The 72,089-nt window shown below is 34.4% G+C and overlaps 1 protein-coding gene across 1 annotated transcript; it reads right to left on the bottom strand.

Annotated features, from left to right (window-relative positions):
* Positions 1-38,278: 38,278 nt before the first annotated feature.
* LOC115713502 (uncharacterized) lies at positions 38,279-39,238 on the bottom strand. The gene has a single exon (XM_030641985.2). The coding sequence runs from the start codon at positions 39,236-39,238 to the stop codon at positions 38,279-38,281; it is 960 nt and encodes a 319-aa protein (XP_030497845.2).
* Between the last annotated feature and the right edge of the window lie 32,851 nt (positions 39,239-72,089).

Raw genomic sequence — 72,089 nt, 5'->3', positions numbered from 1 at the left:
AGACTTAGAGTTAGATTAGTAGTGGTGGTCCAAGAGAGAAGAATTACTCATGTATATTTGGTATAAATTTAAGCCTTTGACTTTAAATTTCAGATTCCAAATAGAAATTTCTTATATTTCTATTTCCAGAATACAATACAGTTACACTTTCACAAGTGATTAATATCCATCTTCTATCAATGGATTCAAAAACTGTATGTTAAAGTATGGAATATGAGTTTAGTATTCTGTGACCAGGATCCACTTACACTATTCTAAGAATTCTTTAATGTAACTAAACCTAAGTCATCAAAAGACACAACCACATTTTATAAATCTATGACATTTGTATCTTGTTCATAGTGGTTTTGACAAGATCATTCTCTGCAAAGAGTCAATATGCCTATATCCACTGAGATGGTCCCACTGCCTCTGTTGTTTTTCTGTCTTAACCAAAAAGGTTAATACCATTTAGATTCTTAGACAAAAGTTATGGTACCTTGTCGTAGTGGGAGGGTTTCAAGGAACTCACCCTTATTATGACTTGGAAGACACCAATGATCAAAATCCATTGTTAGTTTAAACAAGTAATGGATTGTCAGAATAAGAAACTAAGAAGCAAAGCCAAGAGAACTATGGTTAAAACCATTCATGTGAAACAACCAAAAGTTTTCTATTACAAGGACAAGAAAGGAAATTTCGTTAGTAAGTCTATTCAATGGACTTAACAAAACTTCCTATTCCTAGTATTAAAGGTTTGAGTTTATCTAAACCTATTGCTTGTGGTATACCTGGTAATTACTTACTCTAATGCAAGCAACTTACTTTAGTAAGATGCTGAAGCATTTTCTTTTCTAATGGCAATCTATAGAAGCTTCTCGACTTCTAGACATAGATTTTATTTATCTAAGGAAAAGTCTCAACTATTCTAAAAAAGATAGAGCCATGAAAGAATTCCTTCAATCAACAGTGAGAGGTCTCAGATATGCTTTAGTATGCCTTAGACTAGACACCTGTTGTTGAGTGGGAGTAATGAGTAGGTATCAGATTAATCCAGGAAAGGAACATTGGAAGACAATCAAGTAAATCTTAAGATTAAGAAGAGGAACTATATGTTAGTCGATAAGGGTGTATTTAATACTCTTAGACTACACTTAATAATATTTCTAGACTTGCCTTAGTGCTAGAAAGTCTGCTGATGAGATGGTGATTACTTTAGGGGTGGACTAGTGATTTTGGAGAAGTGTAAAAACCTATCTGAATTCTCTAAGTCTACCAGAGAGAGACTGAATGTTAAAGTTGCAGGAAAGGTACTTATTCAGTCTAAGGAAAGTTCTATACATTTTTTGGCATTGTTCCAACATTTATTAACTACTAATGTTACTTCCTGACTAACACAAAAGTAGTTGCCAAAAGTAAAGAATCCAGTACCCCAAGAGAGTAGACATATAGAGAGGAATTTCACAATATCAAAGATTTTGTGATTAAGGAAATGTAATGGTGGAGGAAAGGTTGTGTTCAATACAACCTGTCAGATCCTATTACGGAAAGTATACTACATACTACACTTGATTTGTATATCAAGGTGTTGAAATTATTTGAAATGCACCTTTTGTTTTATATTAGTGCAAGTGGGAGTTTGTTGGGTTTTGTGCCCTATATAAAACCCATTTCAATATAATCAGATTTACTAATTAATAAAGATCAGAAATAACATTTTATGTTGCATGGTTCACATGATTTATTTCATGATTATAAATTCTATTAAGTCCAGAACATATGTATTTATTAATGATTATAGTGTTGTCAGCACTGTGGAATATAATCTTGATTATATGTTCGAAAGTTTAATTCCCTGATTTGTCAGTTCACTGGATTTAGACTGGCATGATAATCAGCGATAGGTATACTTACACCTTGGATAAGTGTTATGTCCTTTCTAGGGCATTGGAAAAGTTTACCAGTATCGGATGTATGCAGTATACATTGGAAGGGACCGATATTGAACTTTGATTAGATATGATAAATTTACTGTATTATCTATTCAATTCAATATCACCTAGTTGATCCTAGATCAAATGATCTTAATCTTGACATGATTAGGTTCGATCTCAAGAGTGTTATTCGTGTTCTTTGATTTGTTAGTTAAGCCGACTTTTTGGTCAGGGTGATACGTACATTTTGGGAACACGGTAGTACAATTGAGTGGGAGCGCTAAACATAGATATGGAATCTATAGCTTCTATAGGTATTTAGAAGTGAAACGATGATTTCCTTCGAGCTTGGCTAAACAGAGATATATGGTTGAGTACTCATTTCACTTCGCTGAAATATCATTTATACGGAGCTAAGTGTTTTAAGGATAAAATGTGAAGGGTGTAACGGTAATTTAGTCCCTATACAATGTAGATCATCTATAGAGGATCATTGATCAAATTAGGATTATAACAATGGATAATTTATAGTGTATCTATATCGTGGAACATATAGAGCGTTCTATATGACTGAGAGTGCAATTCCAAGTTCTATGCGTGGATGCAACAAGGAATTAATAAGTCAGTGGATTTACTTGGTAAATTTTTTATTTGCTTATTGGAAGCTCGGTTATATAGGCCCATGGACCCCATACTAGTTGAGACCATACTGCTTGTAAGACTCAGTTAATTGATTTTAATTAATCAATTATAATTCTAAAATTAGACCATGTCTAGTTTATGAATTTTCACTAAGCGAGGGCAAAATTGTGAAGAAAAGAGATTCTAAGTTTTATTTGTTAATTAAGAGACTTTATATGTCTAATTAATAAATATATTAAATGACAATATTATTTAATAATTAATTTTTAGTAATTAAATAATTGGAATTGGAATTTAAGTGGTTAAATTAGAAAATTGGCGTTTTTGAAAAAATGGGATGGAAAAATGACAAAATGGCAAAATTACAAAGTGGGGCCCAATCCATTACATGGCCAACCACGTAGTGTGTAATTCACCATTTTATTTTTCTATTATTTTAATGTCAAATAAATCTAACCTAAACCTAGGTGGTTACCTATAAATAGGTAGTGATGGCTTCAGGAAAAAGATGATGCATCTCATTCCTTCAGAGAAAAATTCTAAGCCTTCTACCTATACCCTAGCCGCCACTCTCTACCTCTCTTTTCTTCTTCAATTATTCAGCCTTGAGTGATAAAGTGAGTTCCCACACACATCAAGTGGTATCTCAATCATAGTGTGTAGGACTGTGAAGAATCCATTCAACAAGAAGGAGAATCAGACTAAAGAAGGAGAGAAAGAGATCCAGGTTCATATCTTGATAATGCTCTGCTACTAAAAGGAATCAAGGGCTAGAGATCTGACGGAAGGAGTCATTATATTTTGCTGCACCCAATGTAAGGTTTCCTAAACTTTATATGTGTTTATTTCATTGTTTTAGAATTCATATTAGGATGTGAATGAAACATACTTGTTAGTAAATCTAGATCATGGTAAAATTTTTCCAACACTAACCATTTCTAAAAGTGTGTGATTTCTTCTTTCTGCAACTCTATTTTGTTGTGGAGTGCTAGGGGCAGTATACTGTGATTCAATTCCAAGTTCAATTAAATGGTCTTTGAACTACATATCCATTCCACCCCTATCAGTTGCCAAGATCTTTAATGTTTTACCTAGTTGGTTTTGAACCAAAGCATGAAATTCCTAAAACTTTTCAAATGTTTCAGATTTCTTTTGCATTAGGTGAATAAAACTATATCTAGAGAAATCATCAATGAAAGTGACAAAATACTCATAACCTCCTCTGGCTTTGACGTTTAGAGGTCCACAGACATCTCAATGCACTAAACCAAGAGGTTCTTTGGCACGCTCTCCCTTTTCAGAGAAAGATCGCTTAGTCATTTTTCCTTCTAGGCAAGATTCACAAACTGGTAATTCACCCAAGACGACATTTTTCAATGGACCATCTTTGGTTAACCTGTGAAGTCTGTCATAGCCTATATGACCTAATCGTAAATGCCATAGATATGTTTCATCATTATTATCGATATCTTTTCTTTTATGGTTTCTAGGTTTACCAACATTGAAAAGTTCGTTATTAAGCGCAATTTGTATTTTCGGTCTCAAAACATAAAGCCCTTGTTCCATGTAAGCAACACATAATTAAAATTCATTACGAGAAATAGTGCAAATAGAACTCGAAAAATTCAATTGATAAAATTGTGTTTGTAAACATGAAACACTAATCAATTTTCTACTAAAATTTGGAATAAACAAAACATTGTCTAAAACTAAAAATTTCTTCTGAAACTTGAGGCGGGCTTTTCCTTTGGCTTGAACTGATACTAATTCGCCATTTCCAACTTTGAGCTTTAACTCCCTTGGATTTAATTAATCCCAAGTTTCAAGCAGCTGCAATGAAGAACAAACATGGTTAGTAGATCCAGAATCAACAATCCAAAAGGATTTGTCATTCTCTAAAACACATTATTCAAAAACAAAAGCATTACCTTCATTTGAATAGTTTAGAAGTCTGGGACACCGTTCTTCCTGATGTCCCTTCTCATTACAATTTGAACATTGAAGAGTACTACTATCAATTTTTTCATTATTTGTACTTGAAGAAGCAGCATTGTTAGAAGCACCATACTTAATTCGTTTCCTCTTACTCAAGTCTGCAAAACTGGAGGGTGGCCTCCTTGCAGGTAAACTCCGTTCATAAGCACGCAATTCTGCTTTTAGCTTATCCATGTCGGATGAGTTAAAATTGTTGATCATATAAGATACAACAAATCCATTATACTCTGGAGGAAGACTATTAAGAATGAATTGAACCCATTGTTCTCTAGATTAATCAATTCCCAACAAATTTGTTTTCTGGAACTTCAGATTCATCATCAACAAGTGGGAATTAATGCTCTTACAAGGAAGCATTTTCACATTATAGAGTTCATTTGCAGAGGCATGTTCTAGGAGAGGGTTGGAGTGTGGGTTTGCCATTTTGACACTACAAATATCAATAAACAGAAATAAATCATTTGGTTATATAAATTAATACACAAGTTCAAAAAATAACAAGTAAAGCAAATATTTTTGTAAAAATTTCAAAATAAAACATGTTTAATTATTTTCCAATGTTTTCAACAAACTGATACAGTGTCTCGTTTAGGCGAGAGTCAAAGATATCATCCATTGAATAGAGTAGTCAACTCATCTAAAATGACAAACATTCTAGTAACCTTTTATTCGATCGAAAAGAGAATTCGACGTTGTCCCGTTTAGGTGAGAGTCAAGGTCATTCCTATTTCATGAGCCTCCATCATTGTTTCATACTTTTGTAAGTCTTACTCTTAGTGGCCACCATTAGGGTGATCAATACTAAGAATAAAACACTTACAAATAATACGTATCTTTCAATATTCTACGACGTTAAATTGCTAATGAACATTCATCCATTAGGGATGATTACTCACTAAAACAAAAACTATGTAGACCAATAATGGAGATCGAATGACTCTTGATTAAAGCTCATTATTTAAAATGTATTTTTATTTAATCACTTATTTTAATCTATATATTTTAATAATGAAAATTACTTAATTTAAGTTGATTCAAAATTAATAAAATAATTCATTTTCAACTTTAATTTAATTTTCGAAAATCATTTATATTGAAATATAAAATTTCAAAAATAATTAAAATATAATAAAATAAATACTTGAAAATATCTAATTTAAGTTGTTCTAAAATAATAAAATTTTCAACTTAAATTATTTTCCAAAATTTAATTAAATAACAAATTAAGTATCTTGAACTAATCACTTTAATTTGAAAAATATTCCATTTTAAGTTGATCCAAAATTAACAAATTTTTAACTTAAAATAATATTTAAAGAATATTTGAATTACTAATTTTCTAGAAAATTCAAATTAATTATTAATTTCAAAAAATATTCAAATTTAACTTGCTCCAAAATTAGTTATAAATAACTTATTTTCAACTTAAATATCTTTTTATGAAATATTAAATAATTAAGTGTCTTGAAGAATCTAATTTGTTATAACTTCGTTATTTAATAAAAATACAAGAAAATACATAAAGTTTATCTTGTAAATTTTCATTAAACTAAGTGTGTTTTTCTTAAATTAATTTCAAAATAATCTGATGAAAAATTAATTTTATATATTTCAAAATTAATTATGCTGCTAATCAATTTTATTAGGTTAAACTAGTTTAGTTAACCTAGTACAGTTATTTAAATGAGGCAAATGGGCCTTCACAATTGGGGTTGTTCATGTGAGGGAGGGCTGGATTCAGTATGTCGTACCCACTACTATGGCCCCCTAACTCTCACACAAGGCCCAAATGAGAGGAATTTAACCTTAAATGAACAACTGTTATTAATTGAATAGGCCCAAATACTAATTGGGCCTAAATAAAATCTATCAAAAGTGATCATTTTATCTAAGCCCAAAGCAAACATATAGGCTCACACAACCACACTGATTTTGATGGATCCTATCATGTTACTAGGTTTATACACAGATGAAAGAAGATTGCAAAATTTACCTGTTACAAATTACTTATTTGACCTATTGACAATTGAACCATTGGTTAAAATCAGATCATTGGATCCGTCAACAAGTTAACCATGGCAATTTAGATCAAACAATAATAGGTTTTATAAAACAAGTTTAATAATTAAACAATATATAAAACACACATACATGTAATAAGTTGGATAGTTGACTATAGGACTTATTTAATTTTAAATTAATTAAATAATTAATAATTTCGAAAAATCAAAATAAAAAAAATTATTATTTTCGAAAAAAAAAATAAATTAAATAATTAATTAATTTCAAAATTAAACCTATAAATTTGAAAAATTAGGTTTTCAACAAATCTAAATATCTATTTCAAAAAGATGCTAACTGTTGGATTTTATGCAATAAATAAAACTCTTTACAATCTGATTAGTTATCAATAGAAGAAATTTGAAGTGATTTATGTTTGCATGAATTTTATATGCTAATGGTTTAATATGTTTAATTACATTTACACACAAAATCAGTTAAATCCAGATCATATGTTTATTTACAATTACAGTATCATCAACACAGTGGAATGTGATTGTGATCGTATGAATCAAAAGACTAAGTCCCTGTTTCATCAGTGTTTTGGATTTACACTAATGTGATAATCAGCGATGATGTGTACTTACACTTGGAGTAAGTGTTATGTTCTTTCCAGGACATTAGTAAAGTATACTAGTTTCGAATGTATGGAGTATACATTAGACTGGACCGATATTGCAACTAAGTTAAGATATTACAAACTTACCGTTATATATCTTTCCAAGTCAATATCAGTAGTTGATCTTAAGATTAAAAGAATCTAAATCATGATATGCTTAGGCTCAACTCAGGAGTACTATTCATGTTCTTTGATTTATTAGTTAAGCCTACTTTTGGGTCAGGGTGATACGTATATTTTGGGAACATGATAGTATGATTGAGTGGGCGTGCTGAACATAAATATGGAATCTATAGCTTCTACAGGTGTATATAAGTCAAGTGATGATTCCCTTCGAGCTTAGCAAATAGAAGTAAATGGATGAGCTCTTGTTTAACTGACTAATTCTTAGATCATTAAACACCATTTACAAAGTAGCTAAGTGTTTTAAGGGGCAAAATACATTGAGGGGTGAAAACGGTAAAATTATCCCATCTCGATGTAAATCATCTATATAGAGGATCTTTGATCACAATGAGATTATAAAAATGGTTAAATGAGATAGCATATCTATATCGTGGAACATATAATATGCTCTATATAAGTCTGAGAGTACAAATCTACGTTCTAAGAGTGGATTCAACGAAGAATTAATAAGTAGGAATTTACTTGGTAAATTCGGTTCACTTATTGGAAGCTCAGCATATAGATCCATGGTCCCCATTCTAGTTGAGAACATACTGCTTGTAAGACTCATTAATTGATTCGTGATTGATCAATTATAATTCTAAAGTTAGACTATGTCTAATTTATGAATTTTCACTAAGCATGGGCGAAATTGTAAAGAAAAGAGATTCTAGGTTTATTTATTTATTAATGGACTTTATATGTCTAGTTAATAATTAAATTAAATGACAATATTATTTAATAATCTATTTTAGTTATTAAATAATTAGTTTTAGCATTTAAAAGGTTAGAATTGGAAAATTGGCGTTTTTGAGAAAATAGAAATAAAATTTGTTAAAACTACAAAATCAAGTGGGGCCCATTATCTACACCATGGCCGGACACTTTATGTGGTTTTTCAAATTGATATTTTCATTATTTTAATGCCAAATAATTCTTAACCTAAACCTAGTAGTAGCCTCTAAATAGAAAGTGATTGCTCAGTCAAACATAAGTTTTCAATAACCTTTTCGGTCAGAAAATTCTCTCTTCAGAAGAACTGAGCCTTTCCCTTTTTCTATACCTTGGCCGAACCATTCTCTTCTCTTTTCCTCTTCTAAATTTCGACCCTAGTGATAGAGTAAGTTCCCACACATAGCAAGTAGTAACTCAATCATAGATTGGAAGACTGTGAAGGATCAAACTCAAAGAGAAGGACATTCGGGCTCAGATCTTGATTATACTCTGCGACAGAAAGGATACAAGGGTTAGAGATCTGAGTGGAAGGAGACATTAATTCCGCTGCATCAATGTAAGGTTTTCTTAACTTTATATGTGTTTATTTTATAGTTTTAGAAAGTTCATATTTAGGGTGTTAAACAACATACTTGTGAGTAGATCTAAGATCCTGGTAAAATAATTTCCAACACTAACAACTTTTCAAATTTCATGTTATTCAAATAAAATTAAATATTCAATCAAATAAAATGATAAATAAATATCATTTATTTAATTTTATAATTCAATTTAAATAAAATAACAAAATTTTAAAGTTAGCAAAAATATCTGGTTACAATTTAAATTTCTAGATTAAAATAATCTTATTTTAAATTTCAAATAAGGTGATTTTATTAAAATTAATTAAATAATTTAAAAATATAAAATATCTGACCTTAAGTCTAAAAATAAGATAAGATAATCTAAATTTAAAATTAAGATAACCAACTAAGCAAAAAGATATATTTTTACCTATTTTCAAGGTTAAAAAACCACTAATATCTTATATTAATTAAAAAATAATTTATTTAATTCTGATAATTAGATTTGAAATATGAAAAACAAAAATCTAAATACAAAATTACACAAAAAATTCGAAGTTGATTCCATGAAAAAAATGAAAAAATGAAAAAATGAAAAAAAAAATTACATTTGGTGCGGATGGGCGTCCCAGAGGGTGCACATCCGAGAAACCTCGGTGCTGGGGGCTGCCAGCAGCATTTCCACGTGCGGAATTGCCCGTGTTCATACACCGTGTGCGTGTTTCTTCGGGCAGGGGGTTGTCCGAACACGTGTGTCACGTGGTGTCCGCGCGCGCATGGGTGTCACCACCCCTATGATTTTTCTAAATTTCAAAAATTCATAACTAATTCAAATAAAATCGAGATTGAGTTCTGTAAAAAAGTGAATTGCTTAATTTTTCCCAAACTATCCAACAAAAATAATTCAAGAATAAAATTCTACTTATTTTACATAAAAAATTTGAAAACATCAAGCAATCATCAATAAACAATCACATCCAAATCATACATACATCGTTTAAGTCCAAATTTCTTGAAAGTAAATCAATTACCATGGCTCTGAGGCCAGTTCTTGGAATATATTTTACCAAGATCTAGATTTACTAACAAGTATATTTTTAACATCCTAAACATGAACTTTTAAAACGATATAAAATAAACACATAAAGGTATAAGAAACCTTACATTGGTTGCAGTAGAATTAAATGACTCATTCCGCTCTGATCTCTAACCCTTGTATCCTTCCTGTAGCAGAGTATCACCAAGATCTGAGCTCGAAACTCCTTCTCGTTGCTTGGATTCTTCACAGTCTTACGCACTATGATCGAGGACTCACTTCTTATGTGTGGCCATGCACTCAATTACTAAGGCGTGAATTGGTTTGTGAAGATGGCTATAGTATTTTTAAATTAGAAGAAAGAGGAAGAAGATGAAGTCTCACAAACCTAGAGAGAAAAACTAGGTTTTTAGCTTTTAAAGCATTAGTTGGATAATGAGACCATAGCTTTCCTTTTAAATTTCCACTAGGGTTAGAGTTGATTTATTTGGAATAAAAAAATTGATAAAAATAGAGTAAAATAAGCACCTAGTGGCCGGCCACTTAGTGGGCCTTACACTAGTTTGATTTTTGTCATGTTTCTCAACTATTTTATCTATTTTTCACAAATACTACATTTTACACTTTCAACCCTATAAATGCCAAAACTATTTATTTAATAATTAAAATAATTATCAAATAAACTTGTCATTTATAATATTTATTAATTAGACTCCATAAAGTCTCTTAATTAATAAATAAACCCTAAAATCCTATTTCTTCACAATCAAGCCATATCTTAGTGAAAAGTTCATAAACTAGACATAGTCTAATTTTAGAATTATAATTGATTAACTAAAATCAATTAACCGAGTCTTACAAGCAGTTTGTCTTAACTAGTATGGGGACCATGGGCCTATATAACCAAGCTCCCAATAAGCAGTACTAGAATTTACCAAATAAATTCTCTAACTCATTAATTCCTCATTGATTCACTATAGAACTTGGAATTGCACTCTCAGTTATATAGAACGCTCTATATGTTCAACGATATAGATACACTATTAGTTATCCATTGTTATAATCCCAATAATCAATGATCCTCTATAAATGATTTACATTGCACAGGGATTAATTTACCGTTACACCATTTAATGTATTTTATCCTTAAAATACTTAGCTACCTATAAATGATATTTCAGTAAACTAATATAATCACTGAAATGAGTACTCAACCATTTATCTCTATTTAGCCAAGCTCGAAGGAAATCATCGTTTCACTTCTATGTCTGAATAAAAGCTATAGATTCGGTATCTATGATTAGCGCTCCCACTCAATTAAACTACCATGTTCTTAACTGAATAGAAGTCAAGTGATGATTCCCTTCGAGCTTAGCAAATAGAAGTAAATGGATGAGCTCTTGTTTAACTGACTAATTCTTAGATCATTAAACACCATTTACAGGTAGCTAAGTGTTTTAAGGGGCAAAATACATTAAGGGGTGAGAACGGTAAAATTATCCCATCTCGATGTAAATAATCTATATAGAGGATCTTTGATCACAATGAGATTATAACAGTGGTTAAATGAGATAACATATCTATATCATGGAACATATAATATGTTCTATATAAGTCTGAGAGTGCAATTCTAAGTTCTAAGAGTGGATTCAACGAAGAATTAATAAGTAGGAATTTACTTGGTAAATTCGGTTCACTTATTGGAAGCTCAGCATATAGATCCATGGTCCCCATTCTAGTTGAGAACATACTGCTTGTAAGACTCATTAATTGATTCGTGATTGATCAATTATAATTCTAAAGTTAGACTATGTCTAATTTATGAATTTTCACCCCCTGCGCGCGCAGAAATCCTGCGTGACACCCCTACCGCCGAGGTTTCTCGGCCCAGCTCCCCACCTGCGCGCGCGGACGGGTATGCAGTGGATCCCGTCCGTACAGCTCGCAAATTTTTTGTTTTTCTTCATTTTTTCATGATTTTTAATGGATTTAACTTCCGATTTTTTATATAGTTTTGTATGTAGACATTTACGATTCCTATTTAAATTCTAATTATCATAATTAAATTATTTAATATATTTTTTTAATTTAATTCATGATATTAGTGTAATTTGAATTTGAAAAATAGTAAATATCTATCTTTTTGCTTAATTATCTATCTTATTTTCACATTTGATTATATCTTATCTTATTTTTAAATTTAAGGTCAGATATTAATTTTTTTTTTAAATTAATTTTTTTAAAAAAATTATTTGACCTTATTTAAATTTAAAATAAGATAACTAAAATCATGAAATTTTAAATAAATGTAAGATATTTTGCTAACTTTTAAATTTTGTTATTTTATTTATTTAAATTAAATTTAAAATCTGAAAAAGATATTTATTTATCTTTTTTTTTTAATTTTATTTAATTTTTTATTTATAAAATAACATTTAATTTTTAAAAGTAGTTAGCAATTTTTGAAATGATATTTAGGTTAGTTGAAACCTAATTTTTCAAAATTGTAGGTTTAATTTTAAATATTTATTTTAAAGAATTTCGAAATTAAATTTATATTTTTTTATTTTTTTTTCGAAAATCAATAATTTTTTTTTATTTTTCCGAAAAAATTAAATATTAATTTTTATTTAATTATTTAATTATTTTATTTTCGAAATTTAATTATTTAAAATTAAATAAATCCTACTTCCAACTATCCAGCTAACGTTGTTGCAGGAGTATATGATTGTAGCTTGTTTGTAAGTTTTCAAAACCTATTATTGCTTGATTGCAAAAAGCCATGATTAACTTGTTGACAGATCCAATGATCTGATTTTAACTCATGGCTCCCTTGGTCAAGTAAATAATTTGTAACAGGTATATTTTACAATCTTCTTTCATCTGTGTATGACCTAGTAACATGATAGGATCCATCCAAATGTGTGCCTGTGTGAGCCTAGATGTTTATTTTATTATATAGATGCATATAGGTTGTTGCTAAATAAAATGTCACACCATGATAGATTTTATTTAGGTCCATTTAGTTTTTGGACCTATTCAATTAATAACAGTTATTTATTTTAAGGTTAAATTCCTCTCTTTTGGGCCTTGTGTGAGAGTTGGGAGCCATAGAAGTGGGTACGACATACTGAACCCAGCACCCCCTCACATGAACTACCCAAATTGTGAAGGCCCATTTGCCTGATTTGAATATGTAACACCCTAACTAGCATAGGCGTATTACGTGATTTTTAAACATGCTGTGCAGCTCGTTGCTAATCAACGAGGTTTATGGAAAAACGTGATTAATTAAAATTTTTCTTTTAAATTAAACTTGTAAAAATATAATTACAAAAAGACTCGGGATCCCGATTACAAAATCATTTACAAAAGATTTAACTGATTAACTGATACATAAAATAAATGTCGTCTAACGACCAGTGACAAAATCAGCCTCGCTGTCCCGATGATCGTACGCTCCAGGCCTAACCGCCCTGACATGTACAATCTTCATAAGCTCGCTCACGGTCCATCAGCTTTAGCCTTGCCTTTACCTACACATAAACGTAGAACTGTGAGTCGACAGACTCAGTAAGAAAAGCATAATAATACTCATACATAATTCTAACTGCCGTGTCCAACACGATACTGAGTCCCGCTACTGCCATGTCCAACACGATACTGAGCCACTACTGCCATGTCCAACATGGTACTGAGTTCTGAACGTTCATAGGGACGGTACTATTGACACGTAACAGCCTGATCGGTCGAACCGGTCATACTCCGGCTGCTGGTCATACTCCAGCCTGTACCGACGTGTTACTATATCCTCCTGATCGGTCGAACCGGTCATACTCCGGCTGCTGGTCATACTCCAGCCTGTACCGACGGGATACGTCAATAGTACGGAACCACCAACCAAGTGTCAGCCTGATCGGTCAAACCGGTCATACTCCAGCCTGTACCAACGTGACAGGGTTGGATGGTTCGAAGCCAACATACATAACTAATGTAATCTAATAGGCTTCCTACATGCATGCTAAACATGTAATCTACATATGCATATTGTTATACTAATCTTACCTGGATTCCGAATTCAGGTGTGCCGGTCAACCTGACTGGAACTTTAGCTGAGCGGCGGATTATAGGCTCCTAAACCATAAAAATCACAACGCTATAAGTGACACGCTAAATCACTTCCCGGGGACTAAAACTAGGAACTAAAAGTTTCCCTATCGATAAAAAGCATGGCAATACCCCCTAAAACATAAAAACGAGGAAAACTAGGGTTTCTGAAAATTCCCCAACCGGTAGACCGGTTGCCCAACCGGAATTCCGGTTCTGGGAAATTCAGGACCCCCATCCGGAATTCCGAATGCACAACCCGAATTCCGGTTCCTCGCAGGCAGCAACAATCAAATTTTCATATCTCAACCAATTCAACCCCAAATTGATTCAAACTTTCCAGACCTGTTCTATACCTTCCCTAGAACATATCCAAGGCATCAAAACAACCCAGAAACCTCAAACACGAAAAATGCCATTGGAGCTCAAGCTTTGAGTTCTAAACTCAAACTTGAGCAAAACCACCTGATCATGTATTCCACTAGCTTAATTCTACTTAATCAAGCTTATCTAAGCCTCTGAAAACAATTAAAAACAATAACAACAACACAGCAACAGATTCATAACATTTTCACCAAAATTTATATTTTTTGAGCTAGAAAATTCAAACTTGAAACAAGGTAGCCTACATGCATTTCTAACAGCTTAATTCACCTCAATTTAACATGCTTACACCCCAGAAATTAACAACAAAACATAACATGCTTACACCCCAGAAATTAACAACAAAACACAGCAGCAACAACTTCAATTTAACAAGCATGCATTTCATCAAATTTTCATAAAATTCAAGAAAACACAAAGGGAAAGTTCTAAGAGATCAAACCTTGATTAGATTACACAAAAAGAGGATGAAAATCACAAGATTTAGCAGGAAAAATCCCAGCCCTTGCAGCCAAGCCTTGGCCGAAAAGAGAGAGAGAGCTTTGAGTGTTTTTTTTTTTGAAAATTCTATTTTTCTTTTCAAAGTGTAAATTGAGAGAAAAAGGGTTTTAAGGCATATAACACATTATTTCAGCCAAGTAAACATTAAATAAATATTTAATTTTCATTTAATAAACTCACATAAGACAAAACACTAATGGGGCAAAAAGACCATTTTGCCCCTCCACCTTAAAACCACATAAATCATACTAAAGGGGTATTTTTGGGAAATTCTAAATTCCCGGCCATTCCCGACATTCCCAATGTCTAATAAACTGTCCCAAACTAATAACATGCTAAGTTGTGATTTCTACTGAGCCAAACGCCGAGTTCCAAAATACCGGGCACCGGAAATGCAAAATATGAAAACTACTGAATAACATAACCATGCATTTCTGAATTCCATAAATAACAGTATAATAAATTATTTAAATAGCTATAAATAATTTCATAATTAACTGATAATTTCCAAATTAACTAAGCGGGCTTTAGAACTATCCCCCCCTTAAAAGGATTTCGTCCCCGAAATCTAACCTGAATAACTCTGGATATTGAGCTCTCATATCTGACTCTAGCTCCCAGGTGGCTTCCTCCACCTTGCTGTTTCTCCAGAGAACCTTGACCAATGCTATGGTCTTATTCCGAAGGACTTTATCCTTTCTATCCAGGATCTGCACTGGCTGTTCCTCATAAGTCAATTCTGGCTGTAGCTCAAGACCCTCATAACTAAGTATATGAGAGGGATCTGAAACGTATTTTCTCAACATCGAGACATGGAATACGTTGTGAACTGCTTATAAGGCTGGAGGCAATGCTAACCGATATGCCACTTGACCTATCTTCTCGAGAATCTCGAAAGGTCCTGTAAATCTAGGGCATAACTTGCCTCTTTTCCCGAATCATTTAATCCCCTTCATCGGAGATACCCGTAAAAACACATGGTCCCCTACTTGGAACTCAACATCTCTACGTTTCGGATCTGCGTAACTCTTCTGTCTTCTCTATAGCCTCATTGGTCCGCTGCACTGACTCTGGACCTAGGTATTTTCTCTCCCCTGTCTCATCCCAGTGGATAGGGGATCTACATTTCCTACCGTATAACAGTTCATAGGGAGCCATCCCTATCGTACTACGATAGCTTGTTGTTGTACGAAAATTCTATCAACGGTAGATACTTATTCCATGAGCCTTCAAAGTCCATAACACAGGCTCTCAACATGTCCTCCAATATCTGAATTGTCCTTTCGGACTGACCATCTGTCTGAGGATGGAATGCTGTACTAAATTTCAGCTTTGTACCCATTGCCCGTTGCAAACTTTGCCAAAATTTGGAGGTGAACTTCGGATCCCTGTCCGAAACTATAGACTTCGGTACCCCATGAAGTCTTACTATCTCTCTGACATACAGTTCTGCCAACTGATCCACTGAAAATGTTGTTCTAACCGGCAGAAAATGAGCAGATTTCGTAAATCGATCCACCACTACCCAGATGGAATCAAATAAACCCGTGGTCCTAGGTAACCCGACCACAAAATCCATCGTGATATCTTTCCATTTCCATTTTGGTAGGGTTAAAGGCTGCAACAACCCTGCTGGTCTCTGATGTTCAGCCTTAATCTGCTGACAAGTGAGGCATCTCGAAATGAATTCTACCAAATTCTTCTTCATACCGCTCCACCAGAAGTACGGTTTCAAATCTTGGTACATCTTAGTGGTGCCGGGATGCAGAGAATACGGGGTAGAATGAGCCTCCTCAAAGATCTCATTTCTAAGTTCCACACTGTTCGGAACACAAACCCTGGCTTTATACAAAAGCATCCCACTATCTGACACTGAAAAGTCCTTGGCTTGACCAGCCAACACTTCGTCTCGAGCCTTTACTAACTCTGGATCTGTCATCTGAGCGACTTTTATTCTTTCCAACAGATCAGATTGCAGCGTTAAGTTGTGAAGCTGACCTACCACAAACTCAATGCTGGATCTAACCATATCCTCTGCTAGCTGAGGTGAGATCTGAACCATACTAGCTACTTGCCCGGGACCCTTTCTGCTCAGGGCATCGGCCACAACATTGGCTTTTCCGGGGTGATAGAGGATCTCACAATCGTAATCCTTCACTAATTCCAACCAACGCCTTTGTCTCATATTCAAATCCCTCTGAATATAGAAATACTTGAGACTTTTATGGTCGGTATAGATCTCACACTTCACCCCGTAAAGGTAATGCCGCCAAATCTTCAATGCAAAAACCACTGCGGCCAACTCTAGATCATGAGTCGGGTATCGCTGTTCATAATCCTTTAACTGACGGGAGGCATAAGCGATGACCCGATCGGCTTGCATCAATACACTCCCCAAACCCTGTTTGGATGCGTCACAGTAAACTACGAACTTCTCCTTGTCCGAAGGCAAAGCTAGTACTGGAGCGGTAATCAACCTCTGTTTTAGCTCCTGAAAACTGGCTTCGCACTTGTCTGACCAAATAAATCTCTGATTCTTCTTTGTAAGCTCGGTTAGGGGCATTGAAATTTTAGAGAGCCCTTCGACGAACCTACGGTAGTACCCAGCTAAACCCAAGAAGCTTCTGATCTCTGTCACTGTCTTCGGTCTCGGCCAATCCTTGACGGATTCAATCTTCCCGGGATCCACCTTGATCCCATCTTTGCTCACAATGTGCCCTAGGAAGGACACTTGAGATAACCAGAACTCACATTTCTTGAACTTGGCATAAAGCTTATGTTCTCGAAGCCGTTGCAGTACCATCTGAAGATGTAACTCATGCTCCTCTTCTGATTGAGAGTACACGAGGATGTCGTCGATAAACACAATCACACAGATATCGAGGAAATCCTTGAATACTCTATTCATCAGGTCCATGAATCCGCGGGAGCATTGGTTAGTCCGAATGACATAACCAGAAACTCGTAATGTCCATACCTAGTGCGGAAAGCCGTCTTCGGAATGTCCTCCTCTCGGATTCTCAACTGATGATAACCCGAACGGAGATCAATCTTAGAAAAGACCGTCTTCCCCTGAAGCTGATCGAGCAAATCATCGATCCTAGGTAATGGATATTTATTCTTCACCGTCAGCTTGTTCAATTCCCTGTAGTCAATGCACATTCTCATAGATCCATCTTTCTTCTTGACGAATAAAACCGGGGCTCCCCAGGGTGACACACTGGGCCGAATAAACCCTAGGTCAAGCAACCCTTGGAGCTGAATCTTTAATTCCTCAGGTTCAGCTGGAGCCATCCTATACGGGGCTTTGGAAACCGGTTCCACCCCTGGTGCCAAGTCAATCACGAAATCAATCTCCCGCTGAGGTGGTAACCCTGGAAGTTCTTCGGGAAAAACATCCAAAAATTCCCGAACCACCCTGATGTCCTCTGGCCGAATGGTATCTGGCCGAGTGGTGTCCACCACCACGGCTAGAAACCCTAAGCAACCGCCGTGCAACAATTCTCTAGCTGACATAGCCGAGATCACCGGGATCCAAGATCCCTGAACTGAACCAACAAACACAAATGGTTCCTCACTTTCCGGTTGGAAGACCACCATCTTCCTTTTACAATCGATGCTCGCCGAATATTTAGATAGGAAATCCATTCCTAAAATAATGTCGAAGTCTACTAAACTCATCTCTATCAAGTCAGCACTTAACTCTCTACCATCTATCCTGATCGGCATAAACCTAATCCACCTATTGGAGATAACCAATTCTCCGCCAGGTAAAAGGGTTCCAAACCCTGATTCATATCTATCATACGATCTTTCCAATTTTCTAAAGACTCTGGCTGCCACACAAGACATCCTTGACCTAAACACTCACCCAGAGGATGCCTCTTACTAATGAGACACTCCAGTAGGAAAAACGGGTCTTAACACTACCCTGACGACCACCTTGATTCTGGTTCCCTCGGAACCTCTTGTTCTGCCTCGAGCCCCCGGATGCAGTGGATGATTTCCTCCTCCAGTCCATGGCCGAACCACTACCTCCCCTGCTGAAACCTGACGCAGGAGGGGTAGGAGCCCCGCCACATTCCAGAGTCCTAACTGATTCCACATACATCTAACTGCGCCCTCAACTCACCATGCTTTCTCCGCCATCTCAGCATAGATGGTCTTATCGTCGGTAGTGGTCATAAGGTCATACTTGATATTCACATCAAGTCCATCAAGATATTTTTCTTTCTTACTGAAATCGGTTGGCACGAATCCCGAGGCTAACCTCGCCAACCGATTGAACTGAGTAATATATTCCGTCATGCTCATATTCTCTCGCTGGGTCAGGTGGGCGAACCCTTTCCTCTTTGCACTTCTGACCGCCTCGTTATAATATTTAGCGCCGAAAAGTTCCTAGAACCTTTCCCAGGTCATAGTGATGACGTCATGGATCTGAGACACCATGTCCCACCAGACCAGAGCGTCCACTTGAAACTGGAAAGTGGCACACACCACTCTGTCATTACCGGTGACACCCATGAAGTTCAGGTTCTTGGTAATCACCGTCAGCCACTGCTCGGCTTTCATCACGTCCGGACCTCCCAGGAAAACTGGAGGTGCTTGCTTCTGGAACCGTTCATACAGGGGTTCCAATCTATTAGCCGCCACCACTATCTCGGCCTAGGCAGCAGGGGCAGGTGCCACTGGAACTACAGGCACTGGAACTACGGGAGCACCCTGCTGTCTCAACCTCTGAATCTTGAGGTCTTGCTCTTTCAATCCGGGCTTGCATTTCAGCAAACCTAACTCCCCAATTCTGGGCTTCCTGATTGACTTGGGCAGCCTGCGGCGAGTTAACATCACTCCAACCGCGAACCCTGCCCCTGGGACCTCTACCTCGGCCCATAGCACTTGAGGGGAACTGAGCTCCTCGACCTTGATCTGACCCGACTGAGATGCCCTGACTCCTAATATTTCGTCTGGCATCCATCTAGTCTGAACCGCCTCGAAATCCCGAGTTGGCACTTCAGGTCACGATCATCGAGAGCTTACTAATACCGCTTAATTTGGAAATTAAAAACGAAACATGCGCCTATTCTACTATCAGGCTACTAACATGCTTCCTAACAGGCTTTTCTTTTTCATAACTGAATAAAATAAACTACGAAAGCAATAAAGGCTTACTGAACCGTGAACCGAGCTAACTGCTGATGATGATTGTACATGTCGTGACGATCTTCGGAAGACAACCTGGCGGCTCTAATACCAAATTGTAACACCCTAACTAGCATAGGCGTATTACGTGATTTTTAAACATGCTGTGCAGCTCGTTGCTAATCAACGAGGTTTATGGAAAAACGTGATTAATTAAAATTTTTCTTTTAAATTAAACTTGTAAAAATATAATTACAAAAAGACTCGGGATCCCGATTACAAAATCATTTACAAAAGATTTAACTGATTAACTGATACATAAAATAAATGTCGTCTAACGACCAGTGACAAAATCAGCCTCGCTGTCCCGATGATCGTACGCTCCAGGCCTAACCGCCCCGACATGTACAATCTTCATAAGCTCGCTCACGGTCCATCAGCTTTAGCCTTGCCTTTACCTACACATAAACGTAGAACTGTGAGTCGACAGACTCAGTAAGAAAAGCATAATAATACTCATACATAATTCTAACTGCCGTGTCCAACACGATGCGAGTCCCGCTTCATCGCCGTGTCCAACACGATGCCGAGCCACTACCGCCATGTCCAACATGGTGCCGAGTTACGAACGTTCATAGGGACGGTACTATTGACACGTAACGGCATGATCGGTCGAGCCGGTCATACTCGGTGATGGTCATACTCCGGCCTGTACCGACGTGTTACTATATCCTCCTCGATCGGTCGAGCCGGTCATACTCCATTCTTGGTAATACTCCGGCTGTACCGACGGGGTACGTCAATAGTACGGAACCACCAACCAAGTGTCGGCTGATCGGTCAAGGGTCATACTCATTCTTGGTCATACTCCGGCTGTCTCGACGTGACAGGGTTGGATGGTTCGAAGCCAACATACATAACTAATGTAATCTAATAGGCTTCCTACATGCATGCTAAACATGTAATCTACATATGCATACTGTTATACTAATCTTACCTGGATTCCGAATTCAGGTGTGCTTGGCCAACTCGACCGGAACTTTAGTGACGGCGGATTACAGGCTCCTAAACCATAAAAATCACAACGCTATAAGTGACACGCTAAATCACTTCTGGGGGACTAAAACTAGGAACTAAAAGTTTCCCTATCGATAAAAAGCATGGCAATACCCCCTAAAACATAAAAACGAGGAAAACTAGGGTTTCTGAAAATTCCCCAACCGGTAGACCGGTTGCCCAACCGGAATTCCGGTGCTGGGAAATCGGGACCCCCATCCGAATGGGATGCACAACCGGAATTCCGGTTCCTCGCAGGCAGCAACAATCAAATTTTCATATCTCAACCAATTCAACCCCAAATTGATTCAAACTTTCCAGACATGTTCTATACGTTCCCTAGAACATATCCAAGGCATCAAAACAACCCAGAAACCTCAACACACGAAAAATGCCATTGGAGCTCAAGCTTTGAGTTCTAAACTCAAACTTGAGCAAAACCACCTAATCATGCATTCCACTAGCTTAGTTCTACTTAATCAAGCTTATCTAAGCCTCTGAAAACAATTTAATACAATAACAACAACACAGCAGCAGATTCACAACATTTTCACCAAAATTTATATTTTTGAGCTAGAAAATTCAAACTTGAAACAAGGTAGCCTACATGCATTTCTAACAGCTTAATTCACCTCAATTTAACATGCTTACACCCCAGAAATTAACAACAAAACACAGCAGCAACAACTTCAATTTAACAAGCATGCATTTCATCAAATTTTCATAAAATTCAAGAAAACACAAAGGGAAAGTTCTAAGAGATCAAACCTTGATTAGATTACACAAAAAGAGGATGAAAATCACAAGATTGAGCAGGAAAAATCCCAGCCCTAGCAGCCAAGCCTTGGCCGAAAAGAGAGAGAGAGCTTTGAGTGTTTTTTTTTTTTTTTTGAAAATTCTATTTTTCTTTTCTAAGTGTAAATTGAGAGAAAAAGGGTTTTAAGGCATATAACACATTATTTCAGCCAAGTAAACATTAAATAAATATTTAATTTTCATTTAATAAACTCACATAAGACAAAACACTAATGGGGCAAAAAGACCATTTTGCCCCTCAACCTTAAAACCACATAAATCAAACTAAAGGGGTATTTTTGGGAAATTCTAAATTCCCGGCCATTCCTGACATTCCCAATGTCTAATAAACTGTCCCAAACTAATAACATGCTAAGTTGTGATTTCTACTGAGCCAAACGCCGAGTTCCAAAATACCGGGCACCGGAAATGCAAAATATGAAAACTACTGAATAACATAACCATGCATTTCTTAATTCCATAAATAACAGTATAATAAATTATTTAAATAGCTATAAATAATTTCATAATTAACTGATAATTTCCAAATTAACTAAGCGGGCTTTACAGAATAACTGTACTAGGTTAATTATATTAGTTTGACCTAATAAAATTGAATTAGCAACATAATTAACTTTTCAAATATATGAAATTTATTTTCATTTTAATATTTTAAAGTTAATTTTAAGAAAAACATTTTTAGTTTTAGATATTATTTCTAGACAAACTATTTGTATTTTTCTTGTATTTAATTAAATAAAGAATTTTAACTAACTAGATTATTTTTGGAACTTATTTAATTAGATATTCCTATTTAAGTTATAAATTAGTTATTTTAAATGATTTTTAATATCTAACTTAAATTTGAATAGTTTATTTAAATTTAAAATTAAGTTGAGGAATCCTAGGCATTAGTTATTAAAGATTCTTAAGATATCTTTTAAGTTAGTTTTAAACTTAAAATGGAATATTTTTCAAATTAAGTGGTTACAACTTAATTTTTGATATTTAATTAAATCTAAATTTGAAAATATTTAAGTTTTAGATTTTTTTTTTCTATACAACTTAAATTAGATATTTTTTCAAATTTTTGTTCAAGAGATACTTAGTCAAATAAGATATTTTCTAGATAGTTATTTCTAGACTACTTATTATTTCTAATATTTAAATAGGAAAATATTTAAATAATTAATTTCACAATGTATAATATTTTTCTATTTAAATATTAGAAATAATAAGTAGTCTCGAAATAACTATCTAGAAAATATCTTATTTGACTAAGTATCTCTTGAACAAAAATTTGAAAAAATATCTAATTTAAGTTGTATAGAAAAAAAATATCTAAAACTTAAATATTTTCAAATTTAGATTTAATTAAATATCAAAAATTAAGTTGTAACCACTTAATTTGAAAAATATTCCATTTTAAGTTTAAAACTAACTTAAAAGATATCTTAAGAATCTTTAATAACTAATGCCTAGGATTCCTCAACTTAATTTTAAATTTAATGTCACATTCAGTAAAGATTTATGATACGTGTATAGGGTGTACTCAATGTAATAAAATATTCAAATTTAAGTTAGATATTAAAAATCAGTTAAAATAACTAATTTATAACTTAAATAGGAATATTTAATTAAATAAGTTCCAGAAAGAATCTAGTTAGTTAAAATTCTTTATTTAATTAAATACAAGAAAAATACAAATAGTTCGTCTAGAAATAATATCTAAAAGTAAAAATGTTTTTCTTAAAATTAACTTTAAAATATTAAAATGCAAAATAAATTTCATATATTTTAAAAGTTAATTATGTTGCTAATTCAATTTTATTAGGTCAAACTAATATAATTAACCTAGTACAGTTATTCAAATCAGGCAAATGGGCCTTCACAATTGGGGTAGTTCATGTGAGGGGGTGCTGGGTTCAGTATGTCGTACCCACTTCGATGGCTCCCAACTCTCACACAAGGCCCAAAAGAGAGGAATTTAACCTTAAAATAAATAATTGTTATTAATTGAATAGGTCCAAAAACTAAATGGACCTAAATAAAATCTATCATGGTGTGACATTTTATTTAGCAACAACCTATATGCATCTATATAAGAAAATAAACATATAGGCACACACAGGCACACATTTGGATGGATCCTATCATGTTGCTAGTGTTGGAAATTATTTTACCAGGATCTTAGATCTACTCACAAGTATGTTGATTAACACCCTAAATATGAACTTTCTAAAACGATGAAATAAACACATATAAAGTTTAGGAAACCTTACATTGGGTGCAGCGGAATATAATGACTCCTTCCGTTTAGATATCTAGCCCTTGATTCCTTTCTGTAGCAGAGCATTATCAATATCTGAACCTGGATCTCTTTCTCTGAATCTTTGATGCTGAAACCTCCTTCTTGCTGAAAGTCTTTCTTCACGATCTTCCTCACTATGATTGAGGTATCACTTGCTGTTTGTGGGCACTACTCATACACTAAGAATTTCGAAATATTGAAGAAGAAAAGAAGAGAGGGAGTGGTCAGCCAGATAGGGAGAGAGAAGGCTCAGTTTTTTCTGAATCAGAAGTGTAGAAATTTAAGTGTAAATTTCCTGAAGCCTTCACTATCTATTTATAGCATTCCACTAGGGTTAGGTTTGAATTATTTGGCATTAAAATAATGAAAATATCATTTTCAATTTCCTACAAAAGTAGCTGGCCCTATACAAGTGGATTTGGGCCTCACTTTTTGTAATTTTGCAGTTTTATCTTTTCTGCATCTGATTTTCTCAAAAACGACAATTTTCTAATTCAACCATTTAAATGTCAATTCTAACTATTTAATAACTATAAATAATTATTAAATAATATTGTCATTTATCATATTTATTAATTGAACCATACAAAGTATAATAATTAACAAATATGCCCCTATAAACTCTTTCTTTACAATTTCGCCCTTACTTAGTGAATAAATTCACAAATAGACATAGTCTAATTTGAGAATTATAATTGATTAATCAAAACCAATTATATGAGTCTTACAAGCAATATTATCTCAACTAGTGCGGGGACCATGGGTCTATATAACCGAGCTTCCAATAAGTAGATCAAGAATTTAGCACTAAAATTCACTAACTTATTAATTCTTCGTTGAATCCACGCATAGAACTTAGAATTGCACTCTCAGTATATAGAATGCTCTATATGTTCCACCATATAGACACATCATTAGTTATCCATTGTTATAATCCTAATGTGATCAATGATCCTCTATATGAATGATCTACACTGTAAAGGGATTAAATTACCGTTACACCCTACAATGTATTTATTCCTTAAAACACTTGACCTCGTATAAATGATATTTCAGCTTATGTGAAATGAGTACTCCACCATTTATGTTCGTTTGGTCAAGCTCGAAGGAGATCATCCTTTGCTTACTATTCGCCAGATAGAAGATATAGATTCCATGTTTATGCTAGCGCTCCCACTCAATTGCACTACCGTGTTCCCAAAATGTACGTATCACCCTGACCTAAAAGTAGGCTTAACTAACAAATCAAAGAACACGAATAGCCTTTCAAGATTGAGCCTAATCATAACAGGATTAAGAACATTTGATCAAGGATCAACTAGGCGATATTGACTTGAATAGATATTACGGTAAGTTTAATAAATCTAAGTCAAAGTTCAATATCGGTCCCTTCCGATGCATACTCCATGCATCCAACCTGAGCTTTACTTTAACCAATGCTCTGGAAAGAACATAGCACTTCTCCAAATGCAAGTAAACTCTGTTGTAGATTATCATATCAGTAAAACCCTATGTCTGATAAATCTAGGAAACTTTATTCACATAGTCATGTTTACTTTCCAATGTGTTGACAGCACAATAAACAGGATCAAGTATGTGAAAAGGGTTTCAGATGAATTTATACATTATGTACATATAATCATGAAATAAATCATGTGAACCATGCAACATTAAATGTTATTTCTGATCTATATTAATAAGTAAATCTGATTATATTGAAATGAGTTTTATTTAGGGCATAAAACCTAACAGAGCTGACAACTCTATTCAATAGATGGTAGCTTTGACTCTCGCCTAAACGGGACACTGATATCAGTTTGTTGAAAAACCTTGGAAATTATTTAGGATTGAATAATTTTTTAGTATTTTCTCATATCATTCCTACTTGCTATGTGCTTATAATATCTGAATTGATTTTGTGTTAAACCATTATTGATTTCTATCTGTTGATTTCTATTATTTTGTAGTATCCTGTTTTATCATGATGAATTCCATGTTATCACTGTTGACTGAAAATAAGCTAAATGGATCTAACTTTCCTAAATGGAATGAGAACATTAATATTGCTCTCATAGGAGAAAGTGCCTTGTTTGTTTTAACTGAGCTGTCACCTGAAGTGCCTGGGGATAATGCATCCAAAGCTGTGAAAGAAAAGTATGAGCGTTGGCAGAAAGCAAATGACAAAGCTCTATACTTTATGCTTTCCAGCATGGTTGACACCCTCAAAACTCGGTTTTCTAAAACAGAAAAGGCTTCTGAAGTTATGACGAAGTTAAATGAGCTATTCGGTAGGGCATCACTTCAATCTCGCTTTGACGCGACTAAGAAGTACATCAATGCACGGATGGAACCCCATCAAAACGTGCGAGATCATGTTCTCCTCATGGCAAGTTATTTCCAAGAAGCCCAGGATCATGGTGCTGAAATGGATCACACTACTCAAGTAAGCCTTATCTTGAATAGTCTGACTCCAGCATTTCTACCATACACATCAAATTATGTCATGAATAAGAAGGACATAGACTTTCATGAGTTAGTCAATGACCTTCAAACTTATGAAAATTTGATTGGAGGACCCAAGAAGAAAGGGAGTAAGCCTCACAATTCTGGGAATGGTAATGGGACGGTAAATCCTGAAGCAAATATTGCATCTGCTTCTAAACCCAAATCGAAGAAGAATTGGAAGAACACCAAGAAGCGTGCAAAAGTCATGAAAAACAAAAAGGCTGCTGCTTTTGGTGATGCTACACTTAAAGGAAAGTGTTTCTACTACAATGAGAAAGGTCATTGGAAACCCCAGTGTCCTAAACTTCTTGCAAAGAAACAAGGTATTTCTATTTATAAACTTTAAGAGTTTTAGTGAATTATGATCCAATTGGATTTATGATTCTGGACTAACTTTGTTTATTTGTTTTCTTCTTCTTATAGGCCAAGCTACTTGAACTCAAATGAGTTGGATCGGAAAGCTGGACCAAGGGTGAAATCGTCCAGATGAAGATGAAGCTCTTTTATCTATTTTTGAATTAATTGTTTTAGTTTAAAGACAATTTGGATTTCGAATTTTAGTTAGGGATATTTATCCCTATTTTTCTCATATTGTTGCAATAAATTTTTTTTATTATTATTAATAAAGTTTCTATTATTTTCGAATTCAAACCATTGCAATTTTTGAGATTGAGCTTCATTTACTTTATCTTAAACCACAATTACCAACATTATATTTATATGTTTGTATGTGTAGGTGTTTTTATTATTGGTGCAAATTCTATAATATTTACAACTCTTCATCGAGTTATATTAAATAAACACTAGAAACTATTTCTATGTTTATTAATAATTGTTAATTCTAATACAATTATTAAGAATTTGTTTAATAGGATCTTTTGATCTGATAGGGGTGGAGAAAAGTTAAGAAAATTATGCAGTTCAACGATCTTTTATATCTAATGAACTCTGGATAGTATTCAACTCCACATATACTCTATCACACTTAGAGAATCATGATCTTTACAACCTTTAGGGGTGGATCATAATCTCTATATACTTAGGGGTGGAGTTTATCCACAATACCCTATATGTATATACTTAGGGGTGGAGTCTATTCCATAATTGCCTATGTAACACATATTTTCTTTAAACATGGAAGTAATATAATGACTTAGCTATTATCAATATAAATCCTTGATCTTCATTGTATGTTCCATTTCGTTTTACTATTGTAGTAAAAGTTTGATACCTATGAAAGTTCTTTGATAAAGTTTCACACTACCTTAATTGAGTGGGAGAATTTTAAAAATTCTATACCCATATTCATTAGGTTGATACTTGTGATAGGTGTTTTTCCCGGAAAACAGTCAAGATTTCTTTTCAAGGGTTCTTCTTTCTTTCAGTTCCTAATCCCCTTTTCTTTTATGTGATCCTTCTTTATATATCCTCTACGTCTTTTTTGCTTGCATGGGTTATTTTTATTTTGCCCTTATTTTGCTGACACGTGTTCTTTTTCTTTCATTCTTTTTGCCCTCTGCCACGTAGTCATGTTTTAATAGCTTACCTTTCTTGCTACACGTGTTAGCACCTTTAGTGGATTTTTTAGAGTTATTATTCTTTCCAACTTAGGTGTTGTGTCCGTCGGCATTACAGCCATGAATTTATTAATTTCATATTTTGCGCTTTAGTTTTTCTCCGTCGGCGCTCTCAGGTATTTCTTCCGTCGGAAGGGTATCCAGGTGCCTCTTCTGGTCCTGCTATACTATTTTTCCTTAGTCAATCCTTGGTCCGTCGGCGTCTCTTTCCTTTCTGTTCCTTCTTCTGCTTCCGTCGGGATTCCCTTTACTTGCTCCCTGGTTTTTGGCATTTTTCTCCTTTTTGTCCGTAGTGTCCCCTTATGGATTGACAATTGGTGGTTTGGTTACATCGGGTCGGGCTTATATTTTTGTATTCTTGGGCTTGGGTATATTTATTTTAATGGGCCCTTTTAATGTGGGCCTTTTAGCAGTCCTTTATTTTGTTGCGCCATTTTATTTCTAAGTCCAGTTTTTCCCCCCCAAACACTACTCCCCCCAGTTCCAATTATAGTTTTATAATCTGGTACTGTCCCTGATAACTGCCTCAGCAGTTTTAATGTCAGTTTTTGTTTATTATTATTGATTTTTCATCACATATCTTGTTTAGTGTATAGTTCCCTAATTTTGAATTTTTCAACTTCTTAAGGAGTGGCGGTTACCCTTGATGTGATGGTGGAACCTCGAGAACCGTTTTTTCTTATAAATGCCCTATTAGTTCCCTAACCTCCCTCTGTGTTTTGGCGGCGCACTCTTGAGTATAAGACTACCAATTTCGAAAATTCACTTCGTGTTTTTCTCTCTGCTGCTCGTTTCAACTTCTCTGTGTTAGATCTTGCTGTCTTCAGGTATATATATTATGTTTCTCTATTTATCTTAAGTTTTATTTCTTCTCTCTTTTTTTTTATTCCTTTTTATTTCTCCCTCTCTTTTTTTATATCTTCCTTTCATCCTTACCTTCTTTTCGTTCATTTTTACCCCTTTTGTACGTTTTGTTTTTAATTGTCGTGTATATTTTTTGTATTTTCATCCTTCTGTTGTCTTCCCTCTCATTTTTCTTCTAGGATCCTCCCCTTTCTTCTACCCTATTCTTCTATTTCCCCCCTTTTAGTCCTGGCACTTCCTCGTTTCGTAAGGGCAGTTTTCTTCTTATGGTTAGCCTTTCTCCCCTCCCCGTTCTTTTTCTTGGGTAGGTTTTGGGTCTTGATTGTTGTTTTAGCGGTGGTGTGATGTCGAATACGGATTGTCCAGGTGTCTCTCCTTCGGTTTCTGATTCTCTTTCCTTGAGCATTGCTCCTGGATTTGTCGAATCATTGTTAGTTTCAGATACTCCTCCTATGGAGACTGAAAATGTTGAAGTCCCCGACGACCCGGATGTCGAATGTTTAGGCAGCGTATCCGTTATTCCCCATTCTCGTTCTAGAGGCGAAGCGGGCGTTAGTGGCCAAGCAGCCCCGTCTGAAGGGGTTACTCTAGCAATTCCCCCGTTGAAGAAGGCCAAAAAGAAAAAACATGATCTGGGTAGTTCTTATCCGGACGTTAGGTCGAGTTGTCTGTCGGTCCTCACCCAACGTGAGCTCGATTCCTTAGTTTTGTCGTGTGGTTTTCCGTCGGGGGTCGAAGTTAGGCTTCCTAAACAGCACGAGAGGGCGGATTCCTCTCAAAATGAGTGGGTATGCCTACACTCATACTGGTTTGAGTCGAAGATTAGGCTGAGGTTGCCCATTCCTAGACTTATTAAGGAATTTCTTATACATTATTCACTTGCTCCTGCCCAGTTACTCCCTAATGTGTGGGCTATTCTTTTGGGTCTGATTGTATTAGGGGATTAGGCGGGCGTTCAGTGGGAAGTGTCCGACGTCATCCACTTCTATTTTTCGATGGAAAAAGAGCCAGGGCGTTATCATCTTCGTCCTAGGAAAAGTCGCTCCTTGTTGACTGACTTAGAGACTTCCCATAAAGGGTGGAAGGAAAAGTTCTTTTTCGCCCGGGGTCCTATTGAGTTTGTTTCCGACGATCCTACGGCCCCATTTATTAACCGGAGCTGGGGGGCTCCCGGTAATCTCCTTATCTCTATTACTATTTTTTGTTTGTTTGTTTGTTTTTTTTTTATTTTACCTCTTTCTTCCTCCTCTTTTCTCCCATTCTCTTTGTTTACTCTTTGGCTATTTGGTTATACTACTTTCTATTGCCGTATGCAGATTTTTGTGTATTTTTCTCTTCTCTTATTTCTTTTACCTAACGGCGTATTTGGTGTTGACTCCAATGGGAGTGTTTTTTGTGCAGCTGTTGCCGATAACGAGGAGACTGTCATCGACGATATTTTTACTAAGAAGGTTCAGAAGGTCATAGCCTTAGATCCCAAGTTTCGATCAATCAAGTTTCTTCTATCCCGTGAGGCCTTAATCGAATCCTCCGCCTGGCCTCGCGAACTCAGAATCCCCCTTGGTATCCCCATTCCTTATCCTCCTTACTTTATTTGGCCTGATTTTTTAAAATGTGCTTTAAGACACTTAAATCAAACACCTAAGCCACTTTTGATAGAGTTTTCTGAGGATCACTCCCGCCTTGCAGAGACTTACCCCCATCACCTTCCTAAAATGAGGCTGTCCGAGTTGACCATTGAGGAGATTGAGGCTCAGAATGCGGCCCGTCAGAAGAGGATGATGTTGAAGTCCCCCAAACGAAAAAGCAGGGCGAAGAAAAGTAAGGGAGTAAGGGTTGAGGAAAATGCCCCATCGAATCTCGGCATGTCGTCTCAGCATGACTCAGCCACTGAGGATGCCATTGGGGCCCTGCTTAGCGCTCTTCCCGAGGTCTCGTCGGGCGTGGGCGAAGGTGAAGGCAATTCCGAGGGGCTGGCCCCGGCGGGAGCCTCCAATTTAGGGCATCCTGGTCGGGAAGGTTCCTCTCAGCCTGAGATCCTCCCAACAGCTAAGCCGGGTCTTCCATCCTCCTCTCCTACTCGGACCTCTGCCTCTCTCCTTTGCGTGTCGGCGTCTTCCCAGCTCGCCCTTTCTCCTGCTTTAACTCTCCCTACATCCTTTTCTTCCGACTGAGGCTCCCCGCCTCTACCCAGTCATCCCCCGCGGGTGTCGGCTGAATGGGACGAGATTCCCGCCTTCCGGATCAAGAAGGATGTTCCGTTCGAAGAATCGGCTGAGAATTATTTCAAAACTCTCCTTGATGCCGTCAGAAAACCTGATGATGATTTCTACATCTCCCACAGGCGTGATTCTATTTTAAAGGATACTGCCATCTCGGGAATAAAGGTATTTTACTATTTTGCGTGTACCTCGATCCGTTTTAGTTTTTGCTTTACTTGCTATTACTCATACGTATGTTTACTTTTGCTAGACGGCTTTGAGATGTGCCCATGCTATGAAGTTCGCCCCACAAACTGATAGAGAGAGGGAGAGTTTGGCCAAGGGCTATTCTCGCTACAAGAAGAATTACGAAGCGGTCGTTGCTGCGAAGACGGCTGCTCTTACCAAAATTAGCGCTTTGGAGGTCGACGTTAAGATTTTGAAGAGCAAGGCCGACAATCTTGAGTCAGAGAAGAGGAGCTGGGACCTTACTCGGTCGACCCTTGAGTCAGAAAAGGGGACTCTAAGCGGCAAGGTAGCCTCCCTGGAAACTAGTCTGTCAGCGGTGAATTTGGAGAAGGGCACTTTGTTGCAAGAACGTGATGCTTCTCGTTCTGAGGCTGAGGCAGTGAAGGACAAACTTTCTTCCTTGAGTGGAAAGTTGTCCGAAGTGGAGAAGGCGTCGGCTGAGGCCCAAAAGGCTCTGGTTGCTGAGAAGGAATCCTTGGCCAAGGAGGTTAAAATCCTGACAGTCCAAGTCAAAAAGGCGTTCCTTAGCGGGAGTTATCAGTTGTCCTTTAAACTGTACTCTGAGTTTAAGGAGGGCAATCCGATGCCTGGAATCTGGACGAATTCTTTGCGAAATACTCCGAGTTTAAGAAGGATGAAGATTTGGTGGATTCTTCTTCGGAGTTCGACGAAGGCAGTGGGGGCGAGGATGACGATAGCGCCTAAAGAGATGGGCGGGGATATTTCCCACTAAAATTTCAATAATTTCCTTACTGTTCCCTTTTTATGCGTGTATGACAAGTTTTATGGACAATTTTTTATCGTTATTATGTTGTTTTATTTTTTTTTATTATTGTTTTTGTTCAAGGAAAAATTTATGGAACAATCTTTTTATTTATGTGTTTCGTTTATTGTTTAAAGGTTTGTAAGGATTTTTCCCATGGATTTATGTTTTAATCTTATTTTCCTCATTATGGGTGTTTACACGTGGGAGAGGGGGTGGTATTATATTCATTTATTATTCATTATTATTATTATCTTTTTCTTTTTTTTTTATTGAAACGTTTTGACACCTGGGAATGTGCATTTATTGCCATTTAATGCCTTATATGTAGGCAAATTTACCTTTCCGCCTTCCACTTGCCCTTCCTTGGCCACCTTTTGTGTTCTATTTAAACCAACACTTCCTTTTGTTCATGGTGTCTTTCTAGCGTAGCTTCCAAGTTTTTCTTTTGATACGAATACATTTTTTTTATATATATATCCTTTTTCCTACCTTAGAAATGTCGAATCCCCCAGGTTCTCCTCTTCCTGAATCTTCAAGAGGAGATGAGTTCCACTCTGACGTCGGGGATCGATCCCCCCCCCCAAGTCCCTCAATTTTTTCACGTTACTACCGGCCCAGTGGCGAAGCTATTGTTGGTAGGATGATGAGGCTTATAGGGCTAGGCGCAACGATGCGTCTTCATCTTCTGATGAAGAATGGTTGCAGAATTTCTTTGAGAATGAGGGACGTAACATATCTGCTACCACTAGGGTGCCTGCTGAATTCCATGCTCTTCGCCTTCGTGCTGAGCGACGCCGGGATAACCGTCGGATGCAAGCTCGGAACCGACGGGCCTGGGAGGAGGACTTGGATAGGGAGTGTTTAGCTAACGAGAGGCGGATGGAAGAGTGCTTAAGGGAGGGTGTTCCTTTTTACCACCCGGGCTTCCCCACGGGCTGCCGCCGTTGTCTGAGGAGGGTTGTTCGAGGGTCTATTGTGATCCCTGGTTCTCTGTGCATACTCTGTTGGAACCATCCCGACCGTGAACGTTTCTAACTTCCTAAGTTTTAGGTTTTGTCAGATACTTGTCAACTTTGTGTGTAATTTTTGGCTGTATTCGACTGTTGTTTAATATGTCTTTCTATTCCTCCTTTTTTTTTATGTAACTTGTATTTGCAATCCTTGAATAGACTTGCGTTTATTACTCTCGCTGTCTCTTCCTATGCCTTATGCCTACTTTAAGTAATGTTGGGGGAGTTATGGCTCCCTCAAGTGTATTTATTGTCTATCATTTATGCATATAATTATTCGAATCCATTCCAACGGGTTTTTTTTTAAAAAAAAAATAATAGGGTGTTTTGGGAAGTGGGACGACATATATACTCCTTCGAGATTTGAGTACACGTGCTTTAGTTGGCACGTGTTTTTTTTTAAAACAACAAAGTGGTGACTCTTCGTTTCTCCCACTTTTTTTTATGGTTATTATTTTGCATGTAATTTTGTATAAATAGGCTTCTCGTTGAGTTCCTTTTCTATCTCAGAATATTCTTCAACATTCTTTTAGTTTTCTGGGTTAGTTTGACTGTGTTCTTTGTTTTTCCTTCCTACATTATGTCTTCTCTACCCAAAAACCAGATACCTTACTCAAAAGAGCCTTCTTCTTCTAACATATTCTCAGTATTGCAGCCATTGGATCCTGCAGTTCTTTCCTTGAACCCTTTTTCTAGCTTTCGTCATTTCGAGCCTACTACACTTCCTCCATTGCATTTTTCAGAGATTTGCAGCTGTCCTTGTTTTGAGCAAGCTGCATTGGGCCTCGGAACTTATGCTACTTCTCGCGTCGATGTTGCACCACCTCTGGCTATGTGTCCTTTCGCTATTTTCCTCCCATATTGACACCGGTTGAGGCTGCTAAGGAGGAGCTTGAAGTATCAGAGGGAAGCTCGACTCAGACAACGGCGGCTTATTACCCCGAGATTGAGTCTACTGCCCAATCCGAGAACTTCGAAGAAGTCCCTGTCCCAACGGATATTTCCCCCTCGGCTTTCTCTATATCTGCTTCTTCTTTTCCTCAAGAGTTACCTCGGGTGGCATCCGAGATAATATGCCCCCCTTCTTTTTCCAATCGTCGGGGGTGGCTTGCAATGCGGAGGACGTTTCAGTAGAGGGAGAATTTCTCCGTGTAGGGGGTCTCCTTTCCTCCGCTTCTTTTTTATTTTCCTTGTAGGTTTATGTCGGCACCTTTTTATGTTTTGGGATTGCAGTATGTAAATTTTGTAAGTTTATGCCGTCGGCGGTTATGCAGTACCCTATTTTGTACGGGCCACTACTCCCCCTAGTTTTTTGAAAATAGAGTAAGCACTCTCTTTTCATAAAACTTTCTCTCTTTTTTTTTTGAGAGGTGGGGTAGTGGACTTTCTGTTTCGTGTTCTTGCTGTACTTTATTAATGATAATTTTAAATTCTGTTGTTTCTCGACGTGTTCTTGTTTGTTCATATGCTTTAATTTTGAATGGAGTTGTTGTTGTGTCTCTTTTTTATGTTGTACTTGTTGATTGTCCTTTTACAATTTTTTTGTGCCTTGTATATTATCGTATCGAATGGTCTTACCCTTGCCTTTTGTAAAAAGGTCTTTTATGTTGCCTTTCGTGAAAGGTCTTTGCATTGCCTTTCGTAAAAGGTCTTTTTTTGTTGCCTTTCATAAAAGGTCTTTTTTGTTGCCTTCCGTAAAAGGTCATTCCTTTTGTTTTTAACTTGGACAATACTTTCCGAATTCCCCTCATTTTTATTTATTTTGAAGAGAAATTTTGATGACAGTTTCCATGTACTTTGAAGTGCCCAACCTTTAATTTATACATAGAATTTCTTGAGGTACCTTGCATTCCAGCTTCTCATGATGTCAGCTCCGTCCATGGTGGATAGCCTGTACGCCCCCTTTCCCGTCGGGTTTACCACTTGGTACGGTCCCTCCCAGTTGGTGGACAATTTTCCCGCTCGGGTTTCTTCGGTGTTTTGAAAAACTTTCCGCAGGACCAGTTCCCCCGGGAGGAAATTCCTCGGGCTTACTTTTTTATTGTATTGTTTTGCCACAGCGGAGCAGTAATTCTGCATTCGGGTTAGGGCGCGCTCCCTTCTTTCTTCGATTTCGTCGACAGCTTGTAGTCTTAGGGAAGTATTGTCTTCATCACTTAATTCTGACCGTAAAGTAGGTACTTGCGTTTCCGTCGGGATAACTGCCTCCATCCCGTATACAAGTGAGAACGGGGTCTCGCCCGTACTAGTCCGTGGCGTGGTTCGGTTGGCCCAGAGCACACCGGGCAATTCTTGGGCCCATCTTCCCTTAGCACTTTCAAGTCACTTTTTGATATTGCTTATGATGACTTTGTTTGACGACTCCGCCTACCCATTGCTCTGTGGATAACGGGGCGTGGAGAATATGAGTTTGATTCTCCATCGTTCGCAGAAACTTCTGAATTTGTTGCTGATGAACTGGGAGCCATTATTCGCTACAATTTATCGGGGCCCAAACCTGCATATTATGTTTTTCCAGAAAAACCCTTCTACTTCTTTGTCCTTTATTTGAGCGAATGAATCGGCTTCAATCCATTTTGAGAAGTAGTCAGTGAGGGCCAACATGAATTTTTTTTGAGCTGGTGCTGTTGGTAAGGGGCCCACTATATCCATTCCCCATTTCATGAATGGCCACGGGCTTTGGATGGTGGTTAGCTCGGCTGGGGGGGCTAGGATTGAAAGAGCATGCTTCTGGCATTTTTCACAAGTTCGTGAGTGAGTTGAAGAATCCTCATGGACCGTGGGCCCGTAGTACCCTTGCCTTTGTACTCTTTGGGCGGTCACCCATCTGCCAGAGTGGCTCCCACATTCTCCTTCATGTACTTCTGCTAATATTAGTTTACCTTCCTGTTTTGTTATAAACTTTAAGTATGGCCCATGGTAAGATCTTTTGTATAATTGGTTCCGAAGTATAGTGTATCTTGATGCCCTTACTGTGATTTTTCTTGCTTCCTTGGGGTCCGTTGGTAAATTATCGTCCCTCAAGTATTCGAGAATAGGCCGCCGCCAGTCCTCGACCGTATCCGTCGGGATCTCTGCGCATTTAATTTCCTCCTCCGTTGAAATGTTAGGTTCCAGGATGAAGTCAAATGGTATTGTTCTCGTGATGTGGAGGGGGGAAGAGGATCCCAAGCCAGCCAAAGCGTCGGCGTGCATATTCGCTTCACGGGGGATTTGACTAATTTGGAAGTAGTCGAGAGTCGCGATCAGTTTCTTTACTTCAGATAAGTATCTGGCCATCTTCAATTCTTTGGCTTCAAAATCTCCTTTGACCTGCTGGACTATCAACTGAGAATCTGACTGGACTAACACCCTCTCGGCACCCATTTCCTTCAGCAGTTTTATCCCGTGGATTAGAGCTTCGTACTCAGCATCGTTGTTGGTAGCTCGGAAGCCTAACTTTAGAGACTGTTCTATCATTTCCCCGTCGAGCGATAGCAATACTATTCCCACTCCGCTTCCTCTGATATTTGAGGACCCATCTACCTTCAGTAGCCAGTCTTTTCCGGCGGATTCCTTCTCGGGTAGGATAGGCTTTGGGGTTATCTCGACCAAGAAATCCGCCAGCGCCTGCCCCTTAATGGCTGTACGGGGCAAGTACTGTATATCAAATTCACTTAATTCTACACCCCATTTCATTAGTCTTTCGGATACCTCTGGCTTGTACAAGACCCGCTTTAGTGGGAAAGACGTCATGACCGAGATTCTATGGCATTGGAAGTACGGCCGAAGTTTTCTCGCCGAAGTGACTAAGGCCGATGCTAATTTTTCGATTATTGGGTATCTTCCCTCCGCCCCCGAGAAAGTTTTACTGGTGTAATAAATTGGTAACTGTGTCTTCCCTTGTTCCCTTACCAGTACCGAACTTGCGGCAGACTTAGACAAGGAGAGGTATAGGAGCAAGGTTTTGCCGGGCTCTGGCTTTGAAAGGACAGGAGGCGTCGTCAAGTATTTTTTCAAGGCCTCCAAGGCCAGCAGGCACTTTTCGTCCCACTTAAACTTGCGGTTTCCCCTTAGCAAGTCGTAGAATGGAAGGCTTCTGTCTGAGAGTTTCGAGATGAAGCGGCTTAAGGCGGCTATCTTACCTGTTAATTTTTGGATGTCTCTCACGGTACGGGGCTGTCCTGTCGCTTGAAATGCTTCTATTTGGTCTGGGTTCACTTCTATCCCTCGTCGGGTTACTAGATGACCTAGGAACTTTCCCGATCCTACCGCGAAAGCGCACTTGGCTGGGTTGAGTTTCATTGAGTGGGCGAGGAGGATCTGAAAGCATTCTCGTAGATGATCGACGTGGTCGGCGCCATCTTTGGATTTCACTAACATGTCGTCGATATAGGCTTCCATAGTAACTCCCAATTGTTGGGCAAACATCTTGTTCACCATTCGCTGATACGTTGCCCCGACATTTTTAAGCCCAAAGGGCATCACCTTGTAGCAATATGTCCCCCGCTCAGTGATGAATGATGTTTTATCCCGGTCCGGAGGATGCATCATTATTTGATTATACCCTGAGAAAGCGTCCATGAAGCTCATTAGCTCGTGCCCCGCGGTGGCGTCAATTATCATATCAATGTGCGGCAGCGGAAAATTGTCTTTTGGACAAGCCTTATTTAAGTCAGTGAAATCTACACACACTCTCCACTTTCCATTTTTCTTGGGAACTACCACGGGGTTGGCGAGCCAAGTTGGATATTGTACCTCTTTGATGGTATTGTTTTTGAGCATTTTTGCAACTTCGTCATTTATTGCCTTGTTTCGATCCGTCCCCATTTTTCGCCTCTTCTGTTTGACCAGGATGTAGTTCGGGTTTACATTCAATCTATGAGTAATGACGGTCGGATCTATTCCGGGCATGTTTGAGTGATCCCATGCAAATACTTGGACATATTCCTTCAATAATTCTATAACTCGATTCTTTCGGTCTCCGGTAAGTCCCGTGCCAATGTAGGTCGTTTTTCTGGGTCTGTTGGGTGTATGGGTACTTCTAGCAACTCCTCTACCGCCGATGATCGTTCTTTCGCCGGGGTCGAGGAGTTGATTAATTGCTATAACTTGTTTTTGTTCCTCAAGGATGAGGAGTAGCATTTGCGGGCCCCCAGCTGATCTCCTCGGATCTCCCTTACCTCACCCTTGCAGGGGAACTTAATTACTTGATGGTAGGACGACGCGACTGCCTTCATTGCATGAATCCACGGCCTGCCGAGGATGGCGTTGTAGGCCGACGGGCAATCCACAATTAAAAATTTTACTAATTTGTTGACTCCGTTCGCGTAGACGGGTAGTTGGATGAAACTTCGAGCAACAGCGCTTTCACCGGAGAATCCTACTAGTGTAACCTGGGTGTCTTGGGCTTTCAAGTCTTCAATTTCCATTTCTTTCAAAACCCCGGGGAACAAAATGTTGGCAGAGCTCCCAGTGTCGACAAGCATGCGTTTCATTCGAACATGAGCAACGTCCAAGGTGATGACAACAGCATCGTCGTGGGGGTGTTCTAATTCAGAGGCTTCCCCTCGGTCGAATGACAAGAGCACGCTAGGGCCATGGCTGTCAATTGACGTCATAGCCCTTACTGATTGGACCCGTCGGGCATGGGTCATCGAAGCCCGCACTGAATTCCCACACAGGTCTGACCCTCCCGAGATGACGTTTACAGTTTTCTTAATGTACGGCGGAGGGGACTGATCCCGGCTCTTGGTACTCCCCCATTGGATGTGGAGTGCGATGTCCGAAACCAGGCAGTCCCGGAAGAATCCTTCTTTTACCAGACGGTTGACCTCTATCTTCAGCTGCCTGCACTCGTAGGTTGCATGGTCGTGCTCCACATGGAAAGCACAATATCGCCCATTATCTCTCTTGACGGGGTCTGTGGTCATTCGTGGGGGCCATTTGGTTTCCTTCAATCCCTGCAGTCGTTTTATCAATTCAGTAAGGGTAATGGTCATCCGTGGTAGCTCCTCTTCTCCCCGTGGGGCGTGCGGCTGCACCGCCTTGCCCATGCTCATCATTACTGTCCCTCAGGAGTTCCTTTCGTTGGCCGAGCGGTTGTCAGTTCTACTATGAGGCCGTACAGCTGGTGTCCGATTCTTAGATTTGAAAAGGAAAGTATCTCCCGATGCCAAAGTTTCACGCGACACTTCCTCATTGTGCCGCTTCTCTTCTACTTCCAAGGCCACGTATCCTCTCGCCATAGTCAAGGCCCTTGTGAGGGACAAGCCAGGCTCCACTATGATCGCCTTCTTTAATTCTGAACCATGTATCAATCCCTGCATTAATGCTTTTGTCGCCACTGAATCGGTGCATTTCGGGATACTGACGTATTCCTCGCTGAACCTATTGATAAAATGTGCTAGGGGTTCGTCGAGGCGCTGGTGTATTAACATTAAGTCCGTATCCACCTTGGTGGTTCGCACACTTATCGCGAAATTGGCCTGGAATCTTAGGATGAGATCCTGGTAAGAATTTATTGTGCCTGATGGTAGGTTGTGGAACCAACGCAGAACTGGCCCTCTCAATCCTTGCGTGAAGGTCTTGCACTTGATTGCTTCCAAGTCCTCTAGTGGGACGGAGACAGTTAACATTTTTTGCTCAAATTGACATACGTATTCCGAGGGGTCTCCTGTCCCATTATACTCTGGTAAGTTAGGGGCCACGTAACGCTGAGGGGCTTTTATGCGCAGGATGTGGTTTCCGAAGGGTGAAAGGGTTGACCCCTCCATCCGAGCCCATTCGCTGTGTACTCCCATCTGGCCTTTTGCTTCCAATGCTATCAATTTGTTCCACATCATTTCTTGTAGTCTCTCCGTCTCTTTACTCGCCGCTGTTAGCTTTCCAACAACCGTTGGATCCATAATTCGCTTTTGGGGTGTTGTTCGGAGCGCTTCCGCTTCGGTTATCTCTTCCACCTCGTCCCTCGTCCTTCTGGGCTGATCCCTGTGGGGAACTAGGGCTTCTTGAGTCGCTAGGTTTCCTTTTTCCCCCATTTCTTCATGCATGCATCGGATATTATGGTTGCCTGAGAGATCGTTATTATCAGTGTGATTTTCCTTCTCAATCCCTCCTCCCATCTGGCAATTACCAGTTTCTTCCGCTTGCGGTGGTCGTTGGTATCCTTCGAGGACAACTTTCATCTGTCCATTTTCGCTCTCAAGCCTTTGTATATGCTCCTTTTGAAGGGCAATTTCCATTCCCTGGGTTGCCATTTTCCCTTCTTGTTGTTTCAGCCTCTCCAGGATCTCTCGCCATGGCGGGGTTGGGTCCGTGGCGTCTTCGCCTGTGTCGACAGTGTTCTGCGGTGCTCCAGGGTGGTTGTCTGGGTTATTTTGGAGAACGAGATCTTCCTGTTCATTTGCCATATCTTTTATTGATTATCTTACGAAAATGTTCTTTTTCTATAAAAAAGAAGTTTCCCACAGACGACACCAAATTGTTTTCGATAGAAAACAGTCAAGATTTCTTTTCAAGGGTTCTTCTTTTTTTCAGTTCCTAATCCCCTTTTCTTTTACGTGATCCTTCTTTATATATCCTCTACGTCTTTTTTGCTTGCATGGGTTATTCTTATTTTGCCATTATTTTGCTGACGCGTGTTCTTTTTCTTTTATTCTTTTTGCCCTCTGCCACGTATTTATGTTTTAATAGATTACCTTTCGTGCAACACGTGTTAGCACCTTTAGTGGATTTGTTAGAGTTATTATTCTTTCCATCTTAGGTGTTCTGTCCGTCGGCATTACAGCCATGAATTTATTAATTTCATATTTTGCGCTTTAGTTTTTCTCCGTCGGCGCTCTCAGGTATTTCTTCCGTCGGAAGGGTATCCAGGTGCCTCTTCTGGTCCTGCTATACTATTTTTCCTTAGTCAATCCTTGGTCCGTCGGCGTCTCTTTCCTTCCTGTTCCTTCTTCTGCTTCCGTCGGCATTCCCTTTACTTGTTCCCTGGTTTTTGGCGTTTTTCTCCTTTTTGTCCGTAGTGTCCCCTTATGGATTGACAATTGGTGGTTTGGTTATATTGGGTCGGGCTTATATTTTTATATTCTTGGGCTTTGGTATATTTATTTTAATGGGCCCTTTTAATGTGAGCCTTTTAGCAGTCCTTTATTTTGTTGGGCCATTTTATTTCCAAGTCCAGTTTTTCCCCCCCAAACAATAGGTACTTAAGAACACTACTGAAAAGCAAATCTAACCATTCACATGGATAGGTATAACTTGTCAGAATTATGAGAATAAGATAAAGAACTCTAGTTCAGTCTATTCGAATTGCTTGAACCAAGAATTCTTAATCCTCAAAAATTTTATGGTATCTTAATTTTGATTACTTAATCTCTGGCATGTATTTCTCACTTCAAATACTAGTCTGCTATGTTGATGACTTAGTCTTAACTTAAAGTTTCAGACTAATACAAAAGTCACAACTAGATAACTCTCCAAACAATAAAGAGGTTAAAAGTATTATTTACCAGACATCTGCTATTGAGTGGGAGCTATCTGAGATGTAATCAAATAAGGAACATTAGAAGATATTCAAGAAAGATTTATGAAAGTGATATATATGTTAGATATTAAGGAACTGTGTATTAGTTGTCCTTGTATCTCACCAACTCATTTCGAAATTCTTGAGATGGTGGTAACTTTGGGGGTGGAGGAGTTATTCTATAATAATTCAAGCTCTACCAGAGAAGATTTATAACTTTGTAAGTTCAAGAATACCAGAAAGTTATATTACTGAAGAAAAGTCTACAATGTATTATCTCAATTACATATTTTAAAATATGAGAGATATGTCTTCTGTTTATTCAGATGTACTTTTAAACAGTAAAGATTTCAGTATCCCTTGATGAGTAAAGCATATAGTAAAGGACGTTTCATAAGTGTATTTATGAACTAGTTTCCAGAAGTTTGGGTGGATTCAAATATACTACACTTGATCTGAAGATCAAGACAGTAGATTGACCTATTTGCATACTTTGTTTTATGTTACTGCAAGTGGGAGTTTGTTGGGTTTTATGCCCTAAATAAAAGTCTTTACAATCGGATTAGTTATCAATAGAAGAAATTTGAAGTGATTTATGTTTGCATGAATTTTACATGCTAATGGTTTGATATGTTTAATTACATTTACACACAAAATCAGTTAAATCAAGATCATATGTTTATTTACAATTACAATATCGTCAACATAGTGGAATGTGATTGTGATCGTATGAATCAAAAGACTAAGTCCATGTTTCATCAGTGTTTTGGATTTACACTAATGTGATAATTAGCGATGATGTGTACTTACACTTGGAGTAAGTGTTATGTTCTTTCCAGGAGATTAGTAAAGTATACTAGTTTCGAATGTATGGAGTATACATTGGACTGGACCGATATTGCAACTAAGTTAAGATATTACAAACTTACCGTTATATATCTTTCCAAGTCAATATCAGTAGTTGATCTTAAGATTAAAAGAATCTAAATCCTGATATGCTTAGGCTCAACTCAGGAGTACTATTCATGTTCTTTGATTTATTAGTTAAGCCTACTTTTGGGTCAGGGTGATACGTATATTTTGGGAACATGATAGTATGATTGGGTGGGAGTGCTGAACATAAATATGGAATCTATAGCTTCTACAGATGTATAGAAGTCAAGTGATGATTCCCTTCGAGCTTAGCAAATAGAAGTAAATGGATGAGCTCTTGTTTAACTGACTAATTCTTAGATCATTAAACACCATTTACAGGTAGCTAATTGTTTTAAGGGGCAAAATACATTGAGGAGTGAGAACAGTAAAATTATCCCATCTCGATCTAAATCATCTATATAGAGGATCTTTGATCATAATGAGATTATAACAATGGTTAAATGAGATAGCATATCTATATCGTGGAACATATAATATGCTCTATATAAGTCTGAGAGTGCAAATCTAAGTTCTAAGAGTGGATTCAACGAAGAATTAATAAGTAGTAATTTACTTGGTAAATTCGGTTCACTTATTGGAAGCTCAGCATATAGATCCATGGTCCCCATTCTAGTTGAGAACATACTGCTTGTAAGACTCATTAATTGATTCGTGATTGATCAATTATAATTCTAAAGTTAGACTATGTCTAATTTATGAATTTTCACTAAGCATGGGCGAAATTGTAAAGAAAAGAGATTCTAGGTTTATTTATTTATTAATGGACTTTATATGTCTAGTTAATAATTAAATTAAATGACAATATTATTTAATAATCTATTTTAGTTATTAAATAATTAGTTTTGGCATTTAAAAGGTTAGAATTGGAAAATTGGCGTTTTTGAGAAAATAGAAATAAAATTTGTTAAAACTACAAAATCAAGTGGGGCCCATTATCTACACCATGGCCAGACACTTTATGTGGTTTTTCAAATTGATATTTTCATTATTTTAATGCCAAATAATTCTTAACCTAAACCTAGTAGTAGCCTATAAATAGAAAATGATTGCTCAGTCAAACATAAAATTTCAATAACCTTTTCTGTCAGAAAATTCTCTCTTCAGAAAAAATGAGCCTTTCCCTTTTTCTATACCTTGGCCGAACCTCTCTCTTCTCTTTTCCTCTTCTAAATTTGGACCCTAGTGATAGAGTAAGTTACCACACACAGCAAGTAGTAACTCAATCATGGATTGGAAGACTGTGAATGATCAAACTCAAAGAGAAGGACATTCGGGCTCAGATATTAATTATACTCTGCGACAGAAAGGATACAAGGGTTAGAGATCTGGGTGGAAGGAGACATTAATTCCGCTGCATCAATGTATGGTTTTCTTAACTTTATATGTGTTTATTTTATCGTTTTAGAAAGTTCATATTTAGGGTGTTAAACAACATACTTGTGACTAGATCTAAGATCCTGGTAAAATAATTTCCAACACTGACAACTTTTCAAATTTCATGTTATTCAAATAAAATTAAATATTCAATAAAATAAAATGATAAATAAATATCATTTATCTAATTTTGTAATTCAATTTAAATAAAATAACAAAATTTTAAAGTTAGCAAAAATATCTGGTTACAATTTAAATTTCTAGATTAAAATAATCTTATTTTAAATTTCAAATAAGGTAATTTTATTAAAATTAATTAAATAATTTAAAAATATAAAATATCTGACCTTAAATCTAAAAATAAGATAAGATAATCTAAATTTAAAATTAAGATAACCAACTAAGCAAAAAGATAGATTTTTACCTATTTTCAAGGTTAAAAAACCACTAATATCTTATATTAATTAAAAAAATAATTTATTTAATTCTGATAATTAGATTTGAAATATGAAAAACAAAAATCTAAATACAAATTACACCAAAAATTCGAAGTTGATTCCATGAAAAAAATGTAAAAAATGAAAAAAAAAAAAATTGCATTTGGTGCGGATGGGCGTCCCAGAGGGTGCACAGCCGAGAAACCTCGGTGCTGGGGGCTGCCAGCAGCATTTCCACGTGCGGAATTGCCCGTGTTCATACACCGTGTGCGTGTTTCTTCGGGCAGGGGGTTGTCCGAACACGTGTGTCACGTGGTGTTCGCGCGCGCATGGGTGTCACCACCCCTATGATTTTTCCAAATTTCAAAAACTCATAACTAATTCAAATAAAATTGAGATTGACTTCTGTAAAAAAGTGAATTGCTTAATTTTTCCCAAACTATCCAACAAAAATAATTCAAGAATAAAATTCTAATTATTTTACATAAAAAATTTGAAAACATCAAGCAATCATCAATAAACACATAGATCAACATGAATCACATCCAAATAATACATACATCGTTTTAAGTCCAAATTTCTTGAAAGTAAATCAATTACCATGGCTCTGAGGCCAGTTGTTGGAATATATTTTACCAAGATCTAGATTTACTAACAAGTATATTTTTAACATCCTAAACATGAACTTTTAAAATGATATAAAATAAACACATAAAGGTATAAGAAACCTTACATTGGTTGCAGTAGAATTAAATGACTCATTCCGCTCTGATCTCTAACCCTTGTATCCTTTCTGTAGCAGAGTATCACCAAGATCTGAGCTCGAAACTCCTTCTTGTTACTTGGATTCTTCACAGTCTTACGCACTATGATCGAGGACTCACTTCTTATGTGTGGCCATGCACTCAATTACTAAGGCGTGAATTGGTTTGTGAAGATGGCTATAGTATTTTTAAATTAGAAGAAGGAGGAAGAAGATGAAGTCTCACAAAACTAGAGAGAAAAACTAGGTTTTTAGCTTTTAAAGCATTAGTTGGATAATGAGACCATAGCTTTCTTTTTAAATTTCCACTAGGGTTAGAGTTGATTTATTTGGAATAAAAAAATTGATAAAAATAGAGTAAAATAAGCACCTAGTGGCCGGCCACTTAGTGGGCCTTACACTAGTTTGAATTTTGTCATGTTTCTCAACTATTTTATCTATTTTTCACAAATACTACATTTTACACTTTCAACCCTATAAATGCCAAAACTATTTATTTAATAATTAAAATAATTATCAAATAAAATTGTCATTTATAATATTTATTAATTAGACTCCATAAAGTCTCTTAATTAATAAATAAACCCTAAAATCCTATTTCTTCACAATCAAAACATATCTTAGTGAAAAGTTCATAAACTAGACATAGTCTAATTTTAGAATTATAATTGATTAACTAAAATCAATTAACTCAGTCTTACAAGCAGTTTGTCTTAACTAGTATGGGGACCATGGGCCTATATAACCAAGCTCCCAATAAGCAGTACTAGAATTTACCAAATAAATTCTCTAACTCACATTAATTCCTCATTGATTCACTATAGAACTTGGAATTGCACTCTCAGCTATATTGAACGCTCTATATGTTCAACGATATAGATACACTATTAGTTATCCATTGTTATAATCCCAATAATCAATGATCCTCTATAAATGATTTACATTGTACAGGGATTAATTTACCGTTACACCATTTAATGTATTTTATCCTTAAAATACTTAGCTACCTATAAATGATATTTCAGTAAACTAATATAATCACTGAAATGAGTACTCAACCATTTATCTCTATTTAGCCAAGCTCGAAGGAAATCATCGTTTCACTTCTATGTCTGAATAGAAGCTATAGATTCGGTATCTATGATTAGCGCTCCCACTCAATTAAACTACCATGTTCTTAACTGAATAGAAGTCAAGTGATGATTCCCTTCGAGCTTAGCAAATAGAAGTAAATGGATGAGCTCTTGTTGAACTGACTAATTCTTAGATCATTAAACACCATTTACAGGTAGCTAAGTGTTTTAAGGGGCAAAATACATTGAGGGGTGAGAACGGTAAAATTATCCCATCTCGATGTAAATCATCTATATAAAGGATCTTTGATCACAATGAGATTATAACAATGGTTAAATGAGATAGCATATCTATATCGTGGAACATATAATTGTTGGAATTTATTTACCAAGATCTTAGATCTACTCACAAGTATGTTGTTTAAGCACCCTAAATATGAACTTTCTAAAACGATAAATTAAACACATATAAAGTTAAGAAAACCTTACATTGATGCAGCGGAATTAATGTCTCCTTCCACTCAGATCTCTAACTCTTGTATCCTTTTTGTAGCAGAGTATAATCAAGATCTGAGCCCGAATGTCCTTCTTCTTCACGTTTGATCCTTCACAGTCTTCCAATCTATGATTGAGTTACTGCTTGCTGTGTGTGGGCACTTACTCTCTCACTAGGGTTCGAAATTGATGAAGGGAAAAGAGAATAAGGATTTTGGCCAGGTATAGAAAGTGGGGAAGGCTCAGTTTTTCTGAAGAGAAAAATTTCTGTCAGAAAGGCTAATATTCAAAGATGTGTATTTGACTGAGCCATCACTTTCTATTTATAGGCAACTACTAGGTTTATGTTAAGAATTATTTGGCATTAAAATAATGAAAATATTAATTTGAAAAACCCTTAATAAGTGGCCGGCCATGGTGTTATATTGGGCCCCACTTGATTTTGCAGTTTTATCAAATTTTATCTCTATTTTCTCAAAAACGCCAATTTTCCAATTCTAACCTTTTAAATGCCAAAACTAATTATTTAATAACTAAAATAGATTATTAAATAATATTGTCATTTAATTTAATTATTAATTAGACATATAAAGTCCATTAATAAATAAATAAACCTAGAAACTCTTTTCTTTACAATTTCACCCCTACTTAGTGAAAATTCATAAAATTAGACATAGTCTAACTTTAGAATTATAATTGATCAATCACGAATCAATTAATGAGTCTTACAAGCAGAATGTTCTCAACTAGAATGGGGACCATGGATCTATATGTTGAGCTTCCAATAAGTGAACCAAATTTACCAAGTAAATTCCTACTTATTAATTCTTCGTTGAATCCACTCTTAGAACTTTGAATTGCACTCTCAAACTTATATAGAGCATATTGTATGTTCCACGATATCAATATGCTATCTCATTTAACCATTGTTATAATCTTATTGTGATTTAAAGATCCTCTATATAGATGATCTACATCGAGATGGGATTTCTTTACCGTTCTCACCCCTCAATGTACTTTTCCCCTTAAAACACTTAGCTACCTGTAAATGGTGTTTAATGATCTAATAATTAGTCAGTTAAACAAGAGCTCATCCATTTACTTCTATTTGCTAAGCTCGAAGGGATTCATCACTTGACTTTTATACACCAGTAGAAGCTATAGATTCCATATTTATGTTCAGCACTCCCACTCAATCATACTATCATGTTCCCAAAATATACGTATCACCCTGACCCAAAAGTAGGCTTAACTAATAAATCAAAGAACATGAATAGCACTCCTGAGTTGAGCCCAAGCATATCAGGATTTAGATTCTTTTAATCTTAAGATCAACTACTGATATTGACTTGGAAAGATATGTATAACGGTAAGTTTGTAATGTCTTAACTTAGTTGCAATATCGGTCTAGTCCAATGCATACTCCATACATTCGAAACTAGTATACTTTACTAATGTCCTAGAAAGAACATAACACTTACTTCAAGTGTAAGTATACATCATCGCTGATTATCACATTAGTGTAAAGCCAATAACACTGATGAAACAAGGACCAAGTCTTTTGATTCATATGAACACAATCACATTCCACTGTGTTGACGATACTGTAATTGTGAATAAACATATGATCTGGATTTAACTGATTCTATGTGTAATAGTAATAAACATATTTAAACCATTAGCATGTAGAATTCATGCAAACATCAATCACTTTAAATTTCTTATATTGATAACTAATCAGATTGTAAAGAGTTTTATTTAGGGCATAAAACCCAACAAACTCCCACTTGCACTAATATAAAACAAACTGCGCAAATAGGTCAATCTGATGTCTTGATCTTCAGATCAAGTGTAGTATATTTGAATCCACTCAAACTTCTGGAAACTAGTTCATAAAAACTCTTATGAAACATCCTTTACTATATGCTTTACTTATCAAGGGATACTGAAATCTTTACTGTTTTAAAAGTACATCTGAATTAACAAAAGACATATCTCTCATATTTTAAAATATATAATTGAGATAATAAAGTGTAGACTTATCTTCAGTGATATAACTTTCTTGTATTTCGAATACACAAAGTTATAATTCTTCTTTGGTAAAGCTTGAATTATTATACAATAATTCCTCCACCCCAAAAGTAAATACCATCTCATAGGTCTCGAAAATTAGATGGTGAGATACAAGGACAACTGATACACCGTTCCTTAATATCTATCATATAGATCACTTTCATAAATCTCTCTTGAATATCTTCTAATGTTCCCTATTTGATTACATCTCAGATAGCTCCCACTCAATAGCAGAAGTCTGGTTAAATAATACTTTTAACCTCTGATTGTTTAGAGAGTTACCTAGTTGTGACTTTTGTATTAGTCTAAAACTTTAAGTTAAGACTAAGTCATCAACATAGCAGATTAGTATTTGAAGTGAAAAATACATGCCAGAGATAAAGTAATCAAAAATTAAGATACCATCAAGTTTTATGAGGATTAAGAATTCTAGGTTCAAGTCATTCGAATGGACTGAACTAGAGTTCTTTATCTTATTCTCATAATTTTGATAAGCTATTCCTATCCATGTGAATGGTTAGATTTGCTTTTCAGTAGTGTTCTTAAGTACCTATCACAAGTATCAACCTAATGAAGATGGGTATAGAATTTTAAAATTCTCCCACTCAATTAAGGAAGTGTGAAACTTTAACAAAGAACTTTCAAAGGTATCAAACTTTTACTTACAACAGTAAAATCGAAATGGAACATACAATCAAGATCAAGGATTTATATTGACAATAGCTGACTCATTATATTACTTCCATGTTTAAAGAAGATGTGTGTTACATAGGGAATTGTGGAATAGACTCCACCCCTAAGAATATACATATAGGGTACTATGGATAACCTCCACCCCTAAGTATATAGAGATTATGATCCACCCCTAAAGGTTGTAAAGATCATGGTTCTCTAAGTGTGATAGAGTTTATGCGGAGTTAAATACTATCCAGAGTTCATTAGATATAAAAGATCGTTGGACTGCATAGTTTTCTTAACTTTTCTCCACCCCTATCAGATCAAAAGATCCTTTTATTAAACAAATTCTTAATAATTGTATTAGGATTAACAATTATTGATAAACATAGAAATAGTTTCTAGTGTTTATTTATTATAACTCTATGAAGAGTTGTAAATATAATAGAATTTGCATCAATAATAAAAACACTTACACATACAAACATACAAATATAATGTGGTAATAATTGATGAAGATAAATTAAATGAAGCTCAATCTCATAATTTGCAATATTGAATTTCGAAAATAAAGAATACTTTATTAATAATAAAATAAAAAAAAATGTATTGTAACAATATGAGAAAAACAGGGATAAATATCCCTAACTTAAATTTGAAATCCAAATTGTCTTTAAACTAAAACAATTAATTCAAAAATAAATTGAAGAGCTTCATCTTCATCTGGACGATTTCACCCTTTGGTCCAGCTTTCTGATCCAACTCATCTGAGTTCAAGTAGCTTGGCCGATAAGAAGAAGAAAACAAATAAACAAAGTTAGTCCAGAATCATAAATCCAATTGGATAACAATTCACTAAAACTCTTAAAGTTTATAAATAAAAATACCTTGTTTCTTTGCAAGAACTTTAGGACACTGGGGTTTCCAATGACCTTTCTCATTGCAGTAGAAACACTTTCCTTTAAGTGTAGCATCACTAGAAGGAACAACCTTTTTATTCTTCATGGCTTTTGTTCGCTTCTTGGTGTTCTTCCACTTCTTCTTCGTTTGGGCTTCGAAGCAGAGGCAACATTTGCTTCAGGTTTCATCGTCCCATTACCATTCCCAAGATTATGAGGTTTGCTCCCTTTCTTCTTGGGTCCTCCAATCAAATTTTCATAAGTTTGAAGGTCATTGACTAATTCATGAAAGTCAATTTCCTTCTTATTCATGACATAATTTGAAGTGTATGGTAGAAATGCTGGAGTTAGGCTATTCATGATAAGACTTACTTGAGTAGCACTATCCATTTCAGCACCATGATCCTGGGCTTCTTGGAAATAACTTGACATTAGGAGAACATGGTCACGCACGTTTTGATGAGATTCCATCCGTGCATTAATGTACTTCTTAGTCGCGTCAAAGCGTGACTGAAGTGATGCCTTACCGAATAGCTCATTTAACTTCGTCATAACTTCAGCAGCCTTCTTAGTTTTAGAAAACCGAGTTTTGAGGGTGTCAACCATGCTAGAAAGCTTAAAGTATAGAGCTTTGTCATTTGCTTTCTGCCAACGCTCATACTTTTCTTTCACAGCTTTGGAAGCATTGTCCCCAGGCACTTCAGGTGACGGCTCAGTTAAAACAAATAAGGCACTTTCTCCTATGAGAGCAATATTAATGTTCTCATTCCACTTATTAAAGTTAGATCCATTCAGCTTATTTTTCAGTCAACAGTGATAACATGGGATTCATTTTGATAATACAGGATACTACAAAATAATAGAAATCAACAAATAGAAATTAATAATGGTTTAACACAAAATCAATTCAGAAATTATAAGCACATAGCAAGTAGGAATGATATGAGAAAATACTTAAAAAAATTCAATCCTAAATAATTTCCAAGGTTTTTCAAAAAACTGATATCAGTGTACCGTTTAGGCGAGAGTCAAAGCTACCATCCATTGAATAGAGTTGTCAGCTCATCTAAAATGTTAAACATTCTAGCAACCTTTTATTCGATCAAGATTAGAATCCAGCGTTGTCCCGTTTAGGCGAGAGTCAAGGCTATTCTATCTTATGAGCTTCTACCATTGTTTCGCACTTTGCAAGTCAAATATGGTCGCCACCATTAGGGTGATCTATACCATATAAAACACTTACAAACCACTTATCATGCGAGATTAAACGGTGCGAAATTGCTAATGAACGTTCCTCCATTAGGGAGGATCACTCACTAAAACAAACGCGGTGTAAAACCCACAATGGAGATCGAATATCTTAATAATAATAAAGCTTATTCTTTAAAATGTATTTTCTTTATTATTCTAATAAATAAATTCTCATTAAATTCGAAATTTAAATTTAAAAATGAGATAAGATATAATCAAATTTAAAAAATAAGATAGATTATTAAGCAAAAAGATAGATATTTACTAATTTCAAATTCAAATTACACTAATATCTTGAATTAAATTTAAAAAATATTAAATTAATTCATAATGATAATTAGAATTGAATTAGGAATAGTAAATATATAAATACAAAACTACACAAAAAATCGGAAGTTAATTCCATGAAAAAGCATGAAAAAACGAAGAAAAACGAAAAAATTGCGAGTTGTACGGACAGTTTTCGCGATCGCAAGAAAATTTCAGCACAACTCTGATTTTTCCGAATCTTCAAAAAATCATAACTAATTCAAATTAAATCGAAATTGAGTTCTGTAAAAAAGTAACTTGCTTAATTTTTTCCATACTATCCAATAAAAATAATTCCAGAAACAGAATCGCAACTATTTTTCACGAAAATTCACAAACATCAATCAATCATCAAATAACACTCAATACAACATGATACCATCCAAAAACAAACAAACAATCGTTTTAAAGTCCAAATTTCTTGCAAGTAAATCAATTACCATGGCTCTGAAGCCAGTTGTTGGAATTTATTTTACAAGGATCTTAGATCTACTCACAAGTATGTTGTTTAAACACCCTAAATATGAACTTTTTAAAATGATAAATTAAACACATATAAAGTTAAGAAAACCTTACATTGATGCAGCAGAATTAATGTCTCCTTCCACTCAGATCTCTAACCCTTGTATCCTTTTCTGTAGCAGAGTATAATCAAGATCTCAGCCCGAATGTCCTTCTTCTTCAAGTTTGATCCTTCACAGTATCTATGATTGAGTTACTGCTTGCTGTGTGGGCACTTACTCTCTCACTAGGGTTCGAAAGTGATGAAAGGAAAAGAGAATAGGGATTTCGGCCAGGTATAGAAAGTGGGGAAGGCTCAGTTTTTCTGAACAGAAAAATTTCTGTCAGAAAGGCTAATATTCAAAGATGTGTATTTGACTGAGCCATCACTTTCTATTTATAGGCAACTACTAGGTTTAGGTTAAGAATTATTTGGCATTAAAATAATGAAAATATCAATTTGAAAAACCACATAAAGTGGCCGGCCATGGTGTAGAGAATGGGCCCCACTTGATTTTGTAGTTTTAACAAATTTTATTTCTATTTTAACAAAAACGCCAATTTTCCAATTCTAACCTTTTCAATGCCAAAACTAATTATTTAATAACTAAAATTGATTATTAAATAATATTGTCATTTAATTTAATTATTAATTAGACATATAAAGTCCATTAATAAATAAATAAACCTAGAAACTCTTTTCTTTACAATTTCACCCCTGCTTAGTGAAAATTCATAAAATTAGACATAGTCTAACTTTAGAATTATAATTGATCAATCACGAATCAATTAATGAGTCTTACAAGCAGAATGTTCTCAACTAGAATGGGGACCATGGATCTATATGCTGAGCTTCCAATAAGTGAACCAAATTTACCAAGTAAATTCCTATTTATTAATTCTTCGTTGAATCCACTCTTAGAACTTAGAATTGCACTCTCAGACTTATATAGAGCATATTGTATGTTCCACGATATCAATATGCTATCTCATTTAACCATTGTTATAATCTTATTGTGATTTAAAGATCCTCTATATAGATGATCTACATCGAGATGGGATTTCTATACCGTTCTCACCCCTCAATGTATTTTGCCCCTTAAAACACTTAGCTACCTGTAAATGGTGTTTAATGATCTAATAATTAGTCAGTTAAACAAGAGCTCATCCATTTACTTCCATTTGCTAAGCTCGAAGGGAATCATCACTAGACTTCTATACACCAGTAGAAGCTATAGATTCCATATTTATGTTCAGCACTCCCACTCAATCATACTGTCATGTTCCCAAAATATACGTATCACCCTGACCCAAAAGTAGGCTTAACTAATAAATCAAAGAACATGAATAGCACTCCTGAGTTGAGCACAAGCATATCAGGATTTAGATTCTTTTAATCTTAAGATCAACTACTGATATTGACTTGGAAAGATATGTATAACGGTAAGTTTGTAATATCTTAACTTAGTTGCAATATCGGTCCAGTCCAATGTATACTACATACATTCGAAACTAGTATACTTTACTAATGTCCTTGAAAGAACATAACACTTACTCCAAGTGTAAGTATACATCATCGTTGATTATCACATTAGTGTAAACCCAATAACACTGATGAAATAGGGACCAAGTCTTTTGATTCATATGAACACAATCACATTCCACTGTGTTGACGATACTGTAATTGTGAATAAACATATGATTTGGATTTAACTGATTCTGTGTGTAATAGTAATAAACATATTTTAACCATTAGCATCTAGAATTTATGCAAACATCAATCACTTCAAATTTCTTATATTGATAACTAATCAGATTGTAAAGAGTTTTATTTAGGGCATAAAACCCAAAAATAATATGTTCTCTATAAGTTTTAGAGTGCAATTCTAAGTTCTAAGAGTGGATTCAACGAAGAATTTACTTGGTAAATTTGGTTCACTTATTGGAAGCTCAGCATATAGATCCATGGTCCCCATTCTAGTTGAGAACATACTGCTTGTAAGACTCATTAATTGATTCGTGATTGATCAATTATAATTCTAAAGTTAGACTATGTCTAATTTATGAATTTTCACTAAGCAGCGGCGAAATTGTAAAGAAAAGAGATTCTAGGTTTATTTATTTATTAATGGACTTTATATGTCTAGTTAATAATTAAATTAAATGACAATATTATTTAATAATCTATTTTAGTTATTAAATAATTAGTTTTGGCATTTAAAAGGTTAGAATTGGAAAATTGGCGTTTTTGTGAAAATAGAAATAAAATTTGTTAAAACTACAAAATCAAGTGGGGCCCATTATCTACACCATGGTCGGCCACTTTATGTGGTTTTTCAAATTGATATTTTCATTATTTTAATGCCAAATAATTCTTAACCTAAACCTAGTAGTAGCCTATAAATAGAAAGTGATTGCTCAGTCAAACATAAGTTTTCAATAACCTTTTCTCTCAGAAAATTCTCTCTTCAGAAAAACTGAGCCTTTCCCTTTTTCTATACCTTGGCCGAACCTCTCTGTTCTCTTTTCCTCTTCTAAATTTCGACCCTAGTGATAGAGTAAGTGCCCACACACAGCAAGTAGTAACTCAATCATAGATTGGAAGACTGTGAAGGATCAAACTCAAAGAGAAGGACATTCGGGCTCAGATCTTGATTATACTCTGCGACAGAAAGGATACAAGGGTTAGAGATCTGAGTAGAAGGAGACATTAATTCCGCTGCATCAATGTAAGGTTTTCTTAACTTTATATATGTTTATTTTATCGTTTTAGAAAGTTCATATTTAGGGTGTTAAACAACATACTTGTGAGTAGATCTAAGATCCTGGTAAAATAATTTCCAACAACTGGCCTCAGAGCCATGGTAATTGATTTGCTTGCAAGAAATTTGGACTTTAAAACGATTGTTTGTTATTTGGATGGTTTCATGTTGTATTGAGTGTTATATGATGATTGATTGATGTTTGTGAATTTTCGTGAAAAATAATTGAAATTTTATTTCTGGAATTATTTTATTGGATAGTATGAAAAAAATTAAGCAAGTTACCTTTTTACAGAACTCAATTTCGATTTAATTTGAATTAGTTATGATTTTTTGAAGATTCGAAAAAAAGATAGGACTACTGAATCACCCACGCGCGCGCGGAACCGAGTGCACCTCGGTCACACGCGTGTTCGGACAGCATTCTGTCCGAGCAACACGCGCGGGTGTCTGAAGACAACCCCCCTGCGTGTGCAAAAATCCTGCGTGACACCCCTACCGCCGAGGTTTCTCGGCCCAGCTCCCCACCTGCGCGCGCGGACGGGTATGTAGTGCATCCCGTCCGTACAGCTCGCAAATTTTTCGTTTTTCTTCGTTTTTTCATGCCTTTTAATGGATTTAACTTCCGATTTTTTGAATAGTTTTGTATTTAGACATTTACTATTCCTATTTCAATTCTAATTATCATAATTAAATTATTTAATTTTTTTTTAATTTAATTCATGATATTAGTGTAATTTGAATTTGAAAAATAATAAATATCTATCTTTTTGCTTAATTATCTATCTTATTTTTAAATTTGATTATATCTTATCTTATTTTTAAATTTAAGGTCAGATATTAATTTTTTTTTTAAATTAATTTTTTTAAAAAAATTATTTGACCTTATTTAAATTTAAAATAAGATAACTATAATCATGAAATTTTAAATAGATGTAAGATATTTTGCTAATTTTTAAATTTTGTTATTTTATTTATTTAAATTAAATTTAAAATCTGAAAAAGATATTTAATTTATCTTTTTTTTTTATTTTATTTAATTTTTTATTTATAAAATAACATTTAATTTTTAAAAGTAGTTAGCAATTTTTGAAATGATATTTAGGTTAGCTGAAACCTAATTTTTCAAAATTGTAAGTTTAATTTTAAATATTTATTTTAAATAATTTCGAAATTAAATTTATATTTTTTTTATTTTTTTTCCGAAAATAAATAAATTTTTTTTTATTTTTTCGAAAAAATTAAATATTAATTTTTATTTAATTATTTAATTATTTTATTTTTGAAATTTAATTATTTAAAATTAAATAAATCCTACTTCCAACTATCGAGCTAACCTTGTTGCAGGAGTATATGATTTTAGCTTGTTTGTAAGTTTTCAAAACCTATTATTGCTTGATTGCAAATAGCCATGGTTAACTTGTTGACCGATCCAATGATCTGATTTTAACTCATGGCTCCCTTGGTCAAGTAAATAATTTGTAACAGGTATATTTTACAATCTTCTTTCATCTGTGTATAACCTAGCTGTTGGGTTTTATGCCCTAAATAAAACTCATTTCAATATAATCAGATTTACTTATTAATATAGATCAGAAATAACATTTAATGTTGCATGGTTCACATGATTTATTTTATGATTATATGTATATAATGTATAAATTCATCTGAAACCCTTTTCACATACTTGATCCTGTTTATTGTGCCGTCAACACATTGGAAAGTAAACATGACTATGTGAATAAAGTTTCCTAGATTTATCAAACATAGGGTTTTACTGATATGATAATCTACAACAGAGTTTACTTACATTTGGAGAAGTGCTATGTTCTTTCCAGAGCATTGGTTAAAGTAAAGCTCAGGTTGGATGCATGGAGTATGCATCGGAAGGGACCGATATTGAACTTTGACTTAGATTTATTAAACTTACCGTAATATCTATTCAAGTCAATATCGCCTAGTTGATCCTAGATCAAATGTTCTTAATCCTGTTATGATTAGGCTCGATCTTGAAAGGCTATTCGTGTTCTTTGATTTGTTAGTTAAGCCTACTTTTAGGTCAGGGTGATACGTACATTTTGGGAACACGGTAGTGCAATTGAGTGGGACCGCTATCATAAACATGGAATCTATAGCTTCTATTTGGCGAATAGTAAGCAAAGGATGATCTCCTTCGAGCTTGACCAAACGAACATAAATGGTGGAGTACTCATTTCACATAAGCTGAAATATCATTTATACGGGGTCAAGTGTTTTAAGGAATAAATACATTGTAGGGTGTAACGGTAATTTAATCCCTTTACAGTGTAGATCATTCATGAAGAGGATCATTGATCGCATTAGGATTATAACAATGGATAACTAATGATGTGTCTATATGGTGGAACATATAGAGCATTCTATATAACTGAGAGTGCAATTCTAAGTTCTATGCGTGGATTCAACGAAGAATTAATAAGTTAGTGAATTTTAGTGCTAAATTCTTGATCTACTTATTGGAAGCTCGGTTATATAGACCCATGGTCCCCGCACTAGTTGAGATAATATTGCTTGTAAGACTCATGTAATTGGTTTTGATTAATCAATTATAATTCTCAAATTAGACTATGTCTATTTGTGAATTTTTCACTAAGTAAGGGCGAAATTGTAAAGAAAGAGTTTATAGGGGCATATTTGTTAATTATGATACTTTGTATGGTTCAATTAATAAATATGATAAATGACAATATTATTTAATAATTATTTCTAGTTATTAAATAGTTAGAATTGGCATTTAAAAGGTTGAATTAGAAAATTGGCGTTTTTGAGAAAATCAGATGCAGAAAAGATAAAACTGCAAAATTGCAAAAAGTGGAGGCCCAAATCCACTATGTAGGGCCGGCCACTTTTGTAGGGTTTTTCCCTCTGATATTTTCATTATTTTAATGCCAAATAATTCAAACCTAACCCTAGTGGAATGCTATAAATAGATAGTGAAGGCTTTAGGAAAATTACACTTTTTCCTGACACTTTCTGAATCAGAAAAACCTGAGCCTTCTCTCTCCCTATCTTTGGCCGAACCCACTCTCTCTCTCTCTTCCTCTTGAATTTCGAAATCCTTAGTGTATGAGTAGTGCCCACACACAGCAAGTGATACCTCAATCATAGTGAGGAAGATCGTGAAGAAAGACTTTCAGCAAGAAAGAGGTTTCAGCATCAAAGATTCAGAGAAAGAGATCCAGGTTTAGATATTGATAATGCTCTGCTACAGAAAGGAATCAAGGGCTAGATATCTGAACGGAAGGAGTCATATTATTCCGCTGCACCCAATGTAAGGTTTCCTAAACTTTATATGTGTTTATTTCATCGTTTTAGAAAGTTCATATTTAGGGTGTTAATAAACATACTTGTGAGTACATCTAAGATCCTGGTAAAATTAATTTCCAACACTAGCAACATGATAGGATCCATCCAAATGTGTGCCTGTGTGTGCCTATATGTTTATTTTCTTATATAGATGCATATAGGTTGTTGCTAAATAAAATGTCACACCATGATAGATTTTATTTAGGTCCATTTAGTTTTTGGACCTATTCAATTATTAACAATTATTTATTTTAAGGTTAAATTCCTCTCTTTTGGGCCTTGTGTGAGAGTTGGGAGCCATACAAGTGGGTACGACATACTGAACCCAGCACCCCCTCACATGAACTACCCCAATTGTGAAGGCCCATTTGCCTGATTTGAATAACTGTACTAGGTTAATTATATTAGTTTGACCTAATAAAATTGAATTAGCAACATAATTAACTTTTAAAATATATGAAATTTATTTTGCATTTTAATATTTTAAAGTTAATTTTAAGAAAAACATTTTTAGTTTTAGATATTATTTCTAGACAAACTATTTGTATTTTTCTTGTATTTAATTAAATAAAGAATTTTAACTAACTAGATTCTTTCTGGAACTTATTTAATTAAATATTCCTATTTAAGTTATAAATTAGTTATTTTAACTGATTTTTAATATCTAACTTAAATTTGAATATTTTATTACATTGAGTACACCCTATACACGTATCATAAATCTTTACTGAATGTGACATTAAATTTAAAATTAAGTTGAGGAATCCTAGGCATTAGTTATTAAAGATTCTTAAGATATCTTTTAAGTTAGTTTTAAACTTAAAATGGAATATTTTTCAAATTAAGTGGTTACAACTTAATTTTTGATATTTAATTAAATCTAAATTTGAAAATATTTAAGTTTTAGATTTTTTTTTTCTATACAACTTAAATTAGATATTTTTTCAAATTTTTGTTCAAGAGATACTTAGTATGGGAACCATGGGCCTATATAACCAAGCTCCCAATAAGCAGTACTAGAATTTACCAAATAAATTCTCTAACTCATTAATTCCTCATTGATTCACTATTGAACTTGGAATTGCACTCTCAGTTATATAGAACGCTCTATATGTTCAACGATATAGATACACTATTAGTTATCCATTATTATAATCCCAATAATCAATGATCCTCTATAAATGATTTACATTGCACAGGGATTAATTTACCGTTACACCATTTAATGTATTTTATCCTTAAAATACTTAGCTACCTATAAATGATATTTCAGTAAACTAATATAGTCACTGAAATGAGTACTCAACCATTTATCTCTATTTAGCCAAGCTCGAAGGAAATCATCGTTTCACTTCTATGTCTGAATAGAAGCTATAGATTCAGTATCTATGATTAGCGCTCCCACTCAATTAAACTACCATGTTCTTAACCTATACGTCACGGGAAGAACCATTTGGTCGACTTTAACTAATAGATTAAGAAACACAAATAATGCAATTAAACTAGAACCTAACCATCTCAGGATTAAGATCATTTGATCTAGGATCAACTAGGTGATATTGAATTGAATAGATATTACGATAAGATTATCATATCTAATCCAATGTTCAATATCGATTACTTTTGATGCATACTCCATGCCCTAGAAAGGACGTAGCACTAATCCAAGGTGCAAGTAAACTACATTGTAGATTATCTCATATCAGTTAAACCCTGTGTACTGATAAATCTAGGAATACATTTAATCACATAATCTTGATTACTTTCCACTGTGCTGACGACACAATAAACAAGAATATCAATGTGATAAGGATTTGGATGAATTTATAAATCAAATAAACATAAAAATGATCACATGAACTAAATGACATACTAAATAAGTAATGAGAATAAATCTGTTTCTTTATTGATAATTGAATAGAAAAGATAACATTGAAATAGAGTTTATTTAGGGCACAAAGCCCAACAGTTGGTCACATCCTTAATTGACCCAAAAAAAAACTACCAACGACTGCTTCAACACATCATTGATAGTCGTTAAGAAGACCTCCTCTGTTGTAAAGCTGAGGTGATTATGAAGACCTCCTTCACTGTGAAGCTGAGGAGATGACAAAGACCTCCTTTGCTGTAAATCTGAAGAGATGATGAAGGCCTCCTCCGCTGTAAAGCCAAGGGGATGTTGAAGGCCTCCTCTGCTGCAAAGCTGAGGGAATGTTGAAGGCCTCCTATGCTACAAAGCTAAGGAGTTAATGAAGGACTCCTCTGTTATCAAACTGAGGAGATGAACAAGACTACCATTGCTTAAACATAGCTGAGTGAATGTTAAAGAACTTCAAGGCTACAAGCTAAGAGAAGACAAAGACTACATCAATATTTGCATAAAAAGACAGTGTGATAGGACAGTAAATGCTAAGACATTAGCCAAATATTAGAGTAAATGTTGACGTTCCAATGATGACATGATTTCACAATATCTTAATCAAAAGAAATCACTTAAGAAGTCATCAACTTAAAATTATGAATTTTACTACTCAATAGGGAATGTGGAATCAAAATCCTACCTTAGTGGGATTTCTTGAAAAATAGAAAATAAATATCCAAGATTTTCAAAATTGATGCCCACTTGGTAGTTTCAAGAGAAACGGGCTTAGTTCACGTCATTAAGTCAACCTCACACAAGTGCAAAGTTGACTTGGGGCACAAATGCTTACACCAAAAGTAGCCCTGATGACATGGACATCAATGTTTGACACATGAAAAGAAAGATGATATCTCAGAGTTGAGTAGTCCCGAGTCATAGCAAGTCGACCTGAGGGGTTCCTAGCCCTGTGCCTAGGCTGACTTTGGAAACTCTAGGATGGAAGTTTAAACTTCAATAACTTGAATCCAACTCACTATCTTTCAGTATTTTGTACCATGAACACATGCATGGAGCAACCTAATCCAAGCCTCGAGAGCTATAATTACACGAACCCGCAAATCGAAAGCCAACTTGGGCACCCAAGTTGACATCTCTAACTAGGGTCTTAAGAGAAACGTGCTTAGTGTTGGGTTTTGTGCCTTAAATAAAACCCATTTCAATATAATCAGATTTACTTATTAATAAAGATCAGAAATAACATTTTATGTTGCATGGTTCACATGATTTATTTCATGATTATATATATAATGTATGAAATTTAAGTCCAAAACATATGAATTTGTTAATGATTATAGTGTTGTCAGCACAGTGGAATATAATCTTAATTATATGTTCGAAAGTTTATTCCCTGATTTGTCAGTTCACTGGATTTAGACTAGCATGATATAATCAGCGATAGGTATTCTTACACCTTGGATAAGTGTTATGTCCTTTCCAAGGCATTGGCAAAGTTTACGAGTATCGGATGTATGGAGTATACATCGGAAGGGAGCGATATTGAACTTTGATTAGATATATTAAAATTTACCGTATGACCTAGCAATATGATAGGATCCATCCAAACCGTGCCTGTGTGAGCCTATGTGTTTAATTTCATTATAGATGCATATAGGTTGTTGTTGCTAAATAAAAGATCATAGTTCTTGATAGATTTTATTTAGGCCCATTTAGTTTTGGGCCTATTCAATTAAGAACAGTTGTTCATTTTAAGGTTAAATTCCTCTCTTTTGGGCCTTGTGTGAGAGTTGGGAGCCATAGTAGTGGGTACGACATACTGAACCCGGCACCCCCTCACATGAACCACCCCAATTGTGAAGACCCATTTGCCTGATTTGAATAACTGTACTAGGTTAATTAAACTAGTTTAACCTAATAAAATTGATTAGCAACATAATTAATTTCATTTATTTTGAAATTAATTTATGAAAACCATAGTTTAAAGAATTTTTTATTCTAAGCTAAACTATATGTATTTTCTTGTATTTAATTAAATATAGAATTATAACCATCTAGATTCTTTCTCAAGCTTAATTTAAATTTTTCATTAAATATTCCTATTTAAGTTGATATTTAGTTATTTATAACTAATCAACTTAAATCTGAATATCTTTTGGATTTAAAATTTCAAAATTAAGTTGAGGAATTTTAGGAATTGGTTATTAAGATTCTTTAGATATTTTTTAAGTTGATATCTTTTCGAATATTAACTTAAAATTGAATATTTTCAAATTAAGTGGTTACAACTTAATTTTTGATATTTAATTAAATTTAAATATGAAAATATTTAAGTTCTAGATTTTTTCTAATACAACTTAAATTAGATATTTTTTTCAAATTTTGTGGAAAAGATACTTAGTCAAATAAGATATTTTCTAGATAGTTATTTCTAGACTACTTATTATTTCTAATATTAAATAGGAAAATATTATACATTGTGAAATTAATTATTTAAATAATTAATTTTGGTAAAATTTATTTTAAGTATATTTTTCCTAGTATTAAACTAGAGATTAATAATTAAGCCTTCTCTACACTTAATTATTTATTTCTCGAATTTAATACATTTAATTAAATTGAAAATTAAATATCTAAGTTGATTTTCATCATGATACTTAAATATTTCTTTTTCATGACATTTAATTAAATAGAAAATTATTTTAAGTTGAAATTTATTTTTTCAACTTAAATTTAAATAATTTTCAAAATATTTTTTTTATTATTTTATTAATCAAATTTCGAAATTGCATTTCTTAAATGATGGAATTTCGAATTTTATTTGAAAAATAAATTAAAGTTGTAAATTATTTATTTTAATTTTGGACCAACTTAAATCAATGATTTTTTCATTTAATGATTAATTAAAATAAATGAAGTAAAATATATTTTATTAGAAATTTAATTAATTAGTCAAAGGAAAACCTAGATAGGTGATATTTTTGCTTGAAGTATTTTTCTAGTGTATTTAATTAAATAGAAAATTAATATTTAAGTTAATTTTCATCATCATACTTAAATATTTGAAATTTTTCTTATATATTTAATTAAATAAGAAAATTATATATTTTGTTGTAAATTAATTTTATTAATTAATTTTGGGCCAACATTAAATTAGAATAATTTTTCCAGGATTTATTTTTTGTTTTAACATGCATTTTTGAAAATTGTATCCTTGAATACTTTAATTTTTCGAAATGCAATATATATTTATAGAAAATTAAATTTGAGTTGTAAATTAATTTAAATTAATTTTGTAACAACTTAAATTGAATATTTTTCTAAATATTTATTGGAAATTATTACTAAGATGGAAATAATTCATGTTATTTTCATATCCATCTAAGTAAAATTTATAAATATTAATTAAAATTTATATTTAGAATTTTTCATTCTAAATTGGAAATTTTAATTAAATAAATATATATTTAAAATAAATAGATTAAATAATAAGTTTCAAAGAAAATACAACTCTCTTTAATAATGAGCTTTATTATTAAGATATTCGATCTCCATTGTTGGTTTTACATCGCGTTTGTTTTAGTGAGTAATCCTCCCTAATGGAGGAACGTTCATTAGCAATTTCACACCGTTTAATCTCGAAAGATAAGTAGTTTGTAAGTGTTTTATATGGTATGGATCACCCTAATGGTGGCGACCATATTTGACTTGCAAATTATGAAACAATGGTGGAAGCTCATAAGATAGAATTGCCTTGACTCTCGCCTAAACGGGACAACGCTGAATTCCAATCTTGATCGAATAAAAGGTTGCTAGAATGTTTAAAATTTTAGATGAGCTTACAACTCTATTCAATAGATGGTAGCTTTGACTCTCGCCTAAACGGGACACTGATATCAGTTTGTTGAAAACCTTGGAAATTATTTAGGATTGTATGTTTTAGTATTTTCACTTGTCATTCCTACTTGCTATATGTTTAATAATGTCTGAATTGTGTATGAATTTATATTGAACCATGTTATTTTCTGTTATTAAATTGTAGTTTAATTTCGAATCTTCATTGTTGGTCTAACTTGGTTTGTTTATCTAATGAGATAAATCCCAAATGGATTTTCACCATTAGACATACATAATAGTGTTAGATCTCGAAAGATAAATATTGTATATGCGACATCTAGTTGTTCATCAATTGATTACACCTTAGACTAGTATTTTTACAATATGAAACAAGAAGTTTATATAAATAAGATTACTTTGTCTTTCGCTAATCGAAGCATCGTTGGATTCTTATTTAAACAACGAAATTATCCTAATTCCTCTTAGCTTATTCATTTCGAATTAGCTCAATAACATATCATTGGATGAATGGTCTATAAATCATTTCATGTCATTCTATATTTTCTCTTAAGAAATTAAATGACGCATATGATTATAATCCCGAAATTCTATTCCCAATTAATATAAATCCTCAATCTTAGAAATCTCCTACTTGTATGGGCAAATCAGACTTAGAGTTAAATTAGTAGTGGTGGTCCAAGATAGAATTACTCATTATATTTGGTATAAATTAAGTCTTTGACTTTAGTTTTAGATTCCAAACAGAAATTTTCTTATATTTCTAATTCTAGGATGCCATACAGTTACACCTTCACAAGTGTTTAATATCCATCTTCTATTAATGGATTCAAACTGTATGGAATATGAGTTTAGCATTCTGTGACCAGGATCCACTTGCACTATTCTAAGAACTCTTTGATGTAACTAAAGCTAAGTCATCAAAAAGACACAACCATATTTTTATTAATCTATGGCATTTATATCTTGATCATAGTGATTTTGACAAGATCAATCTCTGCAAAGAGTTCAAATGCCTATATCCACTGAAAGTAAGTTCATCTCATTCGCAGATGGATGTACATTCAGGTGTGGATATGAGTTTTTCGTTGTATTCTTAAACGATCACTCTAGATTATACCTTATGCAAAGAAATTTGAAATGTTTAAAAAAATTTCATTAATTTCTAGCAATGGTTAAATCCATTAAGGTAAGTGGTTAAAGATCTTGCGAACTGATAGGGGTGGAGAAATAGTTAGTAGATATGCAGTTCAAAGATCATTATATTAATTTTTGAATTATATCCAAACTTACCTCCCCAGAAATTTCGATTTGCATATTGATGATTAGTTACTAGTCGTTGCCTAAATCCTTCTATGGTAATACAATTTCAGAATGATGTAATCGTTGGGTACTTAATGTAAATCATTACTAGATTCATGGATGACCTAATCAAAATCTTAAGAAAAGCTAGAGCTGTTAACCATGTTTTGTTAGCTATTCTAAGTGATTAGAGGTGGACCATCCCATTGTCAATAGATAAGAAAGTGTTTGTTCAAACAAATACTACTAGTCTAAGAAAATGACTAAGTCTGAAAATAAAGTAGCAAATAAAGAAGATATTTTTCTTAATTCCAAAAGTGTTCTATCATCTTATATGACATATGATGATCCCACTGACTCTGTTGTCTTGTCACAACCAAAGAGGTTAATACCATTTAGTTTTCTTAGACATAATTCACGGTACCTTGTCGTAGTGGGAGAGTTTCTAGGAACTCACCTTCTTGGAAGACACTAGTCATTAAAATCCATTGTGAGTTTAAACAAGTAATGGATTGTCAAGATAAAAAACTAAGAAGAAAAGCCAATAGAACTATGGTTTAATCCTTTCACATGGAGTAACCTAAACTTTCTATTACAAGGACATAAAAGGAAATTTTAGTTTATAAGTCTATTCAATGGACTTAACAAAACTTCCTGTTCCTACTATTATAGGTTTGAGTTTATCTAAACCTATGGCTTGTGGTATACCTGGGAATTACTTACTCTAATGCAAGCAACTTACTTTAGTAAGATGCTAAAGCATTTTCTTTCTAATGGCAATCTTTAGAAGCTTCTCGACTTCTAGGCATAGATTTTATTTATCTAAGGAAAAGTCTCAACTATTCCAGAAAAGATAAAGCCATGAAAGAATTTCTTATATCATCAGTGAGAGGTCTCAGATATGCTTTTGTATGCCTTAGACCAGACACCTGCTGTTGAGTGGGAGTAATGAGTAGGTATTAGATTAATCCAGGAGAAGAACATTGGAAGACAATCAAGTAAATCTTAAGATAAAGAAGAGGAACTATATGTTAGTCTATAAGAGTGTGTTTAAAACTCTTAGACTACACCACATCAGATTTCGAAATTTGCCTTTGTGCTAAAAAATCTTTCTGATAAGATGGTGGTTACTCTTGGGGTGGAATAGTAATTTTGGAGAAGTTTGAAAACCTATCTGAAGTCTCTAGGTCTACCAGGAAGGGACTGAATGTTAAAGTTGCAGGAAAGCTACTTATTCAGTCTAAGGAAAGTTCTATACATTTTTGGCACCATTCCAAATTGCCTTAACTACTAGTGTTAATTTCCTGATTAACCAAAAATAGTTGCCAAAAGTATAGAATCCAGTATCCCAAGAGAGTAGACATATAGAGAGCAATTTCACATTATCAATGATTTTGTGATTAAGGAAGAGTAATGGTGGAGAAAAGGTTGTGTTTAATTCAACCATTCAGATCCTATTACGAGGAGTTTACTACTACTACACTTGATTTGTATATCAAGGTGTTGAGATTATTTGAAACGCACTTTTTGTTTTATATTAGTGCAAGTGGGAGTTTGTTGGGTTTTATGCCCTAAATAAAACTCATTTCAATATAATAAGATTTACTTATTAATATAGATCAGAAATAACATTTAAGGTTGCATGGTTCACATGATTTATTTCATGATTATATGTACATAATGTATGAATTCATCTGAAACCCTTTTCACATACTTGATCCTGTTTATTGTGCGGTCAACACATTGGAAAGTAAACATGACTATGTGAATAAAGTTTCCTAGATTTATCGGTAATAGGGTTTTACTGATATGATAATCTACAACAGAGTTTACTTGCATTTGGAGAAATGCTATGTTCTTTCCAGAACATTGGTTAAAGTAAAGCTCAGGTTGGATGCATGGAGTATGCATCCGAAGGGACCGATATTTAACTTTGACTTAGATTTATTAAACTTACCGTAATATCTATTCAAGTCATTATCGCCTAGTTGATCCTAGATCAAATGATCTTAATCCTGTTATGATTAGGCTCAATCTCAAGAGGCTATTCTTGTTCTTTGATTTATTAGTTAAGCCTACTTTTAGGTCAGGGTGATACGTACATTTTGGGAACACGGTAGTGCAATTGAGTGGGAGCGCTAACATAAACATGGAATCTATAGCTTTTATCTGGCGAATAGTAAGTAAAGGATGATCTCCTTCGAGCTTGACCAAACAAAAATAAATGGTGGAGATCTCATTTCACATAAGCTGAAATATCATTTATACGGGGTTAAGTGTTTTAAGGATTAAATACATTGTAGGGTGTAACGGTAATTTAATCCCTTTACAGTGTAGATCATTCATATAGAGGATCATTGATCAAATTAGGATTATAACAATGGATAACTAATGATGTGTCTATATGGTGGAACATATAGAGCATTTTATATACTGCGAGTGCCATTCTAAGTTCTATGCGTTGATTCAAGGAAGAATTAATAAGTCAGTGAATTCAGGTGATGAATTCTTGATCTGCTTATTGGAAGCTCGGTTATATAGACCCTTGGTCCCCGCACTAGTTGAGATAATATTGCTTGTAAGACTCATGTATTTGGTTTTGATTAATCAATTATAATTCTAAATTTAGACTATGTGTATTTGTGATTTTTTCACTAAGTAAGGGCGAAATTGTAAAGAAAGAGTTTTAGGGGCATATTTGTTAATTATGATACTTTGTATGGTTCAATTAATAAATATGATAAATGACAATATTATTTAATAATTATTTATAGTTATTAAATATTTAGAATTGGCATTTAAATGGTTGTATTAGAAAATTGGCGTTTTTGAGAAAATCAGATGCAGAAAAGATAAAAGTACAAAATTGCAAAAAGTAAGGCCCAAATCCACTATGCATGGCCGGCCACTTTTGTAGGGTTTTTCCCTCTGATATTTTCATTATTTTAAAGCCAAATTATTCAAAATTAACCCTAGTGGAATGCTATAAATAGATAGTGAAGGCTTCAGGGAAACACACTTTTCTTCTGACTTCTCATTCAGAAAAACTGAGCCTCTCTCTCTCCCTATCTTTGGCCGACCCCACTCTCTCTCTCTTCTTCCTTGAATTTCGAAACACTTAGTGATTAGAGCAGTGCCCACACACAGCAAGTGATACCTCAATCATAGTGAGGAAGATCGTGAAGAAAGACTTTCAACAAGAAGGAGTTTCAGCACTAAAGAATCAGAGAAAGAGATCCAGGTTCAGATATTGATAATGCTCTGCTACAGAAAGGAATCAAGGGCTAGATATCTGAACGGAAGGAGTCATTATATTCCGCAGCACCCAATGTAAGGTTTACTAAACTTTATATGTGTTTATTTCATCGTTTTAGAAAGTTCATATTTAGGGTGTTAATCAACATACTTGTGAGTAGATCTAAGATCCTGGTAAAATAATTTCCAATAGAACCCAGCTCCCCCTCACATGAACTACCCCAACTGTGAAGGCCCATTTGCCTGATTTGGATAACTGTACTAGGTTAATTAAATTAGTTTAACCTAATAAAATTGATTAGCAACATAATTAATTTCATTTTTTAAAAAATTAATTTAAGAAAAACACACTTAGTTTAATGAATTAAATTCTAGATAAACTATTGTATTTTTCTTGTATTTAATTAAATAAAGAATTTTAACTAACTAGATTCTTTCTGAAGCTTATTTAATTATTTCATTAAATATTATGATTTAAGTTATAAATTATTGATTACTAACTAATTTTTCTTATCAACTTAAATTTGAATATCTTTTGAATTTAAAATTAAGTTGAGGAATTCTAGGAGTTGGTTATTGAAGATTCCAGAGATATTTTTTTAAGTTGTTAAACTTAAAATGGAATATTCTTAAATTAGGTAGTTACAACTTAATTTTGATATTTAATTAAATTTAATTTAGAAATTTTTAAGTTGGTTATTTTGGATTCTTTATATAACAACTTAAATTAGATATTTTCTAAATTTTTGAAAAGATACTTAGTTAAATTGAGATATTTTCTAGATAATTATTTCTATACTAGTTATTATTTCTAATGTTAAAATAGGAAAATATCATTGATTGTGAAATTAATTGTTTAAAAATTAATTTTGGTACAATCTAAGTTAAGTATATTTTTCTAGTATTAAACTAGAATTAATAATAAAGTTTCCTCTATACTTAATTATCTATTTCTTGAATTCAATACATTTAATTAAATTGAAAATTCAATATCTAAGTTGATTTTCATCATGATACTTAAATATTGTTATTTTCATGATATTTAATTATATAGAAAATTATTTTTAAGATGGAAATTTTTCTCTAAAATTTAAGAATAACTTAAATTTGAATAATTTTTCAAAATATATTTTATTTTATTTTATTAATCTTTTTCCCACAATTTCGAAATTGCATTTCTTTAATGCAGAAATTTCGAATTTTATTTGAAAAATAGATTAAAGTTGAAAATTGTTTATTTTAATTTTGGACCAACTTAAATCAATGATTTTTTCATTTAATGATTAATTAAAATAAATGAACTAAAATATAATATTATTAGAAAATGAATTAATTAGTTAATGAAAGTCTAGATAGATATTATCTGTTTTGCTTGAAGTATTTTCTAGTGTATTTAATTAAATAGAAAAAATTAATATTTAAGTTGATTCTTAATCATGATACTTAAATATTTGAAATTTTTCTTAAATATTTAATTAAATAGGAAATTTATATTTTTGTTGTAAATTAATTTTATTAATTAATTTTGTGCCAACATAAAATTAGAATAATTTTTCCATGATTTATTTTTATTTTATTTTAAAGCATTTTTCGAAAGTAGTATTCTTATATACTTCAATTTTTCGAAATGCAATATATATTTATAGAAAATTAAATTTGAGTTGTAAATTAATTTAAATTAATTTTGAAACAACTTAAATTGAATAATTTTCTGAATATTTATTGGAAATTATTAGTAAGATGGAAATAATTCATGTTATTTTCATATCCATCTAAGTATAATTTATAAATATTAAATTAAAATTTATATTTAGAATTTTTCATTCTAAATTAGAAATTTTAATTAAATAAATATATATTTAAAATAAATTGATTAAAATAAATATTAGAAGAAAATACACTTTAAATAATGAGCTTTATTATTAGGATATTCGATCTCCATTGTTGGTTTTACATAGCTATTGTTTTAGTGAGTAATCCTCCCTAATGGAAGAATATTCATTAGCAAGTTAGCGCCGTTTAATCTCGAAAGATAAGTTTTTTTGTAAGTTTTTTATATAGTATTGATCACCCTAATGGTGGCAACTGTATAAGACTTACAAGAGTATGAAATAATGGTGGAAGCTCATAAGATAGAATAGCCTTGACTCTCGCCTAAACGGGACAATGCTGGATTCCAATCTTGATTTTGAATAAAAGGTTGCTAGCATGTTTATCATTTTAGATGAGCTGACAACTCTATTCAATGGATGGTAGCTTTGACTCTCCCCTAAATGGGACACTGATATCAATTTGTTGAAGACCTCAGAAATTATTTAGGATTGTATGTTTTAGTATTTTCACTTATCATTCCTACTTGCTATATGTTTAATAATTTCTGAATTGTGTATGAATTTATATTGAACCGTGTTATTTTCTGTTATTAAATTATAGTTTAATTTCGAATCTTCATTGTTGGTCTAACTTGGTTTGTTGTTCTAATGGGACAAATCCCTAATGGATTGTCAACATTAGACAAACATAATAGTGTTAGATCTCGAATGATAAATATTGTAAATGCAACATCTAGCTGTTCATCAATTGATGACACCTTAGACTAGTATTTACAATATGAAACAAGAAGATTGTATAAATAAGATTACTTTGACTCTCGCTAATCGGAGCATCGTTGGATTCTTATTTAAATACGAAATTATCCTAATTCCTCTTAGCTTATTCATTTCGAATTAGCTCAATAACATATCATTGAATGAATTGTCTATAAATCATTTCATGTCATTCTATATTTTCTCTTAAGAAATTAAATGACGCATATGATTATATTCCCGAAATTCTATCCCAAAATGATATAAATCCTCAATCTTAAAAATCTCCAACTTGTATGGGCAAATCAGACTTAGAGTTAAATTAGTAGTGGTGGTCCAAGAAAGAATTACTCATTATACAGTTACACTTTCACAAGTGTTTAATAACCATTTTCTATCAATGGATTCAAATTGTATGGTAGTGAGGAATATGAGTTTAGTATTCTGTGACCAGAATCCACTTGCACTATTCTAAGAACTCTTTAATGTAACTAAACCTGAGTCATCAAAAGACACAACCACATATTTTATATATCTATGGCATTTGTATCTTGTTCATAGTGGTTTTGACAAGATCATTCTTTGCAAAGAGTTAATATGCATATATCCACTGAAATTAAGTTCAT

Source organism: Cannabis sativa, chromosome 4 (assembly GCF_029168945.1).
Source record: "Cannabis sativa cultivar Pink pepper isolate KNU-18-1 chromosome 4, ASM2916894v1, whole genome shotgun sequence".
NCBI lineage: Eukaryota > Viridiplantae > Streptophyta > Magnoliopsida > Rosales > Cannabaceae > Cannabis > Cannabis sativa.
The sequence above is the reverse complement of the archived record's forward strand: the minus strand, read 5'-3'. Positions and strand labels throughout refer to the sequence as shown.

What these genes read in the sequence shown, in the direction of transcription:
- LOC115713502 (XM_030641985.2), bottom strand. Translation starts at nt 39,238, where the DNA reads ATGATGAGCATGGGCAAGGCGGTGCAGCCGCACGCCCCACGGGGAGAA.